Below are 61,111 nucleotides of genomic sequence, written 5' to 3' on the forward strand. Positions count from 1 at the left end.
GCAGTGATCGCTGAGATCCTGGTTGAAGACCGCAGAGGTGTATTTGGAGGGCAGGTTAGTTAGGATGATATCTATGAGGATGCCTGTGTTTACAGATTTGGGGTTGTACCTGGTAGGTTCATTGATCATTTGTGTGAGATTGAGGGCATCAAGCTTAGATTGTAGGATGGCCGGGGTGTTAAAACCTCTTGAGACTCTCATCCCGTTAGCGGGATCATTTTCCAGCGGAAAACTCCTAGCGACATTAGCATAACGAAATTCAATATTTTTTTTTTTTCAAATATAGGACTGTCTCATATCGTTTTATAGATACACCTCTCTTGAATCGACCCTCGTTGTCCGATTTCAAAAAGGTTTTACAGGAAAAGCACAATATTAGATTATGTTAGAGGAGTACATGGTAAAAGTAGCATCATATGAATTTTCCGACCAAGCACATGCATCACATATAACCAAAAAACAGCTAAATGCAGCACTAACCTTTTACAAACTTCATCAGATGACACACCTAGGACATCATGTTACACACAGCATGCAATCTTTTGTTCAATAAAGGTCATATTTCTATATAAAAACAGCATTTTACATCGGCACCTGACGTTGACTAACTATTTTCCCATAAAATGCGTCCCGGGAAACAGTGCTACAATTTTATAAATTACTATTCGAAAACGATTTTTTTTTTATATTGTCAATCTAAGATTTATAGATGAATATCTCTTGAAAACACCCGTCATAACAGATTTTAAATTAACTTTACAGGGTAATCACACTTTGAGATAAAAGGGGATGCGATACTCAGAAAATGAGCTAGAAAGCCTAGCTCGTCGCCATCTTGGAACAATCGCACATCACATCTGATCTTGTATAATATTGCCAATAATCCCTCACCTTTAGTTGTCTTCATCAGAAAGCACTTCCAGGGATCCCAGGTCCACGACAAATGTATTTTCGGTCGAAAAAGTCCATCCTTTATGTTCCATTAGCTTGCTGTTGTTAGCGCGTCCTAAGGCTGTAACCAAATGTTGATCCGTGCGCGGCACTTGGCTAACGAAAAATGACTATTTTCCCTCCGTTAGGTTCGTTCAAACATGTCAAACGTTGTATAACATTAATCTTCAGGGCCTGTTTCAAAAAGAGAGCCAATAAGATTCGAGTGGGACGATTTCATTGTGTTTCAAAACGTTTCCAAAGGTGGGGGCAGACACGGCCGCCGACGTCACAATGCTGATGGCCCTCCTACTGTGACCAATTGCCACATCGTCTCCTACACTGAGTTTCGACTGTAGAAGCCTCAAAACACTTTGTAAAGACTGGGGACATCTAGTGGATGCACTGGAAAGTGCTCAATTATCATTTTTTCACGTTGTGAATTACAGGGAAGGCTGTGAAGTCGAGTCCACAATTCAGAATCCCACTTCCTGGTTCAATCGGTCTCGGGGTTTTGACTGCCATACGAGTTCTGTTATACTCACAGACACCATTCAAACAGTTTTAGAAACTTTAGGGTGTTTTCTATCCATATAAAATAAGTATATGCATGTCCTAGCTTCTGAGTTTGATTAGTAGGCCGTTGATAATGGGAACACATTTTTTCCAAAATGCGCTGTGGCGCCCCCAGTGGTAGGATATACGCAAGAGGTTTTAAGCATGTCCCAGTTTAGGTCACCTAACAGCACGAGCTATGAAGATAGATGTAGGGCAATCAATTCACATATGGTGTCCAGGGCACAGCTGGGGGCAGAAGGTGGTCTATAGCAAGCGGCAACGGAGAGAGACTTGTTTCTGGAAAGGTGGATTTTCAAAAGGAGAAGCTCAAATTGATCTATCTCTGCAGTAGATTGCAACTCCGCCCCCTTTGGCAGTTCTATCTTGTCGGAAAATGTTGTAGTTAGGGATGGAAATTTCAAGGGTTTTGTTGGTCTTCCTAAGCCATGATTCAGACATGGACATCCGGGTTGGCAGAGTGTGCTAGGGCAGTGAGTAAAACAAACTTATGGAGGAGGCTTCTAATGTTAACATGCATAACAAGTCTTAACTGACTGGCCTAGTTAAATAAAGGTAAAATAAAAAAATACATTAAAAAGATACTGTATGCACTGTACAGTCTTACCTATTGATCTTGGGTCCATGATATGGGGTGTCAGCCTACTCAGTGACACCAACAGAACACAACTGTGAAGAGTGTACACATATAATGCAACAATTTCAAAGATTTTACTGAGTTACAGTTCATATAAGGAAATTAGTCAATTGAAATAAATTCATTAGACCCTAATCTATGGATTTCACATGACTGGGCAGGGATGCAGCCATGGGTGGGCCTGGGAGAGCATAGGCCAACACACTGGGGAGCCAGGCCCACCCACCACAGAGCCAGGCCCAGCCAATCAGAATGAGTTTTCCCCCACCAAATGTCTTTATTACAGACAGAAATACTCCTCAGCCGCCCCACCACCCTCAGACAATCCCGCAGGTGAAGAAGCCGGATGGGGAAGGGCTGGCGTGGTTACACGTGGTTTACGGTTGTGAGACCGGTTGGACATACTGCCAAATTCTCTAAAACGACGTTGGAGGCGGCTTATGGTAGAGTTATTAGCATTACATTCTCTGGCAACAGCTCTGGAGGACATTCCTGCAGTCAGCATGCCAATTGCACGCTCCCTCAAACTTGAGACATCTGTGTTGTGTGACAAAACTGCACATTTTAGAGTGGCCTTTTATTGTCCCCCAGCACAAGGTGCACCTATGTAATGATAATTCTGTTTAATCATCTTATTGATATGCCACACTTGTCAAGTGGATGGATTATCTTGACAAAGGATAAAATGCTCACTAACAGGGATTTTTGTTCAGTGTAGAACCTAAAAGGGTTCATCGGCTGTCCCCATAGGAGAACACTTTTTGGTTTCAGGTTGAACCCTTTTAGGTTCTATAGGACCCTTTCCGCAGAGAGTCCTACATGGAAACCAAAAGGGTTCTATGTGGAATCAAAAAGGCTTCTCCCTTGAACCATAAAGGGTTCTTCTATGGGGACAGCCGATGAACCCTTTTGGAACCCTTTTTTTCTAAGTGTAGGTAATAAGCTGTAGTCATGTTACCAGGTTATGACAAGGTCTTAACTATGACCAGTAGGCTACATAATACAGCACATAATACAGTGGTCAGAATTATGACCAACTGGTCAGATAATGGTCACAATTATGACCAACTGGTCGTGTGGCTGTCAGAAAAATACGTAATATTCTGGTCAATAAAAATATGTTTTAAAAAAACGTCCCATTCAAACCAGTTTGCGACCAGAATAAGATGTCATAAAAATACATAATCCTGACGTCTTTTCAACCTCGTTTTGCTCACTGGGTACCAGGACAGGATCCCTAGACCACGGATTGGATTTAGGTTTGTGGGAAAATATGGTTGGGAATTTGAAGAGATGGATTTGAACCAACCAAATACAGTTAATCTGAAAACCAACACTGTCGCAGGTCTACCACTAGATGTCGCCAGGGGGCTGTTTGTCCTCTGTTGGCTGGCTGGCTGCGTGCAGTGGGTCAAAGCCACAAACCCTGGGAAAAGCAGCGCTTTGCCCATAAAAGGCTGCAATCCATCCGCTTCTCTCGCTTCCCCCCCTGCTCCTTTCCTCTCTCTCACTCCGTCTTTCGCAGACTGGAGGGATATTTAGAAAGAGGGGAGCCTAGGCCAGCCAGGCCTGCCTTTTGAGGAGCTGAGCCAGCTAGGCCTGCCTTCTGAGGAGCTGAGTCACCAGGCCTACCTTATGAGGAGCTGAGTCAGCCAGGCCTACCTTATGAGGAGCTGAGCCAGCCAGGTCTACCTTCTGAGGAGCTGAGTCAGCCAGGCCTGCCTTTTGAGGAGCTGAGCCAGCCAGGTCTACCTTATGAGGAGCTGAGTCAGCCAGGCCTACCTTATGAGGAGCTGAGTCAGCCAGGTCTACCTTATGAGGAGCTGAGTCAGCCAGGCCTACCTTATGAGGAGCTGAGTCAGCCAGGTCTAGTTCATGAGGAGCTGAGCCAGCCAGGCCTACCTTATGAGGAGCTGAGTCACCAGGCCTACCTTATGAAGAGCTGAGTCAGCCAGGCCTACCTTATGAAGAGCTTAGTCAGCCAGGTCTACCTTATGAGGAGCTGAGTCAGCCAGGCCTACCTTATGAGGAGCTGAGTCAGCCAGGTCTACCTTATGAGGAGCTGAGTCAGCCAGGCCTAGTTCATGAGGAGCTGAGTCAGCCAGGTCTACCTTATGAGGAGCTGAGTCAGCCAGGCCTAGTTTATGAGGAGCTGAGTCAGCCAGGTCTACCTTATGAGGAGCTGAGCTTGTTGTCAGCAGCAATATTCCTACAAGAGGACAGAGTTCAGGTGTGACTGTCTGCCTCTCTCTCTCTACTCTAGCTGATCCCAGCACAGCACACATAGTTGGAACTAGCATTCTCTCATTATCTCTCTCTCTCTCTCTTATTCTCTGTCTGAGACTGGGCTTAATACTGAATGACTGGTGCCCATGGATGGATGGAACCATAGTATTACTCATGGATGGATGGAACCATAGTGTTACTCATGGATGGATGGAACCATAGTATTACTCATGGATGGATGGAACCATAGTGTTACTCATGGATGGATGGAACCATAGTGTTACTCATGGATGGATGGAACCATAGTATTACTCATGGATGGATGGAACCATAGTATTACTCATGGATGGATGGAACCATAGTGTTACTCATGGATGGATGGAACCATAGTGTTACTCATGGATGGATGGAACCATAGTGTTACTCATGGATGGATGGAACCATAGTGTTACTCATGGATGGATGGAACCATAGTGTTACTCATGGATGGATGGATGGAACCATAGTGTTACTCATGGATGGATGGAACCATAGTGTTACTCATGGATGGATGGAACCATAGTATTACTCATGGATGGATGGATGGAACCATAGTGTTACTCATGGATGGATGAAACCATAGTGTTACTCATGAATGGATGGAACCATAGTGTTACTCATGGATGGATGGAACCATAGTGTTACTCATGGATGGATGGATGGAACCATAGTATTACTCATGGATGGATGGAACCATAGTATTACTCATGGATGGATGGAACCATAGTGTTACTCATGGATGGATGGAACCATAGTGTTACTCATGGATGGATGGAACAATAGTGTTACTCATGGATGGATGGATGGAACCATAGTGTTACTCATGGATGGATGGAACCATAGTGTTACTCATGGATGGATGGATGGATGGAACCATAGTGTTACTCATGGATGGATGATGGAACCATAGTATTACTCATGGATGGATGGAACCATAGTGTTACTCATGGATGGATGGAACCATAGTGTTACTCATGGATGGATGGAACCATAGTGTTACTCATGGATGGATGGATGGAACCATAGTATTACTCATGGATGGATGGAACCATAGTGTTACTCATGGATGGATGGAACCATAGTATTACTCATGGATGGATGGAACCATAGTGTTACTCATGGATGGATGGAATCATAGTGTTACTCATGGATGGATGGATGGAACCATAGTGTTACTCATGGATGGATGGATGGAACCATAGTGTTACTCATGGATGGATGGAACCATAGTGTTACTCATGGATGGATGGATGGAACCATAGTATTACTCATGGATGGATGGAACCATAGTATTACTCATGGATGGATGGAACCATAGTGTTACTCATGGATGGATGGATGGAACCATAGTGTTACTCATGGATGGATGGAACCATAGTGTTACTCATGGATGGATGGATGGAACCATAGTGTTACTCATGGATGGATGGAACCATAGTGTTACTCATGGATGGATGGAACCATAGTATTACTCATGGATGGATGGAACCATAGTGTTACTCATGGATGGATGGAACCATAGTGTTACACATGGATGGATGGAACCATAGTATTACTCATGGATGGATGGAACCATAGTGTTACTCATGGATGGATGGAACCATAGTATTACTCATGGATGGATGGAACCATAGTATTACTCATGGATGGATGGAACCATAGTATTACTCATGGATGGATGGAACCATAGTGTTACTCATGGATGGATGGAACCATAGTGTTACTCATGGATGGATGGAACCATAGTGTTACTCATGGATGGATGGATGGAACCATAGTGTTACTCATGGATGGATGGATGGAACCATAGTGTTACTCATGGATGGATGGAACCATAGTGTTACTCATGGATGGATGGAACCATAGTATTACTCATGGATGGATGGAACCATAGTGTTACTCATGGATGGATGGATGGAACCATAGTGTTACTCATGAATGGATGGAACCATAGTGTTACTCATGGATGGATGGAACCATAGTATTACTCATGGATGGATGGATGGAACCATAGTGTTACTCATGGATGGATGGAACCATAGTGTTACTCATGGATGGATGGAACCATAGTGTTACTCATGGATGGATGGAACCATAGTAATACTCATGGATGGATGGATGGAACCATAGTGTTACTCATGGATGGATGGATGGCACCATAGTGTTACTCATGGATGGATGGATGGAACCATAGTGTTACTCATGGATGGATGGAACCATAGTGTTACTCATGGATGGATGGATGGAACCATAGTGTTACTCATGGATGGATGGAACCATAGTGTTACTCATGGATGGATGGATGGAACCATAGTATTACTCATGGATGGATGGATGGAACCATAGTGTTACTCATGGATGGATGGAACCATAGTGTTACTCATGGATGGATGGAACCATAGTGTTACTCATGGATGGATGGATGGAACCATAGTGTTACTCATGGATGGATGGAACAATAGTGTTACTCATGGATGGATGGAACCATAGTGTTACTCATGGATGGATGGATGGATGGAACCATAGTATTACTCATGGATGGATGGAACCATAGTATTACTCATGGATGGATGGATGGAACCATAGTGTTACTCATGGATGGATGGATGGAACCATAGTGTTACTCATGGATGGATGGAACCATAGTGTTACTCATGGATGGATGGAACCATAGTATTACTCATGGATGGATGGATGGAACCATAGTGTTACTCATGGATGGATGGAACCATAGTATTACTCATGGATGGATGGAACCATAGTGTTACTCATGGATGGATGGAACCATAGTGTTACTCATGGATGGATGGAACCATAGTGTTACTCATGGATGGATGGATGGAACCATAGTATTACTCATGGATGGATGGATGGAACCATAGTGTTACTCATGGATGGATGGATGGAACCATAGTGTTACTCATGGATGGATGGAACCATAGTGTTACTCATGGATGGATGGATGGAACCATAGTGTTACTCATGGATGGATGGAACCATAGTGTTACTCATGGATGGATGGAACCATAGTGTTACTCATGGATGGATGGATGGAACCATAGTGTTACTCATGGATGGATGGAACCATAGTGTTACTCATGGATGGATGGAACCATAGTATTACTCATGGATGGATGGATGGAACCATAGTGTTACTCATGGATGGATGGAACCATAGTGTTACTCATGGATGGATGGAACCATAGTATTACTCATGGATGGATGGATGGATGGAACCATAGTGTTACTCATGGATCGATGGAACCATAGTGTTACTCATGGATGGATGGAACCATAGTATTACTCATGGATGGATGGATGGAACCATAGTGTTACTCATGGATGGATGGATGGAACCATAGTGTTACTCATGGATGGATGGAACCATAGTGTTACTCATGGATGGATGGATGGAACCATAGTGTTACTCATGGATGGATGGAACCATAGTGTTACTCATAGATGGATGGATGGAACCATAGTGTTACTCATGGATGGATGGAACCATAGTATTACTCATGGATGGATGGATGGAACCATAGTGTTACTCATGGATGGATGGATGGAACCATAGTGTTACTCATGGATGGATGGATGGAACCATAGTGTTACTCATGGATGGATGGATGGAACCATAGTGTTACTCATGGATGGATGGAACCATAGTATTACTCATGGATGGATTGATGGAACCATAGTGTTACTCATGGATGGATGGATGGAACCATAGTGTTACTCATGGATGGATGGATGGATGGAACCATAGTGTTACTCATGGATGGATGGATGGAACCATAGTGTTACTCATGGATGGATGGAACCATAGTGTTACTCATGGATGGATGGAACCATAGTGTTACTCATGGATGGATGGAACCATAGTGTTACTCATGGATGGATGGAACCATAGTGTTACTCATGGATGGATTGATGGAACCATAGTGTTACTCATGGATGGATGGAACCATAGTGTTACTCATGGATGGATGGATGGAACCATAGTATTACTCATGAATGGATGGAACCATAGTATTACTCATGGATGGATGGAACCATAGTGTTACTCATGGATGGATGGATGGAACCATAGTGTTACTCATGGATGGATGGAACCATAGTGTTACTCATGGATGGATGGAACCATAGTGTTACTCATGGATGGATGGATGGAACCATAGTGTTACTCATGGATGGATGGAACCATAGTATTACTCATGGATGGATGGATGGAACCATAGTGTTACTCATGGATGGATGGAACCATAGTGTTACTCATGGATGGATGGAACCATAGTATTACTCATGGATGGATGGATGGAACCATAGTGTTACTCATGGATGGATGGAACCATAGTGTTACTCATGGATGGATGGAACCATAGTATTACTCATGGATGGATGGATGGAACCATAGTGTTACTCATGGATGGATGGATGGAACCATAGTGTTACTCATGGATGGATGGAACCATAGTGTTACTCATGGATGGATGGATGGAACCATAGTGTTACTCATGGATGGATGGAACCATAGTGTTACTCATAGATGGATGGATGGAACCATAGTGTTACTCATGGATGGATGGAACCATAGTATTACTCATGGATGGATGGATGGAACCATAGTGTTACTCATGGATGGATGGAACCATAGTATTACTCATGGATGGATGGATGGAACCATAGTGTTACTCATGGATGGATGGATGGAACCATAGTGTTACTCATGGATGGATGGATGGAACCATAGTGTTACTCATGGATGGATGGATGGAACCATAGTGTTACTCATGGATGGATGGAACCATAGTATTACTCATGGATGGATTGATGGAACCATAGTGTTACTCATGGATGGATGGATGGAACCATAGTGTTACTCATGGATGGATGGATGGATGGAACCATAGTGTTACTCATGGATGGATGGATGGAACCATAGTGTTACTCATGGATGGATGGATGGAACCATAGTGTTACTCATGGATGGATGGAACCATAGTGTTACTCATGGATGGATGGAACCATAGTGTTACTCATGGATGGATTGATGGAACCATAGTGTTACTCATGGATGGATGGAACCATAGTGTTACTCATGGATGGATGGATGGAACCATAGTATTACTCATGAATGGATGGAACCATAGTATTACTCATGGATGGATGGAACCATAGTGTTACTCATGGATGGATGGATGGAACCATAGTGTTACTCATGGATGGATGGAACCATAGTGTTACTCATGGATGGATGGAACCATAGTGTTACTCATGGATGGATGGATGGAACCATAGTGTTACTCATGGATGGATGGAACCATAGTATTACTCATGGATGGATGGATGGAACCATAGTGTTACTCATGGATGGATGGAACCATAGTGTTACTCATGGATGGATGGAACCATAGTATTACTCATGGATGGATGGATGGAACCATAGTGTTACTCATGGATGGATGGATGGAACCATAGTGTTACTCATGGATGGATGGAACCATAGTGTTACTCATGGATGGATGGATGGAACCATAGTGTTACTCATGGATGGATGGAACCATAGTGTTACTCATAGATGGATGGATGGAACCATAGTGTTACTCATGGATGGATGGAACCATAGTATTACTCATGGATGGATGGATGGAACCATAGTGTTACTCATGGATGGATGGATGGAACCATAGTGTTACTCATGGATGGATGGATGGAACCATAGTGTTACTCATGGATGGATGGATGGAACCATAGTGTTACTCATGGATGGATGGAACCATAGTATTACTCATGGATGGATTGATGGAACCATAGTGTTACTCATGGATGGATGGATGGAACCATAGTGTTACTCATGGATGGATGGATGGATGGAACCATAGTGTTACTCATGGATGGATGGATGGAACCATAGTGTTACTCATGGATGGATGGATGGAACCATAGTGTTACTCATGGATGGATGGATGGAACCATAGTGTTACTCATGGATGGATGGAACCATAGTATTACTCATGGATGGATTGATGGAACCATAGTGTTACTCATGGATGGATGGATGGAACCATAGTGTTACTCATGGATGGATGGATGGATGGAACCATAGTGTTACTCATGGATGGATGGATGGAACCATAGTGTTACTCATGGATGGATGGATGGAACCATAGTGTTACTCATGGATGGATGGAACCATAGTGTTACTCATGGATGGATGGAACCATAGTGTTACTCATGGATGGATGGAACCATAGTGTTACTCATTGATGGATTGATGGAACCATAGTGTTACTCATGGATGGATGGAACCATAGTGTTACTCATGGATGGATGGATGGAACCATAGTATTACTCATGAATGGATGGAACCATAGTATTACTCATGGATGGATGGAACCATAGTGTTACTCATGGATGGATGGATGGAACCATAGTGTTACTCATGGATGGATGGAACCATAGTGTTACTCATGGATGGATGGAACCATAGTGTTACTCATGGATGGATGGATGGAACCATAGTGTTACTCATGGATGGATGGAACCATAGTGTTACTCATGGATGGATGGAACCATAGTGTTACTCATGGATGGATGGATGGAACCATAGTGTTACTCATGGATGGATAGAACCATAGTGTTACTCATGGATGGATGGATGGAACCATAGTGTTACTCATGGATGGATGGAACCATAGTATTACTCATGGATGGATGGAACCATAGTATTACTCCTGGATGGATGGAACCATAGTATTACTCATGGATGGATGGATGGAACCATAGTGTTACTCATGGATGGATGGAACCATAGTATTACTCATGGATGGATGGATGGAACCATAGTGTTACTCATGGATGGATGGATGGAACCATAGTGTTACTCATGGATGGATGGAACCATAGTGTTACTCATGGATGGATGGATGGAACCATAGTGTTACTCATGGATGGATGGAACCATAGTGTTACTCATAGATGGATGGATGGAACCATAGTGTTACTCATGGATGGATGGAACCATAGTATTACTCATGGATGGATGGATGGAACCATAGTGTTACTCATGGATGGATGGATGGAACCATAGTGTTACTCATGGATGGATGGATGGAACCATAGTGTTACTCATGGATGGATGGATGGAACCATAGTGTTTACTCATGGATGGATGGAACCATAGTATTACTCATGGATGGATTGATGGAACCATAGTGTTACTCATGGATGGATGGATGGAACCATAGTGTTACTCATGGATGGATGGATGGATGGAACCATAGTGTTACTCATGGATGGATGGATGGAACCATAGTGTTACTCATGGATGGATTGGATGGAACCATAGTGTTACTCATGGATGGATGGAACCATAGTGTTACTCATGGATGGATGGAACCATAGTGTTACTCATGATGGAATGGATGGAACCATAGTGTTACTCATGGATGGATGGATGGAACCAATAGTGTTACTCATGGATGGATGGATGGAACCATAGTGTTACTCATGGATGGATGGATGGAACCTAGTGTACTCATGGATGGATGGATGGAACCATAGTGTTACTCATGGATGGATGGAACCATAGTATTACTCATGGATGGATTGATGGAACCATAGTGTTACTCATGGATGGATGGATGGAACCATAGTGTTACTCATGGATGGATGGATGGATGGAACCATAGTGTTACTCATGGATGGATGGATGGAACCATAGTGTTACTCATGGATGGATGGAACCATAGTGTACTCATGGATGGATGGATGGAACCATAGTGTTACTCATGGATGGATGGAACCATAGTGTTACTCATGGATGGATGGAAACCATAGTGTTACTCATGGATGGGATGGATGGAACCATAGTGTTACTCATGGATGGATGGAACCATAGTGTTACTCATGGATGGATGGATGGAACCATAGTGTTACTCATGGATGGATGGAACCATAGTGATTACTCATGGATGGATGGAACCATAGTGTTACTCATGGATGGATGGATGGAACCATAGTGTACTCATGGATGGATGGATGGAACCATAGTGTTACTCATGGATGGATGGATGGAACCATAGTGTACTCATGGATGGATGGAACCATAGTGTTACTCATGGATGGATGGATGGAACCATAGTGTTACTCATGGATGGATGGAACCATAGTGTTACTCATGGATGGATGGATGGAACCATAGTGTTACTCATGGATGGATGGAACCATAGTGTTACTCATGGATGGATTGGATGGAACCATAGTATTACTCATGGATGGATGGATGGAACCATAGTGTTACTCATGGATGGATGGATGGAACCATAGTGTTACTCATGGATGGATGGAAACCATAGTGTTACTCATGGATGGATGGATGGAACCATAGTGTTACTCATGGATGGATGGAACCATAGTGTTACTCAATGGATGGATGGAACCATAGTATTACTCATGGATGATGGATGGAACCATAGTGTACTCATGGATGGATGGATGGACCATAGGTTAGTCATGGATGGTGGATGGAACCATATGTGTTACTCATGATGGATGGATGGAACCATAGTGTTTACTCTGGATGGATGGAACCATAGTGTTACTCATGGATGATGGATGGAACATAGTGTTACTCATGGATGGAGGTGGATGGAACCATAGTGGTTACTCATGGATGGATGTGGATGGAACCATAGTGTTACTCATGGATGGAGAGATGGAACCATAGTGTTACTCATGGATGGATGGAACCATAGTGTTACTCATGGATGGATGGAACCATAGTGTTACTCATGGATGGATGGATGGAACATAGTGTTACTCATGGATTGGATGGAACCATAGTGTTACTCATGGAGGATTGATGGAACCATAGTGTTACTCATGGATGGATGGAACCATAGTGTTACTCATGGATGGATGGATGGAACCATAAGTATTACTCATGAATGGATGGAACCATAGTATTACTCATGGATGGATGGAACCATAGTGTTACTCATGGATGGATGGATGGAACCATAGTGTTACTCATGGATGGATGGAACCATAGTGTTACTCATGGATGGATGGAACCATAGTGTTACTCATGGATGGATGGATGGAACCATAGTGTTACTCATGGATGGATGGAACCATAGTGTTACTCATGGATGGATGGAACCATAGTGTTACTCATGGATGGAAGGATGGAACCATAGTGTTACTCATGGATGGATAGAACCATAGTGTTACTCATGGATGGATGGATGGAACCATAGTGTTACTCATGGATGGATGGAACCATAGTATTACTCATGGATGGATGGAACCATAGTGTTACTCCTGGATGGATGGAACCATAGTGTTACTCATGGATGGATGGATGGAACCATAGTGTTACTCATGGATGGATGGATGGAATCATAGTATTACTCCTGGATGGATGGAACCATAGTGTTACTCATGGATGGATGGAACCATAGTTTTACTCATGGATGGATGGATGGAACCATAGTATTACTCATGGATGGATGGAACCATAGTGTTACTCATGGATGGATGGATGGAACCATAGTGTTACTCATGGATGGATGGATGGAATCATAGTATTACTCATGGATGGTTGGAACCATAGTGTTACTCATGGATGGATGGAACCATAGTGTTACTCATGGATGGATGGAACCATAGTGTTACTCATGGATGGATTGATGGAACCATAGTGTTACTCATGGATGGATGGATGGAACCATAGTGTTACTCATGGATGGATGGAACCATAGTGTTACTCATGGATGGATGGAACCATAGTGTTACTCATGGATGGATGGATGGAACCATAGTGTTACTCATGGATGGATGGAACCATAGTGTTACTCATGGATGGATGGAACGTGTTACTCATGGATGGATGGATGGAACCATAGTGTTACTCATGGATGGATGGATGGAACCATAGTGTTACTCATGGATGGATAGAACCATAGTGTTACTCATGGATGGATGGATGGAACCATAGTGTTACTCATGAATGGATGGAACCATAGTATTACTCATGGATGGATGGAACCATAGTGTTACTCATGGATGGATGGATGGAACCATAGTGTTACTCATGGATGGATGGAACCATAGTATTACTCATGGATGGATGGAACCATAGTGTTACTCATGGATGGATGGATGGAACCATAGTGTTACTCATGGATGGATGGATGGAATCATAGTATTACTCATGGATGGTTGGAACCATAGTGTTACTCATGGATGGATGGAACCATAGTGTTACTCATGGATGGATGGATGGAACCATAGTGTTACTCATGGATGGATGGATGGAATCATAGTATTACTCATGGATGGTTGGAACCATAGTGTTACTCATGGATGGATGGAACCATAGTGTTACTCATGGATGGATGGAACCATAGTGTTACTCATGGATGGATGGAACCATAGTGTTACTCATGGATGGATGGATGGAACCATAGTGTTACTCATGGATGGATGGAACCATAGTATTACTCATGGATGGATGGATGGAACCATAGTATTACTCATGGATGGATGGAACCATAGTATTACTCATGGATGGATGGAACCATAGTGTTACTCATGGATGGATGGAACCATAGTGTTACTCATGGATGGATGGAACCATAGTGTTACTCATGGATGGATGGATGGAACCATAGTGTTACTCATGGATGAATGGAACCATAGTGTTATTCATGGATGGATGGAACCATAGTATTACTCATGGATGGATGGATGGAACCATAGTGTTACTCATGGATGGATGGAACCATAGTGTTACTCATGGATGGATGGATGGAACCATAGTGTTACTCATGGATGGATGGAACCATAGTGTTACTCATGGATGGATGGAACCATAGTGTTACTCATGGATGGATGGATGGAACCATAGTTTTACTCATGGATGGATGGAACCATAGTGTTACTCATGGATGGATGGAACCATAGTATTACTCATGGATGGATGGATGGAACCATAGTGTTACTCATGGATGGATGGAACCATAGTGTTACTCATGGATGGATGGAACCATAGTATTACTCATGGATGGATGGATGGAACCATAGTGTTACTCATGGATGGATGGAACCATAGTATTACTCATGGATGGATGGATGGAACCATAGTGTTACTCATGGATGGATGGATGGAACCATAGTGTTACTCATGGATGGATGGAACCATAGTGTTACTCATGGATGGATGGATGGAACCATAGTGTTACTCATGGATGGATGGAACCATAGTGTTACTCATAGATGGATGGATGGAACCATAGTGTTACTCATGGATGGATGGAACCATAGTATTACTCATGGATGGATGGATGGAACCATAGTGTTACTCATGGATGGATGGATGGAACCATAGTGTTACTCATGGATGGATGGATGGAACCATAGTGTTACTCATGGATGGATGGATGGAACCATAGTGTTACTCATGGATGGATGGAACCATAGTGTTACTCATGGATGGATGGAACCATAGTGTTACTCATGGATGGATGGAACCATAGTGTTACTCATGGATGGATTGATGGAACCATAGTGTTACTCATGGATGGATGGATGGAACCATAGTGTTACTCATGGATGGATGGATGGAACCATAGTGTTACTCATGGATGGATGGATGGAACCATAGTGTTACTCATGGATGGATGGAACCATAGTATTACTCATGGATGGATTGATGGAACCATAGTGTTACTCATGGATGGATGGATGGAACCATAGTGTTACTCATGGATGGATGGATGGATGGAACCATAGTGTTACTCATGGATGGATGGATGGAACCATAGTGTTACTCATGGATGGATGGAACCATAGTTTTACTCATGGATGGATGGATGGAACCATAGTGTTACTCATGGATGGATGGAACCATAGTGTTACTCATGGATGGATGGAACCATAGTGTTACTCATGGATGGATGGAACCATAGTGTTACTCATGGATGGATGGATGGAACCATAGTGTTACTCATGGATGGATGGAACCATAGTGTTACTCATGGATGGATGGAACCATAGTGTTACTCATGGATGGATGGATGGAACCATAGTGTTACTCATGGATGGATGGAACCATAGTGTTACTCATGGATGGATGGATGGAACCATAGTGTTACTCATGGATGGATGGAACCATAGTGTTACTCATGGATGGATGGATGGAACCATAGTGTTACTCATGGATGGATGGAACCATAGTGTTACTCATGGATGGATGGATGGAACCATAGTGTTACTCATGGATGGATGGAACCATAGTGTTACTCATGGATGGATGGAACATAGTATTACTCATGGATGGATGGATGGAACCATAGTGTTACTCATGGATGGATGGATGGAACCATAGTGTTACTCATGATGGATGGATGGAACCATAGTGTTACTCATGGATGGATGGAACCATAGTTTACTCATGGATGGATGGATGGAACCATAGTGTTACTCATGGATGGATGGAACCATAGTGTTACTCATAGATGGATGGATGGAACCATAGTGTTACTCATGGATGGATGGAACCATAGTATTACTCATGGATGGATGGATGGAACCATAGTGTTACTCATGGATGGATGGATGGAACCATAGTGTTAGTCATGGATGGATGGATGGAACCATAGTGTTACTCATGGATGGATGGATGGAACCATAGTGTTACTCATGGATGGATGGAACCATAGTGTTACTCATGGATGGATGGATGGAACCATAGTGTTACTCATGGATGGATGGATGGATGGAACCATAGTGTTACTCATGGATGGATGGATGGAACCATAGTGTTACTCATGGATGGATGGATGGAACCATAGTGTTACTCATGGATGGATGGAACCATAGTGTTACTCATGGATTGGATGGAACCATAGTGTTACTCATGGATGGATGATGGAACCATAGTGTTACTCATGGATGGATGGAACCATAGTGTTACTCATGGATGGATTGATGGAACCATAGTGTTACTCATGGATGGATGGAACCATAGTGTTACTCATGGATGGATGGATGGAACCATAGTATTACTCATGAATGGATGGAACCATAGTATTACTCATGGATGGATGGAACCATAGTGTTACTCATGGATGGATGGATGGAACCATAGTGTTACTCATGGATGGATGGAACCATAGTGTTACTCATGGATGGATGGAACCATAGTGTTACTCATGGATGGATGGATGGAACCATAGTGTTACTCATGGATGGATGGAACCATAGTGTTACTCATGGATGGATGGAACCATAGTGTTACTCATGGATGGAAGGATGGAACCATAGTGTTACTCATGGATGGATAGAACCATAGTGTTACTCATGGATGGATGGATGGAACCATAGTGTTACTCATGGATGGATGGAACCATAGTATTACTCATGGATGGATGGAACCATAGTGTTACTCCTGGATGGATGGAACCATAGTGTTACTCATGGATGGATGGATGGAACCATAGTGTTACTCATGGATGGATGGATGGAATCATAGTATTACTCATGGATGGATGGAACCATAGTGTTACTCATGGATGGATGGAACCATAGTTTTACTCATGGATGGATGGATGGAACCATAGTATTACTCATGGATGGATGGAACCATAGTGTTACTCATGGATGGATGGATGGAACCATAGTGTTACTCATGGATGGATGGATGGAATCATAGTATTACTCATGGATGGTTGGAACCATAGTGTTACTCATGGATGGATGGAACCATAGTGTTACTCATGGATGGATGGAACCATAGTGTTACTCATGGATGGATTGATGGAACCATAGTGTTACTCATGGATGGATGGATGGAACCATAGTGTTACTCATGGATGGATGGAACCATAGTGTTACTCATGGATGGATGGAACCATAGTGTTACTCATGGATGGATGGATGGAACCATAGTGTTACTCATGGATGGATGGAACCATAGTGTTACTCATGGATGGATGGAACCATAGTGTTACTCATGGATGGATGGATGGAACCATAGTGTTACTCATGGATGGATGGATGGAACCATAGTGTTACTCATGGATGGATAGAACCATAGTGTTACTCATGGATGGATGGATGGAACCATAGTGTTACTCATGAATGGATGGAACCATAGTATTACTCATGGATGGATGGAACCATAGTGTTACTCATGGATGGATGGATGGAACCATAGTGTTACTCATGGATGGATGGAACCATAGTATTACTCATGGATGGATGGAACCATAGTGTTACTCATGGATGGATGGATGGAACCATAGTGTTACTCATGGATGGATGGATGGAATCATAGTATTACTCATGGATGGTTGGAACCATAGTGTTACTCATGGATGGATGGAACCATAGTGTTACTCATGGATGGATGGAACCATAGTGTTACTCATGGATGGATGGAACCATAGTGTTACTCATGGATGGATGGATGGAACCATAGTGTTACTCATGGATGGATGGAACCATAGTATTACTCATGGATGGATGGATGGAACCATAGTATTACTCATGTGAATGGATGGATTGAACCATAGTTTACTCATGGATGGATGGAACCATAGTGTTACTCATGGATGGATGGAACCATAGTGTTACTCATGGATGGATGGATGGAACCATAGTGTTACTCATGGATGGATGGAACCATAGTGTTATTCATGGATGGATGGAACCATAGTATTACTCATGGATGGATGGATGGAACCATAGTGTTACTCATGGATGGATGGAACCATAGTGTTACTCATGGATGGATGGATGGAACCATAGTGTTACTCATGGATGGATGGAACCATAGTGTTACTCATGGATGGATGGAACCATAGTGTTACTCATGGATGGATGGATGGAACCATAGTGTTACTCATGGATGGATGGAACCATAGTGTTACTCATGGATGGATGGATGGAACCATAGTGTTACTCATGGATGGATGGAACCATAGTATTACTCATGCATGGATGGATGGAACCTACAGTACGTCTCCAAAGACTTCTTAGGGTCTCTGACTTCTTTGAGTCTATATAAAAGTTGTGAAGAGGGCACGACAAAGCCTATTCCCCCTCAGGAAGCCTATTCCCCCTCCGGAAGCCTATTCCCCCTCCGGAAACTAAAAAGATTTAGCTTGGGTCCTAAGATCCTCAAAAGGTTCTACAGCTGCAACATCGAGAGCATCCTGACCGGTTGCATCACTGCCTGGTACGGCAACTGCTCGGCCTCCGACCGCAAGGCACTTCAGAGGGTAGTGCGTACGGCCCAGTACATCACTGGGGCAAAGCTGCCTGCCATCCAGGACCTCTACACCAGGCTGTGTCAGAGGAAGGCCCTAAAAATTGTCAAAGACCCCAGCCACCCCAGTCGTAGACTGTTCTCTCTACTACCGCATGGCAAGCGGTACCAGAGTGCCAAGTCTAGGACAAAAAGGCTTCTCAACAGTTTTTACCCCCAAGCCATAAGACTCCTGAACAGGTAACCAAATGGTTACCCGGACTTTTTGCATTGTGTCCCCCCAACCCCACTTTTACGCTGCTGCTACTCTGTTTATCATACATGCATAGTCACTTTAACCATAGCTACATGTACATACTACCTCAATCAGCCTGACTAACCGGTGTCTGTATATAGCCTTGCTACTCTTATTTTCAAATGTCTTTTTACTGTTGTTTTATTTCTTTACTTACCCACACACACACACACACACACACACACACACACACACACACACACACACACACACACACACACACACACACACACACACACACACACACACACACACACACACACACACACACACACCTTTTTTCACACTATTGGTTAGAGCCTGTAAGTCAGCATTTCACTAAGGTCTACACCTGTTGTATTCGGTGCACGTGACAAATCAACTTTGACTAAAAAGCAATTCCAATACAGATACTCTGATGAGCATGTTAATTAGTCCAGGACTAGGTTTAATATGTGTCTGGGAAACAGACACTTACACTTGCAGTAAGTCTTGGAGATGCAAGAAGTAAGCTTGACCTTGAAGTAGCTTGACCTTGCAACTGTCAGGGTGATCAAACGATGACAACGTTCCTCTGATCAACAATTTAGGCTGAAATGACTACACACGCTGTCCTTTCATCCTCTCTGGACATTCTCTCTCTTCTGGTGATGTGGGACATCTGGCTTACAGGCACGCCAGCAGGGCGCACTGACAGGGTGGGTGAGTGAGAGAGAGAGAACAGAAGACTCTAAACTTCCAGACAACGTAAGGCAGATTGATGTGCATCTTTTAGCAATGGAGTCATCAATGTTAGCATGAACATCCTGAACCAGCCAGGCAGGCCTCTAGATCACAGAACTACTTGTACACTCTGTGTGGGTACCAAATGGCAACCTATTCCCTATATAGTGCACTACTTTTGACCAGAGCCCTATAGAACCCTATTCCCTATATAGTGCACTACTTTTGACCAGAGACCTATGGCACCCTATTCCCTATATATAGTGCACTACTTTAGACCAGAGCCCTATAGAACCCTATTCCCTATATAGTGCACTACTTTAGACCAGGGCCCTATAGAACCCTATTCCCTATATAGTGCACTACTTTAGACCAGGGCCCTATAGAACCCTATTCCCTATATATAGTGCACTACTTTAGACCAGGGCCCTATAGAACCCTATTCCCTATATATAGTGCACTACTTTAGACCAGAGCCCTATAGAACCCTATTCCCTATATAGTGCACTACTTTTGACCAGAGACCTATGGCACCCTATTCCCTATATAGTGCACTACTTTAGACCAGAGCCCTATAGAACCCTATTCCCTATATAGTGCACTACTTTAGACCAGAGCCCTATAGCACCCTATTCCCTATAACTCAAACTTCAGTTTCACACCGTAGCCTTCAACCGGACAATATTTGTGTTGATATTCTCCTGTTCACATACATTTGATACTGCCATCCCACATTGTTTACGAAAATGTTTAACACTCCAAAATATACCGTAACCCTAATGATCTTTATTTATTAAATGCATTTTAAGTTATGGGTTGACTGTCAACCCCACTACTTTAGACCAGAGCCCTGTAAAGTTGATCACTGCAGGGAATAGGTTGCCATTTTGGACACAAGGATGCTGGGCCCATGTTGACTCCAACACTTCCCGCAACTGTGTCAAGTTGGCTCGATGTCCTTTGGGTGGTGGACCATTCTTGATACACACCGGGAAACTGTTGAACGTGAAAAACCCAGCAGCGTTGCAGTTCTTGACACACTCAAACCGGTGCGCCTGGCACCTACTACCATACCCCGTTCAAAGGCACTTAAATATCTTGTCTTGTTCATTCAACCTCTGAATGGCACACATACACAACAATCCATGTCTATTGTCTCAAGGCTTTAAAATCATTCTTTAACCCGTCTCCTCCTCTTCATCTACACTGATTGAAGTGGATTTAACAAGTGACATCAATAAGGGATCATAGCTTTCACCTGGATAATCTATGTCATGGAAAAAGCAGGTGTTCTTAATATTTGTACACTGTGTATATATATCTATATAGATCTATCTATATATCTATAGATATATATCTATCTATCTATATATCTATATATATATCTATCTATCTATATATATATCTGTCAGTACATCACGTGGTACTGCACTAGAAATGAACTAGCTCTTCACATGCAAATGCAGGTCATTATAATTTAATGATAGAGTATTCATAAAAACATGAGACATCATTTGAACTCTCAGGGGAATGGTTTGCTAAGTACTGGATAGACTCGACCTGAAAATAAACCTAAACCTGAAAATAAAGGATCCTCGTACTTATGTCAACTGTCATACACAGTCAACCCCTGGATACAGACAGACAGTCAACCCCTGGATACAGATTAACAGTCAGCCCCTGGATACAGATTAACAGTCAACCCCTGGATACAGATTAACAGTCAGCCCCTGGATACAGATTAACAGTAAACCCCTGGATACAGATTAACAGTCAACCCCTGGATACAGACAGACAGTCAACCCCTGGATACAGATAGACAGTCAACCCCTGGATACAGGTTAACAGTCAACCCCAGGATACAGATTAACAGTCAACCCCTGGATACAGACAGACAGACAACCCCTGGATACAGATTAACAGTTAACCCCTGGATACAGATTAACAGTCAACCCCTGGATACAGACAGACAGTCAACCCCTGGATACAGATTAACAGTCAACCCCTGGATACATACAGACAGTCAACCCCTGGATACAGATTAACAGTCAATCCCTGGATACAGATTAACAGTCAACCCCTGGATACAGATTAACAGTCAGCCCCTGGATACAGATTAACAGTCAACCCCTGGATACAGATTAACAGTCAGCCCCTGGATACAGATTAACAGTCAACCCCTGGATACAGACAGACAGTCAACCCCTTAATACAGACAGACAGTCAACCCCTTAATACAGACAGTCAACCCCTGGATACAGGTTAACAGTCAACCCCTGGATACAGACAGACAGACAACCCCTGGATACAGACAGACAGACAGTCAACCCCTGGATACAGATTAACAGTCAGCCCCTGGATACAGATTAACAGTCAACCCCTGGATACAGATTAACAGTCAACCCCTGGATACAGATTAACAGTCAACCCCTGGATACAGATTAACAGTCAACCCCTGGATACAGATTAACAGTCAACCCCTGGATACAGACAGACAGTCAACCCCTGGATACAGACAGACAGTCAACCCCTGGATACAGATTAACAGAATGAAATCAAACACTACATGCAGACACACATCCTTTATTAGGTTCCGTCATCATTTAATATATTAGACCAACATGGTGGGGGGGAGAAGAAGAACACATCACTTCTGAAGGTTATTATTATTCATTCATGACTAATATTATTTATACATGTGTAATATAATATAGATAACCAACAATTTGACTCCCTTTCAAAGCGGGAGAGATTGACATCAGATAAATGTAAAAAAAAAAATGAAAATAATATTTTATCATGATAATAATAATAATTAAAAAACAAAAAGGATAGCATATAGGCTTTTCTAGAACAGCAAGCCTCCATCATCAGGTCTGAGGTGATAAACTAGCTCTCTCTCCCCTTCCTTCCTAGCCAATAGAAACCTGAGGAGGGAGTCCTATGCATCCCCGTACAAAGAACATGGTGAAACCCCCTTGAAGCCCACGCCTGCACCTATCCAATACTTTTACATTTGTGACGGAGTGTACACGTCAGGAGAAAGGAGAGATTATTGGGATGCGGATTCGTGTAGGAGAGGGGCTGTTTTGTATAGTATGACTCAGGATGGTGGCGAAGCCAAAACTGATCTGTGATCGCTTAGTTTTGCCTGGTGCTGCACTGATCTGTGATCGCTTAGCTTTGCCTGCCTGTAAGTAAAGTGCAGTGGTCAACAGACTGCTCTGTCTGTGGTCATTTAAAGGAGCATGGAGTGTGTCTGTGGTCTGGAAACATCCCAAAAGGCACCCTATTCCCTATTTAGTGCACTACTTTTGACTAGAGCCCTAAAGTAATCCACTACATATTGGATAGGGTGCCATTTGGGATGTAGACTTTAACAGTATTGTGTGAGGAGGAGGAGTGGTGGGTTCAAAACACATGGATGTGGAGTGACTACCAGATAAAGAGGTAGATCCAGGGTATGGATCCAGGGTATAGATCCAGGGTATGGTCTATGGTATGGATCCAGGGTATGGTCTATGGTATGGATCCAGGGTATGGATCCAGGGTATGGTCTATGGTATGGATCCAGGGTATGGTCTATGGTATGGATCCAGGGTATGGATCCAGGGTATGGTCTATGGTATGGATCCAGGATATGGATCCAGGGTATGGTCTATGGTATGGATCCAGGGTATGATCTATGGTATGGATCCAGGGTATGGTCTATGGTATGGATCCAGGGTATGGTCTATGGTATAGATCCAGGGTATGGTCTATGGTATGGATCCAGGGTATGGTCTATGGTATGGATCCAGGGTATGGTCTATGGTATGGATCCAGGGTATGGTCTATGGTATGGATTCAGGGTATGGTCTATGGTATGGATCCAGGGTATGGTCTATGGTATGGATCCAGGGTATGGATCCAGGGTATGGTCTATGGTATGGATCCAGGGTATGGTCTATGGTATAGATCCAGGGTATGGTCTATGGTATAGATCCAGGGTATGGATCCAGGGTATGGTCTATGGTATAGATCCAGGGTATAGATCCAGGGTATGGTCTATGGTATAGATCCAGGGTATGGTCTATGGTATGGATCCAGGGTATGGTCTATGGTATAGATCCAGGGTATGGTCAATGGTATGGTCTATGGTATGGATCCAGGGTATGGTCTATGGTATAGATCCAGGGTATGGTCTATGGTATGGATCCAGGGTATGGTCTATGGTATGGATCCAGGGTATGGTCTATGGTATGGATCCAGGGTATGGTCTATGGTATGGATCCAGGGTATGGTCTATGGTATGGATCCAGGGTATGGTCTATGGTATGGATCCAGGGTATGGTCTATGGTATGGATCCAGGGTATGGTCTATGGTATGGATCCAGGGTATGGTCTATGGTATGGATCCAGGATATGGTCTATGGTATAGATCCAGGGTATGGTCTATGGTATGGATCCAGGGTATGGTCTATGGTATGGATCCAGGGTATGGTCTATGGTATGGATCCAGGGTATGGTCTATGGTATGGATTCAGGGTATGGTCTATGGTATGGATCCAGGGTATGGTATGGATCCAGGGTATGGTCTATGGTATGGATCCAGGGAATGGTCTATGGTATGGATCCAGGGTATGGTCTATGGTATGGATCCAGGGTATGGTCTATGGTATAGATCCAGGGTATGGTCTATGGTATGGATCCAGGGTATGGATCCAGGATATGGTCTATGGTATAGATCCAGGTTATGGTCTATGGTATGGATCCAGGGTATGGTCTATGGTATGGATCCAGGGTATGGTCTATGGTATGGATCCAGGGTATGGTCTATGGTATGGATCCAGGGTATGGTCTATGGTATAGATCCAGGGTATGGTCTATGGTATGGATCCAGGGTATGGTCTATGGTATGGATCCAGGGTATGGTCTATGGTATAGATCCAGGGTATGGTCTATGGTATGGATCCAGGGTATGGTCTATGGTATGGATCCAGGGTATGGTCTATGGTATGGATCCAGGGTATGGTCTATGGTATGGATTCAGGGTATGGTCTATGGTATGGATCCAGGGTATGGTCTATGGTATGGATCCAGGGTATGGTCTATGGTATGGATCCAGGGTATGGTCTATGGTATGGATCCAGGGTATGGTCTATGGTATAGATCCAGGGTATGGATCCAGGGTATGGTCTATAGTATAGATCCAGGGTATGGTCTATGGTATAGATCCAGGGTATGGATCCAGGGTATGGTCTATGGTATGGATCCAGGGTATGGTCTATGGTATAGATCCAGGGTATGGTCAATGGTATGGATCCAGGGTATGGTCTATGGTATAGATCCAGGGTATGGATCCAGGGTATGGTCTATAGTATAGATCCAGGGTATGGTCTATGGTATAGATCCAGGGTATGGATCCAGGGTATGGTCTATGGTATAGATCCAGGGTATGGTCTATGGTATAGATCCAAGGTATGGTCTATGGTATGGATCCAGGGTATGGTCTATGGTATGGATCCAGGGTATGGTCTATGGTATGGATCCAGGGTATGGTCTATGGTATGGATCCAGGGTATGGTCTATTATATGGATCCAGGGTATGGTCTATGGTATGGATCCAGGGTATGGTCTATGGTATAGATCCAGGGTATGGTCTATGGTATGGATTCAGGGTATGGATCCAGGGTATGGATCCAGGGTATGGTCTATGGTATGGATCCAGGGTATGGTCTATGGTATGGATCCAGGGTATGGATCCAGGGTATGGTCTATGGTATGGATCCAGGGTATGGATCCAGGGTATGGTCTATGGTATAGATCCAGGGTATGGTCTATGGTATAGATCCAGGATATGGTCTATGGTATAGATCCAGGGTATGGTCTATGGTATGGATCCAGGGTATGGTCTATGGTATGGATCCAGGGTATGGTCTATGGTATGGATCCAGGATATGGTCTATGGTATGGATCCAGGATATGGTCTATGGTATGGATCCAGGGTATGGTCTATGGTATAGATCCAGGGTATGGATCCAGGGTATGGTCTATAGTATAGATCCAGGGTATGGTCTATGGTATAGATCCAGGGTATGGATCCAGGGTATGGTCTATGGTATGGATCCAGGGTATAGTCTATGGTATAGATCCAGGGTATGGTCAATGGTATGGATCCAGGGTATGGTCTATGGTATAGATCCAGGGTATGGTCAATGGTATAGATCCAGGGTATGGATCAAGGGTATGGTCTATGGTATAGATCCAGGGTATGGTCTATGGTATAGATCCAGGGTATGGTCTATGGTATAGATCCAGGGTATGGATCCAGGGTATGGTCTATGGTATAGATCCAGGGTATGGTCTATAGTATAGATCCAGGGTATGGTCTATGGTATAGATCCAGGGTATGGATCCAGGGTATGGTCTATGGTATAGATCCAGGGTATGGTCTATGGTATAGATCCAGGGTATGGTCTATGGTATGGATCCAGGGTATGGTCTATGGTATGGATCCAGGGTATGGTCTATGGTATAGATCCAGGGTATGGTCTATGGTATGGATCCAGGGTATGGTCTATGGTATAGATCCAGGGTATGGTCTATGGTATAGATCCAGGGTATGGTCTATGGTATGGATCCAGGGTATGGTCTATGGTATGGATCCAGGGTATGGTCTATGGTATAGATCCAGGGTATGGTCTATGGTATAGATCCAGGGTATGGTCTATGGTATGGATCCAGGGTATGGTCTATGGTATGGATCCAGGGTATGGTCTATGGTATGGATCCAGGGTATGGTCTATGGTATGGATCCAGGGTATGGTCTATGGTATGGATCCAGGGTATGGTCTATGGTATAGATCCAGGGTATGGTCTATGGTATGGATTCAGGGTATGGTCTATGGTATGGATCCAGGGTATGGTCTATGGTATGGATCCAGGGTATGGTCTATGGTATAGATCCAGGGTATGGTCTATGGTATAGATCCAGGGTATGGTCTATGGTATGGATCCAGGGTATGGTCTATGGTATAGATCCAGGGTATGGATCCAGGGTATGGTCTATGGTATAGATCCAGGGTATGGTCTATGGTATAGATCCAGGGTATAGATCCAGGGTATGGTCTATGGTATAGATCCAGGGTATGGTCTATGGTATGGATCCAGGCTATGGTCTATGGTATGGATCCAGGGTATGGATCCAGGGTATGGTATATGGTATAGATCCAGGGTATGGATCCAGGGTATGGATGGAGTCGATGTTAAGGAGTGTATTTGTGGGTAGGATAGTTTGAGTGGGAGGGACTGAGATCAGTAGTTAATATAGGAGTGGGTTGGTGGAAAAGGTTGTGTGAATGTGGTCACAAAACAAATAAATACAAAGTGGGAGACCTATGCCTTGGACCGGTCCAATGTGCATGGAGGGGTGTGCCGTGTGTGTGTGTGTTTTTCCCCTGGTGCACATCGTCATGGGCATTTGGCTGTTGTCACATCTTGTTGCTACTATGCGAGCTGTTGTCATGACCACAGTTGTCATGGCTGTCCTCAAAGTGGGCATAAGGTACACACACACACACAACAAGCCACGGCGACCGGTCAGGAGGACTAAGAAAGAAGAGACATCACAATCAAGTCAAGCTGTTTAGATTATCACATTCTTCCTGCTGCTCTTCGTCTGTTTCTTGTCTGCCCCCACCCCCCCCCACCTCCCTCTCCTTCTCTCTCTCTTGTTCTTTGGCACTGGGAGGAGTGGATGGACAGGAGAGAGGGATGATGGGAGGAAGTCTCTCTCTCTCTCTCGTTCTCTCCGTCTATTTGGAGAGCTTGCTGATGACTCTGATCAGCGCTCCGTTTTCGTCTTTCAGTCGCTGGTTGTCAGCTCTCAGGTCACCTAGCACCTAGAGGAACAAACATGTTATTGGCTGAAAAACTGACAATAGATGCAGCCAATGCACCATACACACTGAGTGGACAAGACATTAAGAACACCTGCTCTCTCCATGACATAGACTGACCAGGTGAATACAGGTGAAAAGCTATGATCCCTTATTGATGTCACTTGTTAAATCTACTTTAAATCAGTGTAGATGAAGAGGAGGAGACGGGTTAAAGAAGGATTTTTAAGACTTGAGACATGGATTGTGTGTGTGTGTGCCATTCAGAGGATGAATGGGCATGATCAAATATTTAAGTGCCTTTGAGCGAGGTTTGGTAGTAGGTGCCAGGCGCACCGGTTTGTGTCAAGAACTGCAACGCTGCTGGGTTTTACATGATCAACAGTTTCCTGTGTGAATCAAGAATGGTCCACCACCCAAAGGACATCCATCCAACTGGACACAACTGTGGGAAGCACTGGGGTCGACATGGGCCAGCATTCCTGTGGAACGCTTTGACACCTTATAGAGTCCGTACCCCGACGATTTGACGCAGTTCTGAGGGGAAATATTAGGAAGATGTGTTCCTAATGTTTGGTGTACTCAGTACACTACTTTTTACCAAAGGAGTACCATTTGGGACGCAAACATTGACTTCAGCTGTTTGTTGGGCTGAAAACGAATGGACTTCAGCTGTTTGTTGGGCTGAAAACGAATTGACTTCAGCTGTTTGTTGGGCTGAAAACTAATGGACTTCAGCTGTTTGTTGGGCTGAAAACGAATGGACTTCAGCTGTTTGTTGGGCTGAAAACGAATTGACTTCAGCTGTTTGTTGGGCTGAAAACTAATTGACTTCAGCTGTTTGTTGGGCTGAAAACTAATTGACTTCAGCTGTTTGTTGGGCTGAAAACGAATGGACTTCAGCTGTTTGTTGGGCTGAAAACGAATTGACTTCAGCTGTTTGTTGGGCTGAAAACTAATGGACTTCAGCTGTTTGTTGGGCTGAAAACTAATGGACTTCAGCTGTTTGTTGGGCTGGGTGAAATTTCAGACTCAGACTCACCGTACTGCTACAATACTAGTGATTTGCAGCACAAGCTGTGAAAAGAAGCAGTGAGCTGGTGTGTGCAAGCAGTGTCTGTCTGGAATAAAAGCTGGGTTCAAATACTATTTGTCATCTTTCAAATACTTTGACCGTTTAGCAAACGGCTTCTCTATTCGTTCCATTGCAACAAGCAATCTCAAATCGAGCCCAGATAATGGATTTGAAAGATTTCGGAAACTATTCGAACCCAGGTGAGATGATCTATTTTCACCTTCAACTCTGCCTCCAGCTCAGCCACACGTCTCTCCAACATCCAACGCTCCTGATGAGAGACAGAGACAGAGACAGAGAGAGAGAGAGAGAGAGAGAGAGACAGAGACAGAGACAGAGAGAGAGAGAGAGAGAGAGACACAGAGAGACAGAGAGACAGAGACAGAGAGAGACAGAGAGAGAGACAGAGAGAGAGACAGAGAGACAGAGAGAGAGAGAGAGAGAGAGAGAGACAGAGACAGAGACAGAGACAGAGAGAGAGAGAGAGAGAGAGAGAGAGAGAGAGACAGAGAGAGAGACAGAGAGACAGAGAGAGAGAGAGAGACAGAGAGAGGAACGAAGAAAGAGGTTCAGGTAGCAGCAGTCAGTTGTGAGGCCAGGCTCAGCAGCAGTCAGTTGTGAGACCAGGCTCAGCAGCAGTCAGTTGTGAGGCCAGGCTCAGCAGCAGTCAGTTGTGAGGCCAGGCTCAGCAGCAGTCAGTTGTGAGGCCAGGCTCAGCAGCAGTCAGTTGTGAGGCCAGGCTCAGCAGCAGTCAGTTGTGAGGCCAGGCTCAGCAGCAGTCAGTTGTGAGGCCAGGCTCAGCAGCAGTCAGTTGTGAGGCCAGGCTCAGCAGCAGTCAGTTGTGAGGCCAGGCTCAGCAGCAGTCAGTTGTGAGGCCAGGCTCAGCAGCAGTCAGTTGTTGAGGCCAGGCTCAGCAGCAGTCAGTTGTGAGGCCAGGCTCAGCAGCAGTCAGTTGTGAGGCCAGGCTCAGCAGCAGTCAGTTGTGAGGCCAGGCTCAGCAGCAGTCAGTTGTGAGGCCAGGCTCAGCAGCAGTCAGTTGTGAGGCCAGGCTCAGCAGCAGTCAGTTGTGAGGCCAGGCTCAGCAGCAGTCAGTTGTGAGGCCAGGCTCAGCAGCAGTCAGTTGTGAGGCCAGGCTCAGCAGCAGTCAGTTGTGAGGCCAGGCTCAGCAGCAGTCAGTTGTGAGGCCAGGCTCAGCAGCAGTCAGTTGTGAGGCCAGGCTCAGCAGCAGTCAGTTGTGAGGCCAGGCTCAGCAGCAGCTGTTTGACACTAGTTACAGTACATAATAACACGACACAAGCCACACGTGGCAGGAAGGAGAGACTTACCTTCTTCTCCATCTCTAGCATTGCTGAACAATCACTAAAACGCTCCTGTCTCTGTAGGATACAACACACAGATCAGCAGAAACATTGTTCATGTCAATACGGGTTATACAGTATGCAGTTGAATTGAAGACTGTTTATCATGGTCATTATGAAATGTGTAACGTTGTTAGTGTATGTTAGGTTGGAGCGGTATCCACATTGTCATACCGGGAAATATTGTGTAATACCGCCACTGAACACAAGGGGCACTATTTTCTAACCTCACAGCTTTTTAGTACACCAAAAAAGTTAGCAACGCCAACAAGTACATGTAAAATCCCATAGAGAATGTGAACCAAATGCTAACGAGCACCCTTCCTGTACTCAGTTCGCCCCAGGTCGACTCTAAGGTGACGTTGAGTCCAAATGCCACCAAACTACCTATCAGTTATTTTCAATAGAACACACACAGCAATGTAACCTTAATGTATGACCTGGGTAGGCTTGTCCACTCTGGTGTGTGGTGTGTGTGTGTGTGTGTGTGTATGTGTGTATGTGTGGTGTGTGTGTGTGTACTTCTGTGTGTGAGAGACCTGGGTAGCCTTGTCCAGGTCCAGTCTGGTCTGAGAGATGGTCCTCTGGATGCCCTCCAGCTGAGACTGAAGCTGACCATTCTCCCTGGACACCACCTCAAACAGCTGAGACAGAAACACATCACATTTTCATTCATATCAAATCTTTATGTTTTATTCACTCTACTATAACAAGCAATACAATTCCATCCACTATATATAGCAAAAACAATGACAATCCATTTTTGAGAGAGAGAGAGGGAGTTATAGAAAGGGGGAGAGACAGTTATAGAGAGGGGAAGAGAGAGTTATAGAGAGGGGAGAGAAAGGGGGAGAGACAGTTATAGAGAGGGGGAGAGACAGTTATAGAGAGGGGAAGAGAGAGTTATAGAGAGGGGAGAGAGAGTTATAGAGAGGGGAGAGAGAGTTATAGAGACGGAGAGAGAGTTATAGAGAGGGGGAAGAGATTTATAGAGAGGGGGAGAGAGTTATAGAGAGGGAGAGAGAGTTCTAGAGAGGGGAAGAGAGTTCTAGAGAGGGGGAAGAGATTTATAGAGAGGGGGAAGAGAGTTATAGAGAGGGGGAAGAGAGTTATAGAGAGGGGGAGAGAGTTATAGAGAGGGGAGAGAGAGAGTTATAGAGAGGGGGAAGAGATTTATAGAGAGGGGGAGAGAGTTATAGAGAGGGAGAGAGAGTTATAGAGAGGGGGAAGAGAGTTATAGAGAGGGGGAAGAGATTTATAGAGAGGGGGAGAGAGTTATAGAGAGGGAGAGAGAGTTCTAGAGAGGGGAAGAGAGTTATAGAGAGGGGGGGAGAGAGTTATAGAGAGGGGAAGAGAGAGGTATAGAGAGGGGGAGAGAGAGTTATAGAGAGGGGGAGAGAGAGTTATAGAGAGGGAGAGAGAGTTATAGAGAGGGGGGGGAGAGAGTTATAGAGAGGGGAAGAGAGTTATAGAGAGGGGAAGAGAGTTATAGAGAGGGAGAGAGTTATAGAGAGGGAGAGAGTTATAGAGAGGGAGAGAGAGAGTTATAGAGAGGGGAGAGAGAGTTATAGAGAGGGGGAGAGAGAGTTATAGAGACGGGAGAGAGAGTTATAGAGAGGGGAAGAGAGTTATAGAGAGGGGAGAGAAAGGGGGAGAGAGTTATAGAGACGGAGAGAGAGTTATAGAGAGGGGAAGACAGTTATAGAGAGGGGAAGAGAGAGTTATAGAGAGGGGGAGAGAGTTATAGAGAGGGGGAGAGAGAGTTATAGAGAGGGGAAGAGAGTTATAGAGAGGGGGAGAGAGTTATAGAGAGGGGGAGAGAGTTATAGAGAGGGGGGAGAGACAAGTTATAGAGAGGGGAGAGAAAGTTATAGAGAGGGGGAGGAGAGTTATAGAGAGGGGGGAGAGAGAGTTATAGAGAGGGGGAGAGAGGTTATAGAGAGGGGAAGAGAGAGAGTTATAGAGACGGAAGATGAGAGTTATAGAGAGGGGAAGGAAGAGGGGTGAGAGACAGTTATAGAGAGGGGAAGAGAGTTATAGAGGGAGAGAGAGTTATAGAGAGGGAGAGAGAGAGTTATAGAGACGGAGAGAGAGTTATAGAGAGGGGAAGAGAGTTATAGAGAGGGGGAGAGAGAAAGGGGGAGAGACAGTTATAGAGAGGGGAAGAGAGTTATAGAGAGGGAGAGAGAGTTATAGAGAGGGAGAGAGAGAGTTATAGAGACGGAGAGAGAGTTATAGAGAGGGGAAGAGAGTTATAGAGAGGGAGAGAAGGGGGAGAGACAGTTATAGAGAGGGGAAGAGAGAGTTATAGAGAGGGGGAGAGAGAGTTATAGAGAGGGGGAGAGACAGTTATAGAGAGGGGAAGAGAGTTATAGAGAGGGGGAGAGAGTTATAGAGAGGGGGAAGAGAGAGTTATAGAGAGGGGGGGAGAGTTATAGAGAGGGGAAGAGAGTTATAGAGAGGGGAGAGAGTTATAGAGAGGGGGAGAGAGTTATAGAGAGGGGGAGAGAGTTATAGAGAGGGAGAGAGAGAGTTATAGAGACGGAGAGAGAGTTATAGAGAGGGGAAGAGAGTTATAGAGAGGGGAGAGAAAGGGGGAGAGACAGTTATAGAGAGGGGAAGAGAGAGTTATAGAGAGGGGAGAGAGAGTTATTGAGAGGGGGAGAGACAGTTATAGAGAGGGGAGGAGAGTTATAGAGAGGGGGGAGAGAGTTATAGAGAGGGGGAGAGAGAGTTATAGAGAGGGGGGGAGAGTTATAGAGAGGGGAAGAGAGTTATAGAGAGGGGGAGAGAGTTATAGAGAGGGGGAGAGAGAGTTATAGAGAGGGGGAGAGAGTTATAGAGAGGGGGAGAGAGTTATAGAGAGGGGGAGAGAGTTATAGAGAGGGGAAGAGAGTTATAGAGAGGGGAAGAGAGTTATAGAGAGGGGAAGAGAGTTATAGAGAGGGGAAGAGAGAGGGGGAGAGAGTTATAGAGAGGGAGAGAGAGTTATAGAGAGGGGGAAGAGAGAGTTATAGAGAGGGGAGAGAGAGAGTTATAGAGGGGAGAGAGAGTTATAGAGAGGGGAGAGAAAGTTATAGAGAGGGGAGAGAAAGTTATAGAGAGGGAGAGAAAGAGTTATAGAGACGGAGAGAGAGTTATAGAGAGGGGAAGAGAGAGTTATAGAGAGGGGGAGAGAGAGTTATAGAGAGGGGGAGAGAGTTATAGAGAGGGGAAGAGAGTTATAGAGAGGGGGAGAGACAGTTATAGAGAGGGGAAGAGACAGTTATAGAGAGGGGGAGAGAGAGTTATAGAGAGGGGGAGAGAGAGTTATAGAGAGGGAGAGAGAGAGTTATAGAGAGGGGAGAGAGAGAGTTATAGAGAGGGGGAGAGAGAGTTATAGAGAGGGGAAGAGAGTTATAGAGAGGGGAGAGAGAGTTATAGAGAGGGGGAGAGAGAGTTATAGAGAGGGGGAAGAGAGTTATAGAGAGGGGAGAGAAAGGGGGAGAGACAGTTATAGAGAGGGGGAGAGAGAGTTATAGAGAGGGGGAAGAGAGTTATAGAGAGGGGAGAGAAAGGGGGAGAGAGAGTTATAGAGAGGGGAGAGAGAGAGTTATAGATAGGGGGAGAGAGAGTTATAGAGAAGGGGAGAGAGAGTTATAGAGACGGAGAGAGAGTTATAGAGAGGGGAGAGAGAGTTATAGAGAGGGGGAGAGAGAGTTATAGAGAGGGGGAGAGAGAGTTATAGAGAGGGGAGAGAAAGGGGGAGAGACAGTTATAGAGAGGGGGAGAGAGAGTTATAGAGAGGGGAAGAGAGTTATAGAGACGGAGAGAGAGAGTTATAGAGACGGAGAGAGAGTTATAGAGAGGGGAAGAGAGTTATAGAGAGGGGGAAGAGAGAGGGGGAAACAAACAGAGAGAGGGAGAGAGTTATAGAGAGGGGGAAACAGAGAGAGAGGGAGGGAGAGAGTTATAGAGAAGGGAAGAGAGAGGGGGAAACAGAAACAGAGAGAGAGAGAGAGAGAGAGAGAGGGAGAGCGGGAGACATGGAGAGAGAAAGAGTCTGAAAACAGACAGGATGGGACTCCCAATATTGACTAGACCCTTCCAACCATTCAAACCTTATTCCATGTCCCTACCTTCTTGTAATCGTTGGTCTCAGAGCCTCCTCCTCTGTCAATACAGTCGTTACATGACACGTCAGACCTGGGCAAAGCACAGGTCCTAGATATTATAATGACAGTCAGGAAACAGGACAGAGATATTATAATGACAGTCAGGAAACAGGACAGAGATATTATAATGACAGTCAGGAAACAGGTCAGAGATATTATAATGACAGTCAGGAAACAGGACAGAGATATTATAATGACAGTCAGGAAACAGGTCAGAGATATTATGACAGTCAGGAAACAGGTCAGAGATATTATAATGACAGTCAGGAAACAGGACAGAGATATTATAATGACAGTCAGGAAACAGGTCCGAGATATTATAATGACAGTCAGGAAACAGGACAAAGATATTATAATGACAGTCAGGAAACAGGTCAGGGATATTATAATGATAGTCAGGAAACAGGTCAGAGATATTATAATGACAGTCAGGAAACAGGTCAGAGATATAATGACAGTCAGGAAACAGATCAGAGATATTATAATGACAGTCAGGAAACAGATCAGAGATATTATAATGACAGTCAGGAAACAGGTCAGAGATATTATAATGACAGTCAGGAAACAGGTCCGAGATATTATAATGACCGTCAGGAAACAGGTCCGAGATATTATAATGACAGTCAGGAAACAGGTCCGAGATATTATAATGACAGTCAGGAAACAGGACAAAGATATTATAATGACAGTCAGGAAACAGGTCAGAGATATTACAATGACAGTCAGGAAACAGGACAGAGATATTATAATGAGTCAGGAAACAGGACAGAAATATTATAATGACAGTCAGGAAACAGGACAAAGATATTATAATGACAGTCAGGAAACAGGTCAGAGATATTACAATGACAGTCAGGAAACAGGACAGATATATTATAATGACTCACTACTATGACAGTCAGGAAACAGGACAAAGATATTATAATGACAGTCAGGAAAAAGGACAAAGATATTATAATGACAGTCAGGAAACAGGTCAGAGATATTACAATGACAGTCAGGAAACAGGACAGAGATATTATAATGAGTCAGGAAACAGGACAGAAATATTATAATGACAGTCAGGAAACAGGACAGAGATATTATAATGACAGTCAGGAAACAGATATTATAATGACAGTCAGGAAACAGGTCAGAGATATTATAATGACTCACTACTATGACAGTCAGGAAGCAGGACAGTTCAAAGTGTAAAGGTCAGATCCATACCTGGTGCTGGAGTGCCCACTGCCTCCAAACCCCTCCTCTCCACTGGGCTCGTTGTCATCACTCTACAGGACCACAGACATCAGCAGGTCAACACAATATGGATGTCAATGTCATCATTACGACAGGTTATTACCAGGATATAAACCTAGTAACCTTATAACCACTCATTATGGATGTCAATGTCCTCATTACGACAGGTTATTACCAGGATATAACGTAGTAACCTTATAACCACTCATTATGGATGTCAATGTCATCATTACGACAGATTATTACCAGGATATAAACCTAGTAACCTTATAACCACTCATTATTGATGTCAATGTCATCATTACGACAGGTTATTACCAGGATATAATCTAGTAACCAGTTACAAACAGGACTATGACAGGTTATAACCAGGACTAGCTCATGCACTCACCTTGCAGGAGAAATGAGGGTTATGAGCCTTGGTCAAGGGAACAGAGAGATATTTTACCTAGTCGTCTTTTGGTTACTGGCCCAACGCTCTTAACTGCTCTGCTTCCTGCTGCCCATATATGATGCCGATGTCATCCTTATGAGCAAGGTTTTAATAGGGTTACAGCGGTTGGAACCAACGTTATTTACCAATCGTTTCGTTCTGAACAGAACCATTCTTTTTATCGTTCTGTTCTACTGTTCTGACCAGCAATATAAAGTTCTGGACCGGTTCATATCGTTCCTTTCTGTTCCTTTTTTAACCTGTGAAATCAACAGTTGTTTACATTTATCTCATTAAATGACTTCACCAATCAGTGCAGATGGAGAAGGCCAGCTAGTTGTTTAGACCAATCAGTGCAGATGGAGAAGGCCAGCTAGTTGTTTAGACCAATCAGTGCAGATGGAGCAGGCCAGCTAGTTGTTTAGACCAATCAGTGCAGATGGAGAAGGCCAGCTAGTTGTTTAGACCAATCAGTGCAGATGTAGCAGGCCAGCTAGTTGTTTAGACCAATCAGTGCAGATGGAGCCGGCCAGCTAGTTGTTTAGACCAATCAGTGCAGATGTAGCAGGCCAGCTAGTTGTTTAGACAAATCAGTGCAGATGGTTACCGGCAAGCTAGTTGTTTAGACCAATCAGTGCAGATGGAGCCGGCCAGCTAGTTGTTTAGACCAATCAGTGCAGATGGTAACCGGCCAGCTAGTTGTTTAGACCAATCAGTGCAGATGGAGCAGGCCAGCTAGTTGTTTAGACAAATCAGTGCAGATGGTTACCGGCAAGCTAGTTGTTTAGACCAATCAGTGCAGATGGAGCCGGCCAGCTAGTTGTTTAGACCAATCAGTGCAGATGGTAACCGGCCAGCTAGTTGTTTAGACCAATCAGTGCAGATGGAGCAGGCCAGCTAGTTGTTTAGACCAATCAGTGCAGATGTAGCAGGCCAGCTAGTTGTTTAGACCAATCAGTGCAGATGGAGAAGGCCAGCTAGTTGTTTAGACCAATCAGTGCAGATTGTAACCGGCCAGCTAGTTGTTTAGACCAATCAGTGCAGATGGATCCGGCCAGCTAGTTGTTTAGATGCATGATGGACACACAAGTGTAGTCACAAGGTAGCCTAAACAAGCACAGACACTGGAACAAGTTTCTGAGTGAGAGAGGGAGTGTTTTGCATAGACACTTAGTTGCATTTTTTATGGCACCAAAAAAAAAATCCCAGAACTTAAAATAACATTAACAAGTTCCCATGCTTTTAAAATAAGAGTTCTGTTCTGGAACAGTATAGATCACTTTTGTTCCTGGTTCCGTTTCTGTTCCTTGAACATTTTTAGTTTTTTTCCCCTCCTGTTTTTGGTTCTGTTCCCTGAACCAGTTCTATAATGGTTATAAAGCATGGCTATGACAGATTACAATGCACTCACCTCTCCAGCCCTCTGAGCTCTCCTCCTGGTCCTCCGTCTCTCCCTGGCGATTCGGTCACTCTCACTTTCCCCTCCACTAGTCTCCTGGCTGGAGGTTGGAGGACGAGAGGTACCAGCCGGTTGAGTCAGCCCCAACAGGTCAGACTTCTGCAGGTTGGCGATACGGGACCTCCAGCTTACCTCCTGGAGACAATAATAATAATACAAATCATAACATAATACATAAACACAGTTCTTTACCGTCGCTATCATATCCAACATACAGGTGTAACAGTCACAACCAACACAACTCAGCACTGTCAAAACCACTGAGCAAGAAAATCCCAGGGTACGCAACTAGATTCAGCCGCGGGCCGATATTTATCTGAGTGGATGACCACAAATAAGCACCAAAAAGAGATTGTATTTGAAAATAACAATAATTTCATACCTGGATTACATCTCTTTTATTCCTCGGAATACTTAGAAACAGATTTCCTAAATTAAACTCAAGTTATTTTTGTATATATATATTTTTTTAGCAACCTTGGGGAGGGCAAGAAATACCATCCACGGGACGGTTTTGTCCCCGGGGGCCGCCTGTTGCCAACCCCTGGCCGAGGGCGACAGTAGGTCCCGTGGTTGACGTCACTCATAAGCCTTTGACATTACAATATATAAACACTGCTCTCTCTCACCCCTTCTTCTGCTCTCTTCTTATTGGCTGCCTCCTCCTCCGCCTCTTTCCTTGTCTTCTCTCTCCCTTCGTCCGTCTGGGCTGTCTTCATTGTCTTGTCAGCTTCCTGCAGGTCTGTGAGCGTCACGCCCTGATTGGACAACAGATAGAAAGTACTGGTCATGTTACTTTCAAAATGTTAAATCAGTAACTTTTTGATTATTTAAAATGTTTAAATGTAATCTTTATTTTACTAGGCAAGCCAGTTAAGAACAAATTCTTATTTACAATGACAGCCTAGGAACAGTGAGTTAACTGCCTTGTTCAGGGGGCAGAAGACAGATTTGTACCTTGTCAGCTCTGGGATTCGATCCAGCAACCTTTCGGTTACTAGTCCAATGCTCTAACCACTAGGCTACGGAAACATAGTAACGTAATCTGACTACTTTCAGTAACTTTTAGATTACTTTCTCCTTAAGAGGGAGTACAAAAAGACAAAAATGAATATTACCAACTGAATGACATCTATTGCAGGATAAATCGAGTTAACCAGAGGTGGGACCAAGTCGCTATTATTCACAAGGTCCGAGTCCCAAGTAGAGTCCCAAGCAGAGTCCCAAGCAGAGTCCCAAGCAGAGTCCCAAGCAGAGTCCCAAGTAGAGTCCCAAGCAGAGTCCCAAGCAGAGTCCCAAGCAGAGTCCCAAGCAGAGTCCCAAGTAGAGTCCCAAGCAGAGTCCCAAGTAGAGTCCCAAGTAGAGTCCCAAGTAGAGTCCCAAGTAGAGTCCCAAGTAGAGTCCCAAGCAGAACAGGTTGAGTCAAGTCCAAGTTGTGCATTTTAAAAACAAATCAAGTCATCTTTTCAAGTCAAGTCAAAAAAATATACAGTTACCAGTCAAAAGTTTGGACACACCTACTCATTCAAGGGGTTTTCTTTATTTTTACTATTTTCTACATTGTAGAATAATAGTAAAGACATCAAAACTATGAAATAACACATATGGAATCATGTAGTAACCAAAAAAGTGTTAAACAAATCAAAATATATTTGAGATTCTTCAAAGTAGCCTCCCTTTGATGTGACGAAAGCTTAAATTCTATCTTTAGATTAAAAAACAAAGTCTGTCAGTATTTTCAGTATTTCTAATTAATTTAATACCCCTTGATCTTAAAGAAATATGGAAGAATAGATTATCCAAATTATTTGACCTGAGCAAGACCCCAAAATGTAAGGACTTATTAGCCTACTCTGTTGTTTATGATGTTGTTGTCATGGACGACTGATTGAGCTCATTGCTTCAAGTCGAAAAATATATGCTTCTCTCATGGAATGGCCAGCTAGGAGCACTACCGAGAAGTTCTATTTGCATGTGAAAAATGTCATGCCACATTTAACCTTTATTTAACTAGGCAAGTCAGTTAAGAACAAATTATTATTTTCAATGACGGCCCTACCGTGGAACAGTGGGTTAACTGTCTTGTTCAGGGGGCAGAAAACAGATTTTTTTTACCTTGTCAGCTCGGGGATTCGATCCAACGCTCTAACCAGTAGGTTTCCTCCAGCATCTTCACAAGGTCCTTTGCTGTTGTTCTGGGATTGATTTGCACTTTTAGCACCAAAGTACGTTCATCTCTAGGAGACAGAATGCATCTCCTTCCTGAGCGGTATGACGGCTGCGTGGTCCCATGATGTTTATACTTGCATACTATTGTTTGTACAGATGAACGTGGGTACCTTCAGGCATTTGGAAATTGCTCCCAAGGATGAACCAGACTTGGAGGTCTACAATTTTTTTTCTGAGGTCTTGGCTGATTTCTTTTGATTTTCCCATGATGTCAAGCAAAGAGGCACTGAGTTTGAAGGTAGGCCTTGAAATACATCCACAGGTACACCTCCAATTGACTTAAATTATGTCAATTAGCCTATCAGAAGCTTCTAAAGCCATGACATCATGTTCTGTAATTTTCCAAGCTGTTTAAAGGCACAGTCAACTTAATGTATGTGAACTTCTGACCCACTGGAATTGTGATACAGTGAATTATAAGTGAAATAATCTGTCTGTAAACAATTGTTGGAAAAATGACTTGTGTCATGCACAAAGTAGATGTCCTAACCGACTTGCCAAAACAATAGTTTGTTAACAAGAAATTTGTGGAGTGGTTGAAAAACGAGTTATAATGACCCCAACCTAAGTGTATGTAAACTTCTGATTTTAACTGTATATCTCCCTCTCTAACTTTAAGCATCAGCTGTCAGAGCAGCTTACCGATCACTGTACCTGTACACAGCCCATCTGTAAATAGCACACCCAACTACCTCATCCCCAAATTGTTATTTATTTTTGCACCCCAGTATTTCTACTTGCACATCATCATCTGCACATCTATCACTCCAGTATTAACGCTATATTGTAATTATTTCACCTCTATGGCCTATTTAGTGCCTTACCTCCCTACTCTTCTACATTTGCACAAACTGTACATAGATTTTTATATTGTGTTATTGACTGCATGTTTGTTTATTCCATGTGTAACTCTGTGTTGTTGTATGTTGTCGAACTGCTTTGCTTTATCTTGGCCAGGTCACAGTTGAAAATGAGAACATGTTCTCAACTGGCCTACCTGGTTAAATAAAGGACTTGATCTCAACTGGCCTACCTGGTTAAATAAAGGACTTGATCTCAACTAACCTACCTGGTTAAATAAAGGACTTGTTCTCAACTAACCTACCTGGTTAAATAAAGGACTTGATCTCAACTAACCTACCTGGTTAAATAAAGGACTTGATCTCAACTGGCCTACCTGGTTAAATAAAGGTGAAATAAACCAAATAAAACTGTCTGGCGAGCCAGCCTTAAATGTAGTTAAATGTACATGTCTAGGCAGGTGGGCCTACCTGAGTGGATCGTTAAATGTACATGTCTAGGCAGGTGGGCCTACCTGAGTGGATAGTTAAATGTACATGTCTAGGCAGGTGGGCCTACCTGAGTGGATAGTTAAATGTACATGTCTAGGCAGGTGGGCCTACCTGAGTGGATCGTCGTGACTGTCTGGCATGTCTGGAGCGAGCCTTCCTCTGAGCCTCCGCCTCCTCATCACGAACCGGGGTCAAGTAGGATCTGGACCGGGGAACACAGAACGTTATCACAACATTATCACAACGCTATCACAACATTTAGATAACGTATCTAAATGTTGTGATAATGTTATCACAACATTATCACAACATTTAGACAACACACATCGGGATCAGATAGGAGCTGAGGGGGACACACAGAACATAACTACATTTAACTATATTCATCTACATTAATAAATATATATTTATTTAGACAGTCAGAAAGGTAAGGGGTTTAATTTAGACAGTCAGACAGGTAAGTGGGTTTAATTTAGTCAGAAAGGTAAGTGGGTTTAATTTAGTCAGAAAGGTAAGTGGGTTTAATTTAGACAGTCAGAAAGGTAAGGGGTTTAATTTAGACAGTCAGACAGGTAAGTGGGTTTAATTTAGTCAGAAAGGTAAGTGGGTTTAATTTAGACAGTCAGAAAGGTAAGTGGGTTTTATTTAGTCAGAAAGGTAAGTGGGTTTAATTTAGTCAGAAAGGTAAGTGGGTTTAATTTAGTCAGAAAGGTAAGTGGGTTTAATTTAGTCAGAAAGGTAAGTGGGTTTTATTTAGTCAGAAATGTAAGTTGGTTTTATTTAGTCAGAAAGGTAAGTGGGTTTAATTTAGACAGTCAGAAAGGTAAGTGGGTTTAATTTAGACAGTCAGAAAGGTAAGTGGGTTTAATTTAGACAGTCAGAAAGGTAAGTGGGTTTAATTTAGTCAGAAAGGTAAGTGGGTTTAATTTAGTCAGAAAGGTAAGTGGGTTTAATTTAGACAGTCAGACAGGTAAGTGGGTTTAATTTAGACAGTCAGACAGGTAAGTGGGTTTAATTTAGACAGTCAGACAGGTAAGTGGGTTTAATTTAGACAGTCAGAACGGTAAGTGGGTTTAATTTAGACAGTCAGAAAGGTAAGTGGGTTTAATTTAGACAGTCAGAAAGGTAAGTGGGTTTAATTTAGTCAGAAAGGTAAGTGGGTTTTATTTAGACAGTCAGAAAGGTAAGTGGGTTTAATTTAGTCAGTCAGAAAGGTAAGTGGGTTTAATTTAGTCAGAAAGGTAAGTGGGTTTAATTTAGTCAGAAAGGTAAGTGGGTTTAATTTAGTCAGAAAGGTAAGTGGGTTTAATTTAGTCAGAAAGGTAAGTGGGTTTAATTTAGTCAGAAAGGTAAGTGGGTTTAATTAGTCAGAAAGGTAAGTGGGTTTAATTTAGACAGAAAGGTAAGTGGGTTTAATTTAGACAGTCAGAAAGGTAAGTGGGTTTAATTTAGACAGAAAGGTAAGTGGGTTTAATTTAGACAGTCAGAAAGGTAAGTGGGTTTAATTTAGTCAGAAAGGTAAGTGGGTTTAATTTAGACAGTCAGAAAGGTAAGTGGGTTTAATTTAGACAGTCAGAAAGGTAAGTGGGTTTAATTTAGACAGTCAGAAAGGTAAGTGGGTTTAATTTAGACAGTCAGAAAGGTAAGTGGGTTTAATTTAGTCAGAAAGGTAAGTGGGTTTAATTTAGTCAGAAAGGTAAGTGGGTTTAATTTAGTCAGAAAGGTAAGTGGGTTTAATTTAGTCAGAAAGGTAAGTGGGTTTAATTTAGACAGTCAGAAGGTAAGTGGGTTTAATTAGACAGTCAGAAAGGTAAGTGGGTTTAATTTAGACAGTCAGAAAGGTAAGTGGGTTTAATTTAGACAGAAAGGTAAGTGGGTTTAATTTAGACAGTCAGAAAGGTAAGTGGGTTTAATTTAGACAGTCAGAAAGGTAAGTGGGTTTAATTTAGTCAGAAAGGTAAGTGGGTTTAATTTAGACAGTCAGAAAGGTAAGTGGGTTTAATTTAGACAGTCAGAAAGGTAAGTGGGTTTAATTTAGACAGTCAGAAAGGTAAGTGGGTTTAATTTAGACAGTCAGAAAGGTAAGTGGGTTTAATTTAGACAGTCAGAAAGGTAAGTGGGTTTAATTTAGTCAGAAAGGTAAGTGGGTTTTAATTTAGTCAGAAAGGTAAGTGGGTTTAATTTAGACAGTCAGAAAGGTAAGTGGGTTTAATTTAGACAGTCAGAAAGGTAAGTGGGTTTAATTTAGACAGTCAGAAAGGTAAGTGGGTTTAATTTAGACAGAAAGGTAAGTGGGTTTAATTTAGACAGTCAGAAAGGTAAGTGGGTTTAATTTAGTCAGAAAGGTAAGTGGGTTTTAATTTAGTCAGAAGGTAAGTGGGTTTAATTTAGACAGTCAGAAAGGTAAGGGGTTTAATTTAGACAGTCAGAAAGGTAAGTGGGTTTAATTTAGACAGTCAGAAAGGTAAGTGGGTTTAATTTAGTCAGAAAGGTAAGTGGGTTTAATTTAGTCAGAAAGGTAAGTGGGTTTAATTTAGACAGAAAGGTAAGTGGGTTTAATTTAGACAGTCAGAAAGGTAAGTGGGTTTAATTTAGACAGTCAGAAAGGTAAGTGGGTTTAATTTAGACAGTCAGAAAGGTAAGTGGGTTTAAGTTAGACAGTCAGAAAGGTAAGTGGTTTAATTAGTCAGAAAGGTAAGTGGGTTTAATTTAGACAGTCAGAAAGGTTAAGTGGGTTTTAATTTAGTCAGAAAGGTAAGTGGGTTTAATTTAGTCAGAAAGGTAAGTGGGTTTTAATTTAGTCAGAAAGGTAAGGTGGGTTTAATTTAGACAGTCAGAAAGGTAAGTGGGTTTAATTTAGACAGTCAGAAAGGTAAGTGGGTTTAATTTAGACAGTCAGAAAGGTAAGTGGGTTTAATTTAGTCAGAAAGGTAAGTGGGTTTAATTTAGACAGAAAGGTAAGTGGGTTTAATTTAGTCAGAAAGGTAAGTGGGTTTAATTTAGTCAGAAAGGTAAGTGGGTTTAATTTAGTCAGAAAGGTAAGTGGGTTTAATTTAGACAGAAAGGTAAGTGGGTTTAATTTAGACAGTCAGAAAGGTAAGTGGGTTTAATTTAGACAGTCAGAAAGGTAAGTGGGTTTAATTTAGACAGTCAGAAAGGTAAGTGGGTTTAATTTAGACTGTCAGAAAGGTAAGTGGGTTTAATTTAGACAGACAAAGGTAAGTGGGTTTAATTTAGACAGTCAGAAAGGTAAGTGGGTTTTATTTAGACAGTCAGAAAGGTAAGTGGGTTTAATTTAGACTGTCAGAAAGGTAAGTGGGTTTAATTTAGACAGTCAGAAAGGTAAGTGGGTTTAATTTAGACAGTCAGAAAGGTAAGTGGGTTTAATTTAGACAGTCAGAAAGGTAAGTGGGTTTTATTTAGTCAGAAAGGTAAGTGGGTTTAATTTAGTCAGAAAGGTAAGTGGGTTTTTATTTAGACTGTCAGAAAGGGTTAAGTGGGTTTAATTTAGTCAGAAAGGTAAGTGGGTTTAATTTAGTCAGAAAGGGTAAGTGGGTTTTATTTAGACTGTCAGAAAGGTAAGTGGGTTTAATTTAGTCAGAAAGGTAAGTGGGTTTAATTTAGTCAGAAAGGTAAGTGGGTTTTATTAGTCAGAAAGGTAAGTGGGTTTTATTTAGTCAGAAAGGTAAGTGGGTTTTATTTAGTCAGAAATGTAAGTTGGTTTTATTTAGTCAGAAAGGTAAGTGGGTTTAATTAGTCAGAAAGGTAAGTGGGTTTAATTTAGGTCAGAAAGGTAAGTGGGTTTAATTTAGTCAGAAAGGTAAGTGGGTTTAATTAGTCAGAAAGGTAAGTGGGTTTTATTTAGTCAGAAAGGGTAAGTGGGTTTAATTTAGACAGTCAGAAAGGTAAGGGGTTTAATTTAGACAGTCAGAAAGGTAAGTGGGTTTAATTTAGACAGTCAGAAAGGTAAGTGGGTTTAATTTAGACAGTCAGAAAGGTAAGTGGGTTTAATTTAGACAGTCAGAAAGGTAAGTGGGTTTAATTTAGACAGAAAGGTAAGTGGGTTTAATTTAGACAGTCAGAAAGGTAAGTGGGTTTAATTTAGACTGTCAGAAAGGTAAGTGGGTTTAATTTAGGACTGGTCAGAAAGAGTAAGTGGGTTTAATTTAGACTGTCATGAAGGTAAGTGGGTTTAATTTAGACAGTCAGAAAAGGTAAGTGGGTTTAATTAGACAGAAAGGTAGTGGGTTTTATTTAGACAGTCAGAAAGGTAGTGGGTTAATTTAGCCTGTCAGAAAGGTAAGTGGGTTTTTATTAGTCAGAAAGGTAAGTGGGTTTATTTAGTCAGAATGTAAGTTGGTTTTATTTAGTCAGAAAGGTAAAGTGGGTTTTAATTTAGTCAGAAAGGTAAGTGGGTTTAATTAGACAGTCAGAAAGGTAAGTGGGAACAGAAATGGACAGAATTGAGAACTTGCAGATCAGCGATTTGAACCCCCATCACAGGTGGCCATGCATGGTCCAGAGTTGGCCGTCTACACTACTTACACCAGACATTGGCACTGGCAGATCACCTCAACTATAACCCATTCACCAACACTCAACTGCAACTGCAGCCCAAACACTCCCAGCACACCAGTGGTTAAAAGCCAACGTTCAAACATCCGTTAAACAGACCGTCTCTGTAAACGCTGGAACATCGCTGTAGTCATGGCAAACAGACTCACTTGCGCCTCTGCTTTGTCTCCAAGTCACTGCCAAGCCGCCGGTCGTCGTGGTGACAGAGTTGGAGGTGACAGAACACTGCTCCTTCTTCTTCTCTGCCTGCTCCTGAGCCAGTCTGAGGGAGATAAAGGGCTTAGGGCTGCATGGCAGATAAAATGGTTTGGTACCTTTTTAACAGACACTACAAAAATCTGGCCTCTCCCCGTCTCCACCCCCTCTGCGTCCTTCCCGGTCCTCCACTCTCTATTACCCCTGTCCTCCGCCTACCTCTTCCCCTCCCTCACCTCTCCCTCCCCCCCTCCCGCTGTCCTCATCCTCCACCTGTCCTCTCCTTCCCCTCGTCCTCTCCTCTCCTGTCCTCTCCTCCCCTGTCATCTCCTCCCAGGTCTCCCCTCTCCTCCGCCTCCCCTCTCCACCCTGTCCTCTCCTCCCCTGTCCTTCTCCCTCCCCTCTCCTCCCTGTGCCTCCCCTGCTCCTCCCCTCCCCTGTCCTGTCCCTCCCCTGTCCCTCTCCTCTCCTCATCCTCCCCTCTCCTCCCCTGTTCCTCCCCCTCTCCCTGTCCTGTCCCTCCCCCTGGTGTCCTCTCCTCTCCTCCGCCATCTCCTCCCCCTGTCCTCCCCTCTCCTCCCCTCCCTGTCCTGTCCTCTCCTCTCCTCTCCTCCCCTCCCTCTGTCCTGACTCTCCTCCTGTCCTCCCCTGTCCTCATCCTCTCCTCTCCTCCCCTCTCCTCCCCTGTCCCTCACCTGGCCTCTCCTCCCCTCTCCTCTCCTCCCCTGTCCTCTCTTCCCTGTCCTCTCCTCCCTTGTCCTCTCTCCCCTCTCCTCCCCTGTCCCCCCTCTCCCCTCTCCTGTCCTCCCCTGTTAACCCTCTCCTCCCCTTCCTCCCCTGTCCTCCCCTCTCCTCCCCTGTTAACCCTCTCCTGTCCTCCCCTGTTAACCCTCTCCTCTCCTCTCTCCCTCCCCCTCCTCCCCTGTCCTCCCTCTCCTCCCCTCCCCTGTTAACCCTCTCCTCCCCTGTCCTGTCCTCCCCTGTCCTGTCCTCTCCTTCCCTGTCCTCTCCTCCCCTCTCCTCTCCTCCCCTGTCCTCCTCTAAATATTTCAACAACTGAGATAAACTGAACAAGTTCCACAGACAAAAATGTGTTAACAAACCTCCAAACGAGCTTCAATGCCATACAACACTCCTTCCGTGGCCTCCAACTGCTCTTAAACGTAGTAAAACTAAATGCATGCTCTTCAACCGATCACTGCCCGCACGACTAGCATCACTACTCTGGACGGTTCTGACTTAGAATATGTGGACAAACTACAAATACCTACAGTTGAAGTCGGAAGTTTACATACACTTAGGTTGGAGTCATTAAAACTCGTTTTTCAACCACTCCACAAATTTCTTGTTGACAAACTAAAGTTTTGGCAAGTCGGTTAGGACATCTACTTTGTGCATGACAGAAGTCATTTTCCAATTGTTTACAGACAGATTATTTTACTTATAATTCACTGTATCGCAATTCCAGTAGGTCAGAAGTTTACATACACTAAGTTGACTGTGCCTTTAAACAGCTTGCAAATTCCAGAAAAAGATGTCATGGCTTTAGAAGCTTCTGATAGGCTAATTGACATCAATTGAGTCAATTGGAGGTGTACCTGTTGATGTATTTCAAGGCCTACCTTCAAACTCAGTGCCTCTTTGCTTGACATCATGGGGAAATCAAAAGAAATCAGCCAAGACCTCAGAAAAACAATTGTAGACCTCCACAAGTCTGGTTCATCCTTGGGAGCAATTTCCAAACGCCTGAAGGTACCACGTTCATCTGTACAAACAATAGTACGCAAGTATAAACACCATGGTACCACGCAGCTGTCATACTGCTCAGGAAGGAGACGCGTTCTGTCTCCTAGAGATGAATGTACTTTGGTGTGAAAAGTGCAAATCAATCCCAGAACAACAGCAAAGGACCTTATGAAGATGCTGAAGGAAACAGGTACAAAAGTATCTATATCACAGTAACTTCTGTATCGACATAACCTGAAAGGCCGCTCAGCAAGGAAGAAGCCACTGCTCCAAAACCGCCATAAAAAAGCCAGACTACGGTTTGCAACTGCACATGGGGACAAAGATCATACTTTTTGGAGAAATGTCCTCTGGTCTGATGAAACCAAAATAGAACTGTTTGGCCATAATGACCATTGTTATGTTTGGAGGAAAAAGGGGGAGGCTTGCAAGCCGAAGAACACCATCCCAACCGTGAAGCACGGGGGTGGCCAGCATCATGTTGTGGGGGTGCTTTGCTGCAGGATGGACTGGTGCACTTCACAAAATAGATGGCATCATGAGGAAGGAAAATTATGTGGATATATTGAAGCAACATCTCACGACATCAGTCAGGAAGTTAAAGCTTGGTCGCAAATGGGTCTTCCAAATGGACAATGACCCCAAGCATACTTCCAAAGTTGTGGCAAAATGGCTTAAGGACAACAAAGTCAAGGTATTGGTGTGGCCATCACAAAGCCCTGACCTCAATCCTATAGAACATTTGTGAGTAGAACTGAAAAAGCGTGTGCGAGCAAGGAGGCCTACAAACCTGACTCAGTTACACCAGCTCTGTCAGGAGGAACGGGCCAAAATTCACCCAACTTATTGTGGGAAGCTTGTGGAAGGCTACTTTATTTGACCCAAGTTAAACAATTTAAAGGCAATGCTACCAAATACTAATTGAGTGTATGTAAACTTCTGACCCCACTGGGAATTTCACATTCTTAAAATAAAGTGGTGATCCTAACTGACCTAAAACAGGGAATGTTACTAGGATTAAATGTTAGGAATTGTGAAAAACTGAGTTTAAATGTGTTTGGCTAAGGTGTATGTAAACTTCCAACTTCAACTGTAGGTGTCTGGCTAGACTGTAAACTCTCCTTCCAGACTCACATTAAGCATCTCCAATCCAAAATTAAATCTAGAATTGGCTTCCTATTTCGCATCAAAGCCTCCTTCACTCACGCCGCCAAACTTACCCTCGTAAAACTGACCATCCTACCGATCCTCAACTTTGGCGATGTCAACAAACTGGATGCAGTCTATCACAGTGCCATCCGTTTTGTCACCAACATATTCATCACCAAACCCACTGGCTCCAGGTCATCTATAAGTCTCTGCTAGGTAAAGCCCCGCCTTATCTCAGCTCACTGGTCTCCATAGCAACACCGACCCGTAGCACGCGCTCCAGCAGGTATATTTCACTGGTCATCCCCAAAGCCAACACCTCTTTGGCCGCCTTTCCTTCCAGTTCTCTGCTGCCAATGACCTGGAACGAATTGCAAAAATCACTGAAGTTGGAGACTTATATCTCCCTCACTAACTTTAAGCATCGGCTGTCAGAGCAGCTTACCGATCGCTGCAGCTGTACACAGCCCATCTGTAAATAGCCCATCCAACTACCTACCTCATCCCCATATGTTTTTATTTACTTTTTTGCACACCAGTATTTCTACTTGCACATCCTCATCTGCACATTTATCACTCCAGTGTTAATCTGCTAAATTGTAATTACTTCGCTACTATGGCCTATTTATTGCCTTACCTCCTCACGCCATTTGCACACACTGTATATAGATTTTTTCTATTGTATTATGACTGTACGTTTGTTTATTCCATGTGTAACTCTGTTGCTGTTTGTGCCGCACTGCTTTGCTTTATCTTCGCCAGGTCGCAGTTGTAAATGAGAACTTGTTCTCAACTGGCCTACCTGGTTAAATAAAGGTGAAATAAAAAATGTAAAAAAAAAAAAAATGAAAGGTGAATTCATCTCCCAGTGTCTGTTGGAAAGCAGACTGAATCAGGTTTTCCTCTAGGATTTTGCCTGAGCTTAGCTCTATTCCGTTTATTTTTATCCTAAAAAACTCCTTAGTCCTTGCTGATGACAAGCATACCCATAACATGATGCAGTCAACACTATGCTTGGAAATGTTTAGAGTGGTACTCAGTAATGTGTTGTGATGGATTTTCCCCAAACATAACACTTTGTATTGAGGACAAAAAAAAATGCATGTATTTGTCTTATTTCTTATTTTTTGCAATATTACTTTAGTGCCTTATTGCAAACAGGATGCATGTTTTGAAATATTTTTATTCTGTACAGTCTTCCTTCTTTTTACTCTGTCATTTATATTAGTATGTTTATGTCAGGGTGTGTAAAAAAGTAAAAGGGGTGTGAATACTTTCTGAAGGCCGCTGTACATGATGGAAGCTGGTCATCAGGCTTAGCGTTCGCCTGGTCAGTTCTTCTCAGATCAGGGAAAGACGCGAGAAAGAGCCAATCACCTACCTCTGGGCCACTAGGATGTTGAGACGACTGAGTCCAGCAGAGAAAGCTACTTCCAGTTCCTGTTGTAGAGGTCACTGTGGGGTCATCCAGTCTGTGTCCATAGGATGAGCTGGGAATACAACCAGACTTATTGACAATAATAAATACAGCATCTTCCCTAAAGCAGTGGTTCCCAAACCAGGGCTCGCAACTGCTATGAAAATGGGGTCGAGGGAGAATTTGCAACCCCCCCCCCCCCCCCCCCCCTAAAATATATATAAACACTAAAAACACATCTTCTTTGTATCTCAAATAACGTTAATGCGGTTTACTAAAACATCTAAATGAAAATGATTCAATCTAAAAGATTAAATTTAACGGCAGCACTTGATTGTTGTACTTCAATCATTCCCATGGTGAACGACTAGCTACACTATGAAACTACACTATTGAATCATTCCCATGGTGAACGACTAGCTACACTATGAAACTACACACTATTGAATCATTCCCATGGTGAACGACTAGCTACACTATGAAACTACACACTATTGAATCATCCCATGGTGAACGACTAGCTACACTATGAAACTACACACTATTGAATCATTCCCATGGTGAACGACTAGCTACACTATGAAACTACACACTATTGAATCATTCCCATGGTGAACGACTAGCTACACTATGAAACTACACTATTGAATCATTCCCATGGTGAACGACTAGCTACACTATGAAACTACACTATTGAATCATTCCCATGGTGAACGACTAGCTACACTATGAAACTACACTATTGAATCATTCCCATGGTGAACGACCTAGCTACACTATGAAAACTACACTATTGAATCATTCCCATGGTGAACGACTAGCCTACACTATGAAACTACACTATTGAATCATTCCCATGGTGAATGACTAGCTACACTATGAAACTACACTATTGAATCATTCCCATGGTGAACGACTAGCTACACTATGAAACTACACTATTGAATCATTCCCATGGTGAATGACTAGCTACACTATGAAACTACACTATGAATCATTCCCATGGTGAATGACTAGCTACACTATGAAACTACACTATTGAATTATTCCCATGGTGAATGATTAGCTACACTATGAAACTACACACTATTGCAGAGAGTTTGATATTACCGACCGCATTTAATATGGTGAAAACAATGTGTGGGGAGGCACAGAAACTAACATCAATACCTTTGTCAGATAACACTCTTATTAAACAAAGAACTTATACAATTTCTAGCAATCAAGAGGAAACTCTGAGTCAAACGACCCAGCATTTGCTCTCCAAATGGACGTGAGGGACACTCACAGTTAACGTCCATTCGTCTGGAGAAGACAATCAGAAATACTGTTCATGTTTTTCAATGACAGCCATAGCCCCAAATAAAAAAAAGTCAACATTGGTTGTTAAATTACATCATTTTTGTTCACACGGGTGGAGGTCACCAGAAATTACAAATGGGGTCGTGGGTCAAAAATGTTGGGAACCCTTGAGTTACAGTATAACCCCTGCTCAGCAGCATATTCCCTACAGTACAAAAAAATAAATAAATAAATAAATGCATGAAATGTATTGTATGCATTCACTACTGTAAGTCGCTCTGGATAAGAGCGTCTGCTAAATGACTAAAATGTAAATGTAAAATGTACAGCACATTCCCTACAGCATGTATCCTGGCTATGCTCCTGGTGCTCCTGGCTATGTTCTGGTGCTCCTAGCTATGTCCTGGTGCTCCTAGCTATGTCCTGGTGCTCCTGGCTAATGTCCCTGGTGCTCCTGGCTATGTCCCTGGTGCTCCTGGCTATGTCCCTGGTGCTCCTGGCTATGTCCCTGGTGCTCCTGGCTATGTCCCTGGTGCTCCTGGCTATGTCCTGGTGCTCCTGGCTAATGTCCCTGGTGCTCCTGGCTAATGTCCCTGGTGCTCCTGGCTAATGTCCCTGGTGCTCCTGGCTAATGTCCCTGGTGCTCCTGGCTATGTCCTGGTGCTCCTGGCTATGCCCTGGTGCTCCTGGCTATGCCCTGGTGCTCCTGGCTATGTCCCTGGTGCTCCTGGCTATGTCCCTGGTGCTCCTGGCTATGTCCCTGGTGCTCCTGGCTATGTCCTGGTGCTCCTGACTATGTGTTCTTGGTGACATACTATTGCTGTAACATACATGTCTGTTTTCTGCTTTGCCACCGTCCTGTTCGGTTCTGGTTTTCCTTCCTGCAGGAGGTTGGTCCAGGACACCTTGGTCTCTGCCTGGAATTACTATTATCTTAACATGATGCCTCTGGTAGTGAGAGAGCAGAGTCTACAGACTAACGCATTGAACGTATTTCAATCTTTTATAATAAAATGAACCAACCAAGTGGCGTTTCGTGTCTGAACCTGGTTAAAGAAAGACTGAATGAACATCAAACAATAATTCAGGAGACATCAGGGCTCTACGTACAAACACCACCGAAAGGGAATTCACACTTCAACATGAAGTCCGAAGAGAGGGCAGACACAGCAATGGATGGAGCCAAGGCGGTAGGACATACCTGAGAGGCAAGGAAGGAGTGGAGCTACTGAGATCACATCCTGTGCTATTGAGGCGGCGGGTGTAAGAGGAGCTACGACTCAGCCAGCTGAGAGAGAGGGAAGAGAGGAGGAGGGGTGTAAGAGGGCACTACGACTCAGCCAGCTGAGAGAGAGGGGGGAGAGAGAAATAGCAAGAGAGAGAGAAAGAGCTGGAGAGAGAGAAAGAGGCGAGAGAGAGAGAGAGAGATAGTGAAAGATGGAGAGAGAGAGAGAGAGAGAGAGACAGGAGCAGAGAGAAGAGACAGAGAGATAGTGAAAGATGGAGAGAGAGACAAGAGAGAGAGAGAGAGAGAGAGATAGTGAAGATTGAGAGGGGGGAGGGAGGAGAAAGAGAGGTGGGGTGATGCAGTGACGCTCAAAACCTGTTTAGCTATTCACTCACACACACACCACACACACACACACCAACACACACACACACACACACACACACACACACACACACACACACACACACACACACACACACACAGAAGCTGATGAGCAGCCTTTCACAGCCATTCCATACTGTGGTACGTGACAGCATCATGTGAGGCAAGCTGCTAGTGCTGTCTGGTATACTGAAGACTAGAGGTCGACCGATTAGGATTTTTCAACGCCGATACTGATACCGATTATTGGAGGGCCAAAAAACCCGCTGCCGATTAATCGGCCGATTTTTTAAAACTTTTATTTATTTATTTGTAATAATGACAATTACAACAATACTGAATGAACACTTATTTTCACTTAATATAATACATCAATAAAATCAATTTAGCCTCAAAAATAATGAAACATGTTCAATTTGGTTTAAATAATGCAAAAACACAATGTTGGAGAAGAAAGTAAAAGTGCAATATGTGCCATGTAAAAAAGCTAACGTTTAAGTTCCTTGCTCAGAACATGAGAACATATGAAAGCTGGTGGTTCCTTTTAACATGAGTCTTCATATTCCCAGGTAAGAAGTTTTAGGTTGTAGTTATTATAGGAAACTATAGGACTATTTCTCTCTATACGATTTGTATTTAATATACCTTTGACTATTGGATGTTCTTATAGGCACTTTAGTATTGCCAGTGTAACAGTATAGCTTTCCGTCCCTCTGCTCGCCCCTACCTGGGCTCGAACCAGGTACACATCGACAACAGCCACCCTCGAAGCAGCGTTACCCATGTAGAGCAAGGGGAACAACTACTCCAAGTCTCAGAGCGAGTGACGTTTGAAACGCTATTAGAGCGCACCCCGCTAACTAGTTAGCCATTTCACATCGGTTACACCAGCCTAATCTCGGGGGTTGATAGGCTTGAAGTCATAAACAGCGCAATGCTTGAAGAATTGCGAAGAGCTGTTGGCAAAACGCACGAAGGTGCTGTTTGAATGAATGCTTACGAGCCTGCTGCTGCCTACCATCGCTCAGTCAGACTGCTCTATCAAATATCAAATCATAGACTTAATTATAACATAATAACACACAGAAATACGAGCCTTTGGTCATTAATATGGTCGAATCCGGAAACTATAATTTAGAAAAAGAAACGTTTATTATTTCAGTGAAATACGGAACCATTCCGTATTATATCTAACGGGTGGCATCCTAAGTCTAAATATTCCTGTTACATTGCAAACCTTCAATGTTATGTCATAATTATGTACAATTCTGGCAAATTAACTACGGCCTTTGTTAGGAATAAATGGACTTCCACACAGTTCGCAACGAGCCAGGCGGCCCAAACTGCTGTTCTATACCCTGACTGCTTGCACGGAACGCAAGGAGAAGTGACACAATCATGTTAGCAGGCAATATTAACTAAATATGCAGGTTTAAAAAATATATACTTGCGTATTGATTTTAAAGAAAGGCATTGATGTTGATGGTTAGGTACATTGGTGCAACGACAGTGCTTTTTTTCGCAAATGCGCTTGTTTAATCATCACCCGTTTGTCGAAGTAGACTGTGATTCGATGAGATTAACAGGCGCCGCATCGATTATATGCAACACAGGACACATTAGATAAACTCGTAATATCATCAACCATGTGTAGTTAACTAGTGATTATGTTATGTTAAGATTGATTGTTTTTTATAAGATAAGTTTAATGCTAGCTAGCAACTTACCTTGGCTTCTTGCTGCCCTCGCGTAACAGGCAGGCTCCTCGCGTAACAGGCAGGTGGTTAGAGCGTTGGACTAGTAACCGGAAGGTTGCAAAACGAATCCCCCCTGAACAAGGCAGTTAACCCCCATTCCCAGGCCGTCATTGAAAATAAGAATGTGTTCTTAATCTGACTTGCCTAGTTAAATAAAGGTGTAAAAAAAAAAATAATACAAATAAAATAAAAATTTATTAAAATCGGCTAACGGTGGCCAAAAAGACAGATTACCGATTGTTATGAAAACTTGAAAATCGGCCCTAATTAATCGGCCATTCCGATTAATCGGTCGACCTCTACCGAAGACACGTCTCATTGGATTGGGGTTAACTAAAACCGGCTACTGGTGTCTGGTATACTGAAGACACGTCTCATTGGACTGGGGGTTAACTAACCTGCTAGTGCTGTCTGGGTTGGTATCTGGTATACTGAAGACACGTCTCATTGGACTGGGTTAACTAACCCTGCTACTGTGGTCTGGTATACTGAAGAGACGTCTCATTGGACTGGGTTAACTAACCTGCCTAGTGCTGTCTGGGTTGGTGTTCCTGGTATACTGAAGACATGTCGGTTGGACTGGGGTTAAACTAACCTGCTAGTGCTGTCTGGGTTGGTGTCTGGTATACTGAAGACACGTCGGTTGGGACTGGGGTTAACTAACCTGCTAGTGCTGTCTGGGTGGTGTCTGGTATAATGAAGAGACGTCTCATTGGACTGGGGTAACTAACCTGCTAGTGCTGTCTGGGTTGGTGTCTGGGTATACTGAAGACACGTCGTGTTTGGACTGGGTTTTAAACTAACCTGCTACTGGTGTCTGTATACTGAAGACCGTCTCATTGGCTGGGGTTAACTAACCTGCTAGTGCTGTCTGGGTTGGTGTCTGTATACTGAGAGACGTCGTGTTGGACTGGGGTTCACTCTGGCAGTCCTCGGTTCCTGAAAGTACAAGGGCGTTTGATGATCTATCAATACCTAGCTTTGACATAGTTTCAACCATATCACCTACACAACTAGATTGGTCCAGTCTAAGAGGACAGTGCTGATGTAGTTGGTCCAGCTAAGAGGACAGTACTGATGTAGTTGGTCCAGTCTAAGAGGACAGTAGTGATGTAGTTGGTCCAGTCTAAGAGGACAGTAGTGATGTAGTTGGTCCAGTCTAAGAGGACAGTAGTGATGTAGTTGGTCAGTCTAAGAGGACAGTAGTGATGTAGTCGAGTTAAGAGGGGACAGTGCTGATGTAGTTTGGTCCAGTCTAAGAGGACAGTCGTGATGTAGTTGGTCCAGTCTAAGAGGACAGTAGTGATGTAGTTGGTCCAGTCTAAGAGGACAGTAGTGAGTAGTTGGTCCAGTCTAAGAGGGACAGTGCTGATGTAGTTGGTCCAGTCTAGAGGACAGTGCTGATGTAGTTGTCCAGTCTAAGAGGACCGTGGTATAGCGATACTGATGTAGTTGGTCCAGTCTAAGAGGACAGTAGTGATGTAGTTGGTCCAGTCTAAGAGGACAGTGCTGATGTAGTTGGTCCAGTCTAAGAGGACAGTACTGATGTAGTTGGCCCAGTCTAAGAGGGACCGTAGTGAGGTGGTAAATGACCTTTTAATGACGTCAGGACCGAGGCTCTGCATCTGTCCTCATGCTCCTAGATCTTAGTGCCGCTTTTGATACCATCGATCACCACCTTCTTTTGGAGAGATTGGAAACCCAAATGGTCATCCATGGACAAGTTCTGGCTGGTTTTAGATCTTATCTGTCGGAAAAGATATCAGTTTGTCTCTGTGAATGGTGTCCCTCTGACAAATCAATTGTAATTTCGGTGTTCCTCAAGGTTCCGTTCTAGGACCACTATTGTTTTCACTATATATTTTACCTCTTGGGGATGTCATTCGAAAACATAATGTTAAATTTCACTGCTATGCGGACGACACACAGCTGTACATTTCAATGAAACATGGTGAAGCCCCAAAATTGCCCTCGCTAGAAGGCCTGTGTTTCAGACATAAGGAAGTGGATGGCTGCAAATTTTCTACTTTTAAACTCGGACAAACAGAGATGCTTGTCCTAGGTCCAAGAAACAAAGAGATCTTCTGTGAATCTGACAATTAATCTGGATGGTTGTACAGTCGTCTCAAATAAAACTGTGAAGGACCTCGGCGTTACTCTGGACCCTGATCTCTCTTTTGAAGAACATATCAAGACTGCTTCAAGGACAGCTTTTTTTCCATCTACGTAACATTGCCAAAAAATCAGAAACTTTCTGTCCAAAAATGACGCAGAAAAATTAATCCATGCTTTTGTTACTTCTAGGCTCGACCTACTGCAATGCTCTACTTCCGGCTACCCGGATAATGCACTAACAAACTTCAGTTAGGCTAAATACGGCTGCTTAGAATCCTGACTAGAACCCAAAAAATGATCATATTACTCCAGTGCTAGCTCCCTACACTGGCTTCCTGTTAAGGCAAGGGCTGATTTCAAGGTTTTACTGCTAACCTACAAAGCATTACATGGGCTTGCTCCTACCTATCTTTCCGATTTGGTCCTGCCGTACATACCTACACGTACGCTACGGTCACAAGACGCAGGCCTCCTAATTGTCCCTAGAATTTCTAAGCAAACGGCTGGAGGTAGGGCTTTCTCCTATAGAGCTCCATTTTTATGGAATGGTCTGCCTACCCATGTGAGAGACGCAGACTCAGTCTCAACCTTTAAGTCTTTACTGAAGACTTATCTCTTCAGTAGGTCCTATGATTAAGTATAGTCTGGCCCAGGAGTGTGAAGGTGAACGGAAAGGCTGGAGCAACGAACCGCCCTTGCTGTCTCTGCCTTGTCGGTTCCCCTCTTCCCACTGGGATTCTCTGCCTCTAACCCTTTTACAGGGGCTGAGTCACTGACTTACTGGTGTTCTTCCATGCCGTCCATGGGAGGGGTGCGTCACTTGAGTAGGTTGAGCCACTGACGTGGTCTTCCCGTCTGGGTTGGCGCCCCCCCCTTGGGTTGTGCCGTGGCGGACATCTTTGTGGGCTATACTCGGCCTTGTCTTCGGACGGTAAGTTGGTGGTTGTAGATATCCCTCTAGTGGGTGGGGGCTGTGCTTTGGCAAAGTGGGTGGGGTTATATCCTGCCTGTTTGGCCCTGTCCGGGGGTATCATCGGATGGGGCCACAGTGTCTTCTGATCCCTCCTGTCTCAGCCTCCAGTATTTATGCTGCAGTAGTTTATGTGTCGGGGGGCTAGGGTCAGTCTGTTACATCTGGAGTATTCTCTTGTCTTATCCGGTGTCCTGTGTGAATGTAAATATGCTCTCTCTAATTCTTCTCTTTCTTTCTCTCGGAGGACCTGAGCCCTAGGAACCTGGCATGATGACTCCTTGCTGTCCCCAGTCCACCTGGCCATGCTGCTGCTCCAGTTTCAACTGTTCTGCCTGCGGCTACGGAACCCTGACCTGTTCACCGGACGTGCTTGTTGCACCCTCGACAATTACTATGATTATTATTATTTGACCATGCTGGTCATTTACGAACATTTTAACATCTTGACCATGTTCTGTTATAATATCCACCCGGCACAGCCAGAAGAGGACTGGCCACCCCTCATAGCCTGGTTCCTCTCTAGGTTTCTTCCTAGGTTTTTGGCCTTTCTCAGGAGTTTTTCCTAGGGAGTTTTTCCCAGCCACCGTGCTTCTTTCACATGCATTGCTTGCTGTTTGGGGTTTTAGGCTGGGTTTCTGTACAGCACTTTGAGATTTCAGCTGATGTACGAAGGGCTATATAAATAAATTTGATTTGATTTGATTTTGATTTAGTGATGTAGTTGGTCCAGTCTAAGAGGACAGTAGTGATGTAGTTGGTCCAGTCTAAGAGGACAGTGCTGATGTAGTTGGTCCAGTCTAAGAGGACAGTGCTGATGTAGTTGGTCCAGTCTAAGAGGACAGTAGTGTATTAGCGATACTGATGTAGTTGGTCCAGTCTAAGAGGACAGTGCTGATGTAGTTGGTCCAGTTTAAGATGCAGTTGTAATTCCTTGATTCCTCGTGTCCTCTCTCCTTGCCTACTTCTCTAAATAGATTGGAGGTTGTTTTGAGAAGGAAATGAGGAGAGGAATCAAGGGAATACAATGAGGAGAGGAATCAAGGGAATACAACTCAAATTCACCCTGTGATTCTTCTGTATTGTATTTCTAAGATATCAACAGTTGTCACAAATAATTCTAAGCCTGTGACGCTCCTGTGACGCTCCGGTACCTTTTAAAGGTGTGTTTTTACCATCAATGTGGTCTGGTTCCAGTACCTTGGTGTCTGTAGTGGTGTCAGAGCTGAGGCGTGGGCTGGAGGCAGAGCGGATCATACCCAGACCCGACTGAGGCGCCCCGCGGGTGGACTCCTGGCTTGGGTCGGTGGTACCTGAAGGCCCCAGGGTCACGGAGCTGCCTGCCTTACGAAGAGAGGTCCTCCAGGAGCCAGGGGCCGCACCAGGGGCTGAGCTAGGTGCCGCCTCTGGGGCTGGGGGCTTCCCTGGGTCCTGCTGCAGAAGGAGAGAGAGAGATTTACGATTCACTGATCAAATCAGATTAATAAAAAGGTCATAAAAGGCAATTTACCAAATCACTTTAAAATAGTCAATAGCAGAGTGTACAGGTTGTTCATCTGACTTTTCCCCCCAGGAAGTAGCCGACTCCATCAACAGGTAGCTACCAAGTCACAGCTGCCCGAGGCAGCATTCTGACGTTCAAACACCAACAGAAACCGTGGCATACCTTTTTAACAGTGTTTCCTGAAGTGCTGGTTGCCGTGGAGGTAGCATGGGGGGAGGAGCTGTTGCGTTTGTTGTTCAAGTTGTTGATGATCTCTCGGTTTTTGGCTTTCTCTGCAACAATCACCATCAGCCCGTTAATAATGACATGATTCTCTGCAACAATCACCATCAGCCCGTTAATAATGACATGATTCTCTGCAACAATCACCATCAGCCCGTTAATAATGACATGATTCTCTGCAACAATCACCATCAGCCCGTTAATAATGACATGATTCTCTGCAACAATCACCATCGGCCCGTTAACGAAATGATTCTCTACAATAGAACAAATCCACATGATTCTTACAATGGAACAAGTCCTCATGATTCTCTACAATGGAACAAGTCCTCATGATCTACAATGGAACAAGTCCACATGATTCACTACAATGGAACAAGTCCACATGATTCACTACAATGGAACAAGTCCACATGATTCACTACAATGGAACAAGTCCACATGATTCTCTACAATAGAACAAGTCCACATGATTCTCACAATAGAACAAGTCCACATGATTCACTACAATGGAACAAGTCCACATGATTGTCTACAATAGAACAAGTCCACATGATTCTCTACAATAGACAAGTCCACATGATTCACTACAATGGAACAAGTCCACATGATTCTCTACAATAGAACAAGTCCACATGATTCACTACAATGGAACAAGTCCACATGATTCTCTACAATAGAACAAGTCCACTTTCTCTACAATAAACAAGTCCACATGATTCTCTACAATAGAACAGTCCCCTTCTCTA

General features: G+C 43.6%; 1 protein-coding gene across 1 annotated transcript; it reads right to left on the reverse strand.

The window, feature by feature from the left end:
• Positions 1 to 28,158: 28,158 nt before the first annotated feature.
• LOC115196655 (protein phosphatase 1 regulatory subunit 12A-like) lies at positions 28,159 to 60,604 on the reverse strand. The gene is made up of 16 exons (XM_029757499.1): positions 60,303 to 60,604; positions 59,837 to 60,070; positions 56,448 to 56,490; positions 56,147 to 56,186; positions 53,516 to 53,526; positions 53,319 to 53,383; positions 50,845 to 50,903; positions 41,910 to 42,000; positions 38,907 to 39,035; positions 38,230 to 38,412; positions 36,356 to 36,417; positions 35,111 to 35,195; positions 31,532 to 31,636; positions 30,960 to 31,010; positions 29,855 to 29,905; positions 28,159 to 28,562 (listed from the first exon to the last, which is right to left on the reverse strand). Exons 1-16 carry the CDS (start codon positions 60,594 to 60,596, stop codon positions 28,476 to 28,478), a joined length of 1,590 nt encoding a protein of 529 aa, XP_029613359.1. The 5' UTR covers positions 60,597 to 60,604; the 3' UTR covers positions 28,159 to 28,475.
• Between the last annotated feature and the right edge of the window lie 507 nt (positions 60,605 to 61,111).

This window comes from Salmo trutta, chromosome 7 (genome assembly GCF_901001165.1).
Source record: "Salmo trutta chromosome 7, fSalTru1.1, whole genome shotgun sequence".
NCBI lineage: Eukaryota > Metazoa > Chordata > Actinopteri > Salmoniformes > Salmonidae > Salmo > Salmo trutta.

Bases quoted from the DNA above. Each gene is read 5' to 3' on its own strand.
- LOC115196655 (XM_029757499.1), bottom strand. From the start codon at position 60,596: ATGGTGATTGTTGCAGAGAATCATGTCATTATTAACGGGCTGATGGTG. The intron at 60,071-60,302 runs GTATGCCACGGT...CTCCTTCTGCAG, and splicing joins CAGGAAACACTGTTAAAAAG to CAGGACCCAGGGAAGCCCCC. The intron at 39,036-41,909 runs GTAGGCCCACCT...TTGTCCAATCAG, and splicing joins AGTCACGACGATCCACTCAG to GGCGTGACGCTCACAGACCT.